The sequence below is a fragment of the Gracilinanus agilis genome, chromosome 4 (assembly GCF_016433145.1).
Source record: "Gracilinanus agilis isolate LMUSP501 chromosome 4, AgileGrace, whole genome shotgun sequence".
Taxonomy (NCBI): domain Eukaryota; kingdom Metazoa; phylum Chordata; class Mammalia; order Didelphimorphia; family Didelphidae; genus Gracilinanus; species Gracilinanus agilis.
In genome coordinates, this window is record NC_058133.1 from 486228651 (window position 1) to 486299362 (window position 70712).

At 42.7% G+C, this 70712-nt stretch overlaps 3 protein-coding genes across 4 annotated transcripts in view; all 3 read right to left on the reverse strand.

Moving 5' to 3' along the window:
• PIGS (phosphatidylinositol glycan anchor biosynthesis class S) overlaps positions 1–8127 on the reverse strand; it is a 13449-nt gene extending 5322 nt beyond the window's left edge. Inside the window, exons 1-9 of the mRNA XM_044672832.1 lie at positions 8019–8127; positions 6665–6804; positions 6453–6564; positions 4013–4102; positions 3676–3767; positions 3298–3505; positions 2735–2877; positions 2518–2632; positions 1–120 (exon numbers count right to left, since the gene is read on the reverse strand). The exon at positions 1–120 is cut by the window's left edge and continues 26 nt beyond it. Of these exons, the coding sequence (XP_044528767.1) occupies positions 1–120; positions 2518–2632; positions 2735–2877; positions 3298–3505; positions 3676–3767; positions 4013–4102; positions 6453–6564; positions 6665–6804; positions 8019–8127 (1129 nt within the window). The remainder of the gene's footprint in view (positions 121–2517; positions 2633–2734; positions 2878–3297; positions 3506–3675; positions 3768–4012; positions 4103–6452; positions 6565–6664; positions 6805–8018) is intronic.
• Positions 8128–24640: 16513 nt separating this feature from the next.
• Positions 24641–31944, reverse strand: ALDOC (aldolase, fructose-bisphosphate C). Of its 2 annotated transcripts, none has more exons than XM_044676273.1 (9): positions 31897–31944; positions 28669–28835; positions 28357–28568; positions 28162–28216; positions 27820–27980; positions 27509–27592; positions 26321–26495; positions 25328–25527; positions 24641–25162 (listed from the first exon to the last, which is right to left on the reverse strand). In XM_044676273.1, exons 2-9 carry the CDS (start codon positions 28778–28780, stop codon positions 25067–25069), a joined length of 1095 nt encoding a protein of 364 aa, XP_044532208.1. In that variant the 5' UTR covers positions 28781–28835; positions 31897–31944; the 3' UTR covers positions 24641–25066. The 2 variants fall into 2 exon arrangements, with proteins under 2 accessions (XP_044532208.1, XP_044532207.1); XM_044676272.1 differs by lacking the exon at positions 31897–31944 and adding an exon at positions 30301–30385.
• A 1256-nt stretch (positions 31945–33200) lies between these two features.
• On the reverse strand, positions 33201–55357 carry SPAG5 (sperm associated antigen 5). Its single transcript, XM_044676274.1, has 24 exons — positions 55313–55357; positions 45497–45622; positions 43541–44592; positions 43272–43446; positions 41889–41963; positions 41250–41342; positions 41030–41164; positions 40676–40795; positions 40414–40506; positions 40216–40329; positions 39683–39776; positions 39280–39427; positions 39099–39201; positions 37732–37865; positions 37396–37528; positions 36378–36483; positions 36121–36213; positions 35611–35731; positions 35317–35428; positions 34849–34929; positions 34552–34707; positions 34370–34444; positions 34172–34252; positions 33201–33333 (listed from the first exon to the last, which is right to left on the reverse strand). Exons 1-24 carry the CDS (start codon positions 55355–55357, stop codon positions 33262–33264), a joined length of 3537 nt encoding a protein of 1178 aa, XP_044532209.1. The 3' UTR covers positions 33201–33261.
• Between the last annotated feature and the right edge of the window lie 15355 nt (positions 55358–70712).

Sequence of the window (70712 nt, forward strand, 5' to 3'; positions counted from 1 at the left end):
GGAAAGCATTGGTGGCTACCCGGGCTCCATCCTTGTCCTGGATATACAGGGGAGAGTGGGCACGCTCAGGCACATATAGAAGGAAGTTGATCACTGGGTTGAGGGAGGCAGCGCTGGATCCTAGAAAAGAAAGAAGACCAGGAAGGACACCTCTGAGGCTGCTCTAAAGCCACATCACATGATCTGGTCCCCAGAAGCTGCTTTTCTCCCCCAGTCCCCTCATTACTCAAACAGCATCTAACATCTCACCTCTCCCACAAACTCTTCTAGGGTAAAGCTGAAAACTTACCCGGCCCTGCTGAGACTAGGCCTAAAACCTCCATGGATGGCAGGGGCCTAATATACAGTCAGAAGAAAATGGCCACAAGCCCATGCCCAGCACCTCCTCTACAGAAACACTCCAATGGCTCCACTCTGAACCCCCAAGGCCACCATTCAAGATTCCTTTCTGTGTTAGTTAAAATCACCTGGGGTTCTATTTGGAAGGATTGAACCTCAATATAGTGTTTGACAAACTTCTGTGGACCTGTGGGGGTCCTTAAAACTACATTTCCCGTGGTCCAACAGGTTTCATGGGTTTCCTGTTTTGGATGACGTATTAAAGGTGAGGGACTGTTTTAAGTAGGGGGGAGTGACTTGGAACTTCCTCTTTAGTTACCTGAGCTCGAGGAGAGAGGAAGGTAAATGGCTGAGGTGAGGTTGGAATAGGTTTTTCTTACAGGCGCGTGGTCAGTTTATCTCTATCAGCATGGCTTTTATTAAAATACTATTCTCCCTTTTGATCTCAGCCATCATCATTTTTAATAATAACATTTCTTTCCAACTGCCCTCATGATATCCTCAGAGAGAGGGTGTCCAGCAAGTCACAGCTGCCTCTACATAAAGGAAATTATCTAATACTTTCCTGGTGAGGGAAATGGTGACCAAGAGCCTCATGGGCTCCTTCCTAGGGGGCAAAGGCCTGAGAGAAGTGGAAAACTCACCTGCTGTAGAATTCCACCCAAGTTGTTTAATGGTTCTTTTCCCAAATGTTCATCCATAACAACTCACCAAAGCTCCCTGATAAGGCATGAAGAGCTTGCAATCTGGGTCTCTGAGGGAACACTAGGCACTGATGAAACAGGATGATGCCTACCCCCCAAAGTGGCTGCCAGGACTCACAAACTCCCCTCCCCAGGGGGTCCATTAGGGGGTCAGGACCTCCCTGTGTGTTCCTCACCTGGGATACCCTTTTTTATGCCTGCTGTTCATGACTTCTCTAAGTGGGTTTAGATCCCCATCTGGAACCCAAGTTCAACCTGGTATAGATTAAGCCCTGGCACCACTTTCTACCAAACACCTGAACTGCGAAGACTGATGACTTTGGGAGGACGTATATGAGCTCCCATCATCAGCTTTATACAGGTGATATCAGGGCACATCTAAGGCCTTATTGAGGTCCAAGTTGGCACCACCACCTACCCACTGGACTTTCTGGGCTAGATGTCCTGCAGGCCCTGCAGACTCAACCAAGCCAGAACAAAAATCATTTTCCTGTCCCCAAATCCATCTGTTTTCTGCATTCCCTATTTCTGTCAATCAACACCAAATCCATAAGCTTAGTCTTCAACATCTCACCTCTCCTTCCATCCCTACAACAAACCAATCACCAGCTTGTGCTGTTTCTCCTTCCACCAACTCTCACACATTCTTTCTGCTCATCTCAGACACATCCTAGTTCAGCTCTTTTACCTGATCCTAACTGGTCTCCTTACATCAAGCCAGCCTGTCCCTCTCCACAAAGGTCCTGGAGTAGCATTCCTAAAGCACAGACTAACCCAGTCATTCCCTCACTCAATAAACTCCAGTGACTCCCTACTGTCTCTAGAATAACAGTCAAACTGTCACTTAGCATTTAAACTCCTTCACAATCAAGCTCAAACCTACCTTTCCAGGCTTCCCTTCACACATTGTGTTTTAGCCAAGCTGACCTTCTTACTCTTCATCACATACAACATTCTGTCTCCTGTGTCCCGGGCCTGGACTCCAATCTCCTTGCCTTCCTCCTCCCAGGAGGCCCAGCCTCATTCCCCAGCCTCCAAGGTGCCTCTGTTTCCCTAGCAAGATGACCTTTGGTTTATTTTGCACATTTTATTTTCACATTTATTTTCCACACTTTCTCCCCCAAAAGAATGCTGGTTCTCTGAGGACAGGAGCATTTTCTTCTCATTTCTGTACAGTGAAAAGTCTACACACAGCAGACATGTGTGACTGACCAGAGTAACAACAGAAACCTCCCCAGAAATAACCACTTCCTCCTCACGCCAGGCTACTAAGACCTGGCCTCCCCTCTGCCCCACCAGCCCCTCCTGCCCCAGTACCAAGTATGTGCACGCACAAACACGAAAACACACACACACACACACACACACACACACACACACACACACACATGTTCACACACACTCACACAGTCTTCTCTTCTGTAATTCCTCCACCACGTACTCCACCTCCACCCCACCAAGACACTCTGCTCACCCAGACGGGCCTCCACGGGGTTGATGACATGGGGGAGGCTGTGTGCAGCCAGAGTGTAGCTGGAAGAGGCAGCATCAAAGCGAGGAGTCACGCCCAGCATGGCATAGTACAGGATCTGGGGGAGGCATGAGGGACCAGCTGGTTAACAAGGAAGGACTCCGAGTCTCCCCTGGGAAGGAAGCCTCAGGAGGGCAGCACCTCACCCAGTGCCCCTCACCTGAGAGTCCATGGAGAAGTTCCCGAGGGCGCCAAACAGAGACAGGAAGGGTTGCACAAAACTTTCCATTGCCCCCTCGATGTCCCAGTGAACCTCATGGGACTTGGGATCAGGGTTCAGTAAACTGAAGGTTATCTCATAGCCTGTAGAAGAAGGGGAGTAGGAGAGGTCAGTAAGCCCCTAGACTGGGGGAAAGGAACCAAAGAAGGGAGGAGACAGAGAGTCTCCCACTTCTCCCAATGAGCAGGACTGTTCTCCATCAGCACCACACAGCATCTAACCACAAATGGGATTCAGCTTTTTTTTTTTCTTTTTTAAACAGAAACTCAGCAGCCACCCAAGGGCAGAACCAATTTTATTCACACAGACCAGCATGGGAAAGGGGAGAGGGGCGAAAGGCTCTGGCCTAGGAGGCCCGGCGGGCTGAATAACCCTTGGCCAGGTACAAATTTAGAATTCCAATTCTGAGACCCTGTCAGGTCCATTGAGCCATGGTGACAAGGTCAGGGCCCTCTCTGGGCCTGTACAGGCAGCCAGGGAGGATCGGGGGCTTGGCCATTTACCCAGGCTGGCCTTAAGGGGCCGCCTCTTGTCGGAGCCTCTCTTGTCCTCTGGGAGGCGGTCACCCAAGGCAGCAGCAAGGACCTCATCAGTCAGGGACATGGACTGGGCCACCTGCAGCACTCTCTGGCCAATCACTGTCAAGGCCTGCCGTCCCTGGGCTCCCCGAACGAATGCGGTCCTCTTGGGCCCAATGTAGCTCATCTTGTCCTGTGGGGAGGACAGAAGGGTAGGTGATGTAGGGATGGCTTAGGAAGTAAGGCATCACCCCCCACCTACATGAGATGGTGGTGAATGGAGATGACCCCTATAATGGAGACTTCTACTGGACTGTAAAGGACTTGTCAAAAGGAAAGAGCAAAGTTTCCGTGACTCTTTACCTGGGGGAGCAGTGAGGATTTTTCAGGGATCACAAATATGTTCAGTGAGCCCACTGTATCCTCCTTTGGTGAAGGTAATGCAGCTTCGGCCTCTAAGGAAAAGAGCAGCCAGTTGGGCGGGAGGCTTGATACCGCCATCCCCCCCATCCGGAAAGCATGGAGACACCCCCAGACCAAAGGGTTTCCCTCATCTAAGAGCCCAATATTCCTCATGAGTGCCCCTGGGAAAGCTGCTTCCCCTAGAGGGCTCCTCAGTGGCCCCATTTATGCTGCCTTTATCCACAGAGGCCACAGAAAAGGAAAGCACAAGTCCCCTACTTGGTTCCCTTCCTCATACCTTGAATAGTGTCCATTTTCAGGGCCCGCTCCTCATGGGACCCTGCCATCCGATAGGCCTGCTGGAATCGGCTCTTGAGCTTCATTTTGCCTGAAAGAAAAGGAAGTATGGGCTCAGGGGCTGGCCCTCAGGAGATTCCCAAGCTGTCAGCTCATCCCAGGCACTCCTAAGAGGCAAGAAAAGGCCCAGAAGCCTTGGCTGTCAATTTGGCTATTTGCTCCCTTTTCACTTGTCTCCAAATCTGCCTGTACTTCCCCCACTCGTCATCACTGTTCACATGGTCTCTTCACCTTATAACGTTCTATCCCCAACTCCTACATGTCCCTCGCGGCGGCATATCAGGTCAGATACTGCCTCTTCTTTAAGTCAGAAAGATGGACCCTTTCTGGGCCTCCCCCTCCACCTCAAAGGTTCTTCCTCTCCTTCCATACTGTCAGTAGCTTTCCTATTCTGAGAATATTTATCAAGTATTGTCTGACTTCCTCATGTGTCCTGTCTTATCCCTCCTACTGTACTAAAAGCTTCCTATTGTACTTTTCTTTGGTATGTATCACTGTTCCTCCACCCCACCCTTGGCCTTCCTTCAGAAATAGGATCAGCTCTCCTTGCCATGGGTCATGGAGGCCCAGATAACACATCCCCTTCTGTTCCCTATGAACACTCTGCCTGGCATTTGGGCCTGCCCAGGAGAGAAGGCAGCCCAGGACTAGGGTAGGCCCCCATCCTGCAAAAACACTGAACCTCAGCATGGCTGAGGGAAGGAAGAATGAGTAGATTCTTAAATAACACCAGGCTTTTGAGAATAGTTCTCCCCCTGTTAGGGAGTCCAAACCAGTCTAGGACAGTGACTGTTCTCATCCTCAACTAGCATTATTCCTGGGGGCAAAATGTTTCTGAAAAAGGAGAGGGTCACCTGCAAGGAAAGGTTAAATGAGGTGAAAGGCCTAATTCTCTTGAGAGGAAAAGGTCTGTGGAGGCCAGGGAGAGCAACCACTGGCATGTCATAGTTTGGCATGGACTGAGCACTACCAATCACCCTGGCATAAGGCCTCATCCACTCTTGAGAGTTCAGATGAAGGAATGAAATTTGGCACCACAGGCCAATTTCCTCTATCATCTGCTCTGTAGTGTCCCCCTCTCTCTGCAGTTTCTTGGTGAGTGCTCAAGGATGAATTAATTCCCACATCAGTCTAAGCCTAACAGAGTTAGAAAGGAGCACCTGGTGGAAAATTTTGTTCCACTAAACTCATCACTTATGCAGGAAAATGAGAAGGAGTTGAGAAAGAAATGGGAAGAGTTACCAAGTTTAGATAAAATACAAACTGTTCTTGTGAAACTTTTGGTATAGTTTTCAAGGAAAAAAAAATCCTCAGAGGAAGCTAGATGGCTCGGTGGATAGAGCCAGCCTTGGAGTAGGGAGATCCTGGGTTCAAATCTTGCCTCAGAAATGTCGTAGCTGTATGTACTCTGGCCAAGTCACTAACCCCAGTTGCACTTACCACTTAACCCTTACCACTCTTCTGCTTTGGGATCTTGTATCAATTCCAAGATAGAAAGTAAGGGTTTAAAAAAAAAAAAAAAAAGAAAGAAAGAAGATAAGACCGAAAGCTGGGAGCCAGGTTGCTGAGGACTTTAAAATGGCAGGAGAAGGATGTTGCTATACTTATATCCTAAAGGCAAAGAGGGAACCACTAAAGATTTCTGAGTTGAGTAACAACGTGTTTTAGGGTATGTTTTAGAAACAGAAGCAGAGATCAGTTTGGAGGATGGTCATTTTATAAAGGAACATATTCAGTCCTAACAACTATAGTACTTAATAAGGCAGCAAGAAAACAGGGCAGAGAGGATAGAGGACAAGGCATGGAGTCAGGAAGAGAGGAGGTTTAATCCCACCTCCTGGTACTTACAACTGGGTGACCCTGGGCAAGTCACTGCATCAATGAGCCTCAGTTTCCTTAAATGTAAAATAGGAATAACAATATTTGTAGTTCCCACTTCAAGGGCTTGTTGTGGGGAACAAATGAGTTCATGTACTTCAACATTTTGTAAATGTGTAAGTACAGTATGTCAGCTATTACCATGATTACTAATAGGTAAACTTCCTCTCTCCCATGGATGCTGAGAAAAATCTGTCACTTAGCTTTTGATTAGCTGTTTTTAAAACTATAAATTCAGTATCCAAAGAAATACACAATAATGGGGAGGGCATATACATGAGACCATAAATTAATTTGTAGTGTTTTCTAAAGCACATATTAACTTTACCATGGTAATAACAAAATCTCCCTTGATCAACTTGACGGGACAACCAGGCTCCAAGACATTGTGCTTTGTTCAATTCCTTCCCAAACCCCAAAAAGTTTGTCATGGTATCCCTATATTCATCCCTAAGAGCTGGAGGAGTCAGAGACACAGGGAGATTGGGGTGGAGGAGACTCACATTTCAGTGGGACATCGCGCTCATTTACAATTGTGAAAGGCAGTTTTTGCTGATCCACAATGGGCAGAGAACCCTGGATAAACACCACAGACACTGGAACTCTGAGCCGAATCTAAAAGAAGAGAGAAGATTGGGGCCCCCAGCAGAGGTAACATATTCCTCCTCCCCTCCACCATCACCATGCTTCTGCTGCCCCCCTAAGAAGGCCTCACCAACAAGGAGTCCAGCTGGCTGATCTGGGCATAAGGCAGGGAGGCCCTGTAGGTTTCTGTTGTCTTCCACCACAGGGGCAGCCCCAGCATGACAGCCATGGTGGCAAAGCAAAGGGCAGCATGTTTGCCCCGGATCTTCTCTAGGGGAAGAAAACAGTGGGGAGAGGTGAGACAAGGAAGGAGAATTACCCAGAAAATCCTCCCTAGAAGAAATGGGAAAGGGAAGCCCATTAACCTCAATGACTCAAGGGTCAGTCAGTGCTCACTCTGTGCTAGGCACTGGGGGCTTCGAAGAAAACAAAAGCCAGCCCATGCCCCTGTAGTCTGGGAGCTGGCCTACAGTGCCCATATTAGACCCTACCATCCCCCTTCCACTCCCAAAAGAGTTTCAATTCTACATACTCCAAGGGGAGTCTCTAATCTTTCCTCCTCCACCTCACACTAAAGGGAGTTCCAACTCCTCCTTTCTTACATAAAAGGGGGGCTCTTAATCTGAGGTCTTCATTTTTTTTCTCCTTCTTACTATTTTAAAAATTGTGTTTCAACATAGCTAGTTTCTATGGCAATCCTATGTGATATTTTGTGCATTTAAAAGACCTCTTGCTGAGAATAAATCTTTCACACACATACACGCTATGGTGAGCCTACCAACATGCACACACATGCGTGTCCATCCAAATTCTAAAGGGAGCCTCTAGCCCGGAGGCTCAACCTCTGGGGCTTCATTTTCTTTCTCCTTTTTACTACTATTCTAATAACTATATTTCAACATAACTGTTCTATGACAATCCCATGTAATATTTTCTGCATGTACTTTATGCTGGGACTGGCTCTGGCACATACACATGCATGGGCTCACACATTCCAAGGAGAGTTTCTAGTCCTTCCACACACAATACACATGCAAATACACCTATACGCACGTATAAGCACACAAACATGCACATGCCCATACACACCCAAAGGTGCAGGTAGAGAAGCATACAAACACGCCATCCCACGCGCGAGATGCACACAAAGGCCAATATGTGCGTGCACGTACGCCCAAGAGCACGAGCTCATACACCTCCACCCGTGATAAATACAGCCCGAGCACAGACTCCCAAGGGCACATGCCCATACACACCCCCATAAGCGATGCACATGACCATATAGAAGTGCGCGTTTGCGCATACAAGCACGTCTCCCTCTCTCCCACTCCCACGCAGGAGGGGGGAGCTGGCGAGCCTTTCCCCTCCCCCAGTGCCGCGAGTCAGGCAGGTCCCCACCCTCCACAGGGCCTCAGTTTCCCCCCCTTCTTCCACTGAGGCCCCGCCCGATTCGGACCCCAACTCCAGGACCGGCACCTCCACACCTGGGTCCATGGTCAGCGCTGCCAACGCCTGGTTCCGGTCCCGCTCCGGGTGCCGGTCCCCACGTACGCGGTCCATTCGACCTCGCTCCGCCATGATCCCTTCCGCCATCCTTCCCTGCAGCAGAGGCCAGGTGGAGCCGAGGCGGGGCTACGCCAGCATTGTCCAATCAGAATCTAGCGTGCCGCACCCCCTCCCGGGATAGAGCGGAGTCAGGCTTCACTGTCGGCCAATCCTAGGGCGGTATCCCCTAGCAACTCCTGAGCGCAGCACGCCCCTCACTACGAGCTGCAGCTAAGGACGAAAAAGCTAGAGGCGCGCGGGCCAAGGAAATGCGACATCGGGTTGAAAGCACCTGCTCTAGCGGCTCCCTGTCAGAACTTGGCGGGTGACGCCCCCTAAGGGCGTGGAGGAACTGCAAGGGCGGTGGAATAGACCTGACTGACGTCATCTTGGAAGGATGGAGGTCCGGTTTACCTCTAGTCAAATCGACAAGCATTTCTTAGTCGTCATAGACGCAAAGAAAGGCAAGTACAGACCCAGAATCCCCGAGCAAAACATGGCACTGTTAGACAGCTTTCATTGCTAGGAAGTTCTCCCTGATGGCAAACCTGTTTATCTCTTCGCATTTTCCATCCCTTGCTTCTAGCTCATAGAATCCTCGATTTAGAGGTGTAAGGAATCTTGGAAACCACCCTGTCCGTCCCATTTTACAGATGAGAAAACTGAGGTCCCCAGGAGCTAAGTGGCGTGGTCAGGGTGAAACAACTAGCAAGTATCCCTGGTGATATTTGATTTAACTACAAGACTTAACTACAAAACTACTAATGGTGGCTTCTCAGTTTTGCCTTTCCAGGACCAAGTAGAGCCTTCTCTCTTCAAGAACAGGAAAACAGATATTATTGTCTTTTCCAAGTCTCCTCTTTTCTCCAGGCTAAAACTATCCCCTCATATAGCATGGACTAAAATGGACTTCACCATCCTGATTACTTTCTTCTGGCTAACCTTGCTTAAATATGGCACCTACGGCGGAACCCAGCACTCCAGAGAAGTTATGGCCAATCTATGACCAACGTTATCACCTCCCTATCTCTGATAGATAGTCTAATGATATGTCTCTAGGTATATTGCCGACCACCTAGACTAGCCAAGCAAAGGAGGGTGTGATACAATGGGAGAGGCTTCTCCCATTGTATCACACTTGGCTTGGGCTTGGCCTTTCCCTCAGGGAGGAACTCTCAGGTGACTGGGTCAAGCCTGGGGCTGTCACCTTTTTAAGCTAAGTAAACTAAGTTCATTAGATCTTTCTAGGCTACAAGTTTGGGGGTTTCTAGATTGCACGTGGACAGTTATGTTCAAGGGGAAGAGAGAGAAATGGGTGAAATATAGCCAAGGAAGGAGTTTTGCAAGAGGAAAGCTAGCTGCATGCCAGGAACCAAAGAATTCTGGATTCTGGAACTAAGAGAGTGTCTATGAAGGGAACACCAACTGCCCAAGGGAGCTCTTAAACTTCCAGTCTCTTGAGCTGAGGAGTTTTGGCTTCTTGTCCCATGAAGCTAAAGAGACTTACCTCTGTTGTTCCTGTTTAAAGAAACCCTTCTTTTTTTTTCCTTTTTTTTTTTTAAACCCTTAATTCTGTATATTGGCTCCTAGGTGGAATAATGGTAAAGGTGGGCAATGGGGGTCAAGTGACTTGCCCAGGGTCACACAGCTGGGAAGTGTCTGAGGCCAGATTGAACCTAGGACCTCCTGTCTCTAGGCCTGGCTCTCAATCCACTGAGCTACCGAGCTGCCCCCCTAAAGAAACCCTTCTTTGAAGTAAAATCAAACTGTTCCTGTATGCTGAAAAGTGTTCCTGTCTGCTAAGAAGAACTAAACCACAGTGTTGGTGAGGCCTGAACCCAACTCCAGCCTGGCCCAGCTAGGGTGGATCCAATCATCCTGAATTCATTCCTGAATATATCTGGAGACCTGTTTCATCCTATAAACCAACCTGGGAGGATTAAGTACTGTCAGGATTAGCTATTCAGGTTTGGGGAATCTAGTCCATGAGGCCAGGGCTTAGGGAGCATCAAGATAATAGAAGAGACTCCCTTGCCGGAGTTGTAGAAGGGGGGGAGGTTAGTGAGAATCCCTTAGAGTTAGGGAACCCCTATCCCTTAATCCTTCCTTCATACTTCTTTGTTTTTCAAGAATAAATCCCTGGTTCCTGTTTTTACCAACTTGTATTGGAGATTGAAAAAAGCTCACTAGTTCCAATGAGGGAAGCTCTCAGGCTTATTTCACTGAGGGGTACTGAGGAATCAAATAAACCAGTATCTCATCATCAACACCATCCTTATTAGGATGCATTATTTCAGTTGAAAAGAGTTTGCTTTTCATCACACAGAGATAGGTGGTTCAATGGATAAAATACTGGGCCTAGAGTCAGGAAGATATGAGTTTGAAATCTGCCCTCAGATTATTTGCCTTAATCCACCAGAGAAGGACATGGCAAACCATTCCAGTATCTTTACCAAGGAAACCCCATGGACAGTATGTTCCACAGGGTCCCAGAGAGTTGAACAACAACAACAACAACCTCTAACTTTCTTGCACTAACTTTCTTTGTAGCCACTTCATATAATGTTCTATTGGATTGAGCAATTGCCTTAGAGAATTAAGGAAGACCTGAGTTAAAATTCTGTCTCACACTTTTCCTGTAAGACCCTAGGCAAGGCATTTTAACCTCTCTGCCTCAGTTGCCTCATCTGTAAAGTGGGAATAATAATAGCACCTACCTCCCAGGGTTGTTGTGTGGGCAAAATGAGATATTTATAAAGTACTTTGCAAATCTTAAGGGGCCAACAAAAATACTAGTTATTACTATTATTATTAGTTCAAATTGGCCTCACCTTTTCTAAGAAAATTCCAGCCATCAATCCTGAGCTTTCATTTCCCTAATTCACTACCTCAAACACTTTCTACTTCATCACCCTTCATTCCCTTTCTTCCTGGCAGTTTCTTTTTTTCCCCATTAATGAAAATCTACTTTCTTTCCCTCTCAACTCCCCTCCCCCACCCAATGAAAAATATATATATATAAACAAAAAGGAAGTCTTTGGGTTTTTTTCCTAAAAATATGCAAAGTCAAGCAAAACAAATTCTTATATTGTCCACATCCAAAAAAAATTATGTCTCAATTTGCACCCTGAGTTTCATTATTGGTTCTCTGGAATCATGGTCAGTTATAGTTTTGATAAGAGCTCTTAAGTCTTTCAAAGTTGTTTCTTTACTGTGGAGGTTAAAATTAATATACCAAAATAATAAATATTATATTTATAAATATGTTATTAATAATAAACTAATAAAAGAGACTAGCTAAAAGGTACTAACCAGCTTGCTCCCAGGAACCAAAAAGAAAGAGGGAGGAGTTACAGCCAACCATAAAACATAACGTGATCACACAAACATGGAGGCAAAGGAGAGGTTAAAGGGAATTTTGGGAAAATTAAGGGACTTATGGGGAATGAAATCCAAGGTTCAAAATTTCCATTTATATATTACGATGTTGATGTTTTATAAATTGCATTCCTAGTTTTTATTTCCCTCTGCATCAGTTGAAATAAATCTTCCCAGGTTTCTTGGAAATGATACCTTTAATCATTTTTTTACAACACAATAGTATTCTGTCACATTTGTATACCATTTTGTATCATTCATATACCAATTTGTCCAACTATTTTTAATAAGTTAATAAGCACCCCACCCCAGTTCTCATTTCTTAGCCATCACAAAAAGAAAGCTATAAATTTTTTTGTTCATAGGGTCTTTATTATCTTTCTTTGATTACTTTGGGATATAGGTTTAGTATTCTTCCAGTTTCAAAAAATGAGGTGACTCATCTCCTTATCAAATTATTCTATTTATGCCTTTGATCTCTTTTGTTTCTCATTTTCTCCAGATGTTTATTCCATTGATTATTCCCTATCTCTCTATTTCTAGTCTCTCCTCATCCATGGTTGTCTTCTTTGCTACCTAAAAACATACTCAGGGAGCATGTTTTCTAGGTAATACTGTGAATAGAGAGCGAAACCTGGAGTTGGGAGGACCTGAAATCAAATCTGACCTCAGACACTTCCCACCTGTGTGACCTAGGCAAGTCATTTAACCCTGATTGCCTGACCCTCGATGCCTCATAACTGATACTAAGACAAAAGGAAAGAGTAAAAAAAAAAACAAAAAAACCTCAGATTTCTCTCAACAACAACAAACAACCAACAACCCTGTAACAACAGACTGTGTCAAGTGCCAGCTAAAATCCCACCTTTTACAGAAAGCTTTTCCCAACCTCTCTTAATTCCCATGCCTTCCTTCCATTTATTTCCTGTTTATCCTCTATATATCTTGTTTATAACTAGCTGTATGTTGTCTCCCACATTAGGTTGTGAGCTCTTCCTCAAAGGCAAGGTCTGCCTTTTGCCTGTCTTTAAATCCCTCACACTCATCACAGTGTCTGGTACACAGTAAACACTTTATAAAGCATCGTACCTGGGGGCAGCTGCGTAGCTCAGTGGATTGAGAGTCAGACCTAGGTCCTAGGTTCAAATCCAGCCTCAGACACGTTCCAGCTGTGTGACCCTGGGCAAGTCACTTGACCCCCATTTCCTAACCCTCACCATTCTTCTGCCTTGGAACCAATACACAGCATTAATTCCAAAATGGAAGGTGAGGGTTTAAAAATAAAACAAAATTAAATGAATGAATGAATGAATGAATGAATGAATGAATAAAGCATCGTGGCTGACTGACTCATTGTCATAAACTTTCACATCTCTCCATTCTATTTTCACTGCTAAACTCCTGGAAAGCATTTTCTACACTTATTTCCTCCCCTTCCTGACCATCTCCTTAGATCTCAGAATTTCAGACTTGGAAGGGCCTTCAGTGGACATATTTGAAAAGTAAATCCCACAGCCTTCCCAATCCATCAACAAACATTTATTGAGCACCTACTAACTTTGAGTTGCCTTCTAGTCAGTAGGGACACATAATGAAAGACTGTCTCTGCACTCAATGAAAGTATATTCTCTCAAGGAAACCACAAGTGCGCATGTTAGAGAGATACATGTAAAAAGGCTAAATACAAAAAGTATCCAAAATAATGCACTGAGGTGAGGATGCGTGGCTAAGAATTGGAGACTCTAGAAGGTGGCTGACTTTGAAGAGAACAAGGGCCCAGGAAGACAGAGGAGAGAAGGGGACTAGCCTTGGGGAGCAAAAACCATAGAGGTGTATAGGGGACTCCAAGAAGGCTGGTGGAGCTAAAGCAGAGATTTAGATTGTGTGAAGGAGGAGTAATATGTAGCAGCCTAGAAAAATAGATTTCTTTAAATGCCAAAGTTAAGTAGGTGTTTTAGTGGATAAAGACTGGACTTGACTTCAGAAGATTTGGGTTTGAATTCTTTTTTTTTTTTTTTAACCCTTATCTTCTGTCTTGGAATCAATACTGCATATTCCTTCTAAGGCAGAAGAGCACTGAGGGGTAGGCAGTGGGGGTTAAGTGACTTGCCCAGGGTCATATAGCTTGGTTTGAATTATTCTAAGAATGGTCCAGTCACTTAAACTATCACTCTCAATTTATTTACCTGTAAAATGGGGATGAAAATAGCACTTACCTCCCCAGGTTGCTATGAAAATCAGAAGAGATAATATATGGAAAGTGGTTTGCAAAGCACTTAAGTTATTGTTATCATTATTGAAACAATAGGGAGCTTCTTGAGGGCAAAACTACATTCTTTAGGGGGGGCAGTTAGGTGGCTCAGTGGATTGAGAGCCAGGCTTAGGCATGGGAGGTCCTGGGTTCTAATCTGGCCTCAGATACTTCCCAGTTGTGTGCCCCTGGGCAAGTCACTTAACCCCCATTGCCTAGCCCCCTTACTGCAATTCTGCCTTGGAACCAATACACAGTATTGATTCTAAGATGGAAGGGAAGGGCTTAAAAAATAACAAAACTAGTCAGTTTCATGGCTATGGCTGAATAGATTGGAGGAAAGAGATTGGATGTCATGAGACTAGTTATGAAGCTACTGAAATAATTCAGATGAGAAGTGAAAGTGGCCTCAAGTACAGTGACTGCGTTATGAGTGCAAAGAAGAGGATAGAGTCAAGGTATGTTTTGGAGGTCAACATTCATCCATCATTCCTGCAATAATACATTTTAAACAATAACAAAAATTGGGAGACATAATACAAAAGACAATCATCATGTACAAAATGCATAAAACTATCTGGGAATCAGTCTACCTACCAAGCCACTCTCAAAGCTTTATGTAAATACAATTACAAAAATTTCTTTGAAGAAATAAAGAATGATTTAAATAGTGTGAGGTATATTTGTCGCTCATGGTTGGGCCAGGCCAATAGAATTAAAATGCTGAGGCTACCAAAATTAACTTATAAATTTAGTACTATGCTAATCAAATAATCAAGGGTTGATGGGGAACAGAAACATTCATTAAGCACCTACTATGTACAAGGCATTATGTTAGGTGTTTTACAAATATTATTTCATTTGATCCTCACAACAACCATGGGAAATAGACTTTATTATTATCCCCATTTTACAATTGAGGTAAGTAAGGCAGGTAGAAGTAAGGTGACTTGCCTAGGATCACACAGCTGATGGTATCTGAGGTTACATTTGAACTTGGCTCTTCTTATCTATCTACTGCTCCATATAGCTACCTACTTTATAAAGCTAGTCAAAGTATTAACCATCCATTTGGAGGAGATTAAGTTTAGAACTTTAAAGGATTTCATATTTTTTGTTTATTTTTTAAATTCCCAATTTAACAACAAAGATTTCCATATTCAAAGTAAAACAAAAAAAATCTGAACCAGTGAATCTAACACATGTCTTGCCTTTTAATTTTCTCCTTTTATTTACTTTTTAAATTAAATTTTGATTTACAAAAACTTGCCTTCTCTCCTTCTCCCTCTTCCTCCAACTGAAGAAGAAAAAAGCAAAATCCATGGAGCAAGCATGCATAGTCAAGCAAAACAAATTCCTGAGTTAACCACATCCACAAATCCATCTGCACTGAGTGTATCACCTCCCCACCTAGAGGTAGGTTAGCTTGCTTTTTAAAAGAGCATATAAAAAGGACAGCTATGTGGCACAATGGATAGAGAGCCATTCCTGGAATTGGGGGGACCTGGGTTCAAACTTGGCCTTAGATACTTCTTACCTGTGTGATCCTGGACAAGTCACTTAACCTCAATTGCCTGGCCCTTGTCTTAGAGTTATTACTAAGATAGAAAGTTAAGGGTTTAAAATGAATGAAAAATTTAAAGCATATGATAAGCTCAAATGTTACCTTCAAACTTGTCTGTTTCCTTCTGAACTACCTCTTGTTCTTTTCTGAATTTAAAAAAAAAGGCTCCATTGACGCTCTGTTCTCCTTATTTTTGGTAATATATATATACACAAACATTCATACCATGTACCATGAATCTACCACCCTTTCTATCAGGTAGTAGTTAGCAGGCTTCCTTGTCCGTTCTGGAGTTATGTTGGTCATTTTGGGGGCAGCTAGGTGGACTAGACCATAGATGGCTAGGCATAGACTCAAGAAGACATGAAGTCAAATCCAGCCTCAGACATTTACCAGTTGTGTGATCCTGGACAAGCCGTTTAGCCCTGTTTACCTTAGTTTCCTCATCTGTAAAATGGGCTGGAGAAAGAAATGGCAAACCACTCCAATCACTTTTCCAAGAACCCCAAATGTGGTCATGAGGAGTGGGGTGTGACTGAACAACAACTTAAGTCTTTCAGAGAGTTGTTTTTCTGCACAATGTTGTTGTTACGGTAGAAATTCTTCTCTAGTTCTGCTCACTTCACTCTGAACCAATGAGAGTCAATAGTTATTTATTAAGTATTTACTGTGTGCCAGGTACTAGGCTAAGCATTAGTGATACAAATACAAAAAAAGAAAGACAGTATCTGCCCTCAAGGAGCTTACACTCTAATCTAATGAGGGAAGACAAAACACAACAGGAAGCTCAAAGGGCTGGAGTTGAGAGATGGTACTAGACAAGGAGATGTGGTGGAAAAATCAATTTAAAGGTACTAGGGAAGCTGGGCTGGTGAGGAATGAGATGTCTGGGCTGGGTTCCCTACTCAAATGGAGGTGTGGAGTTCTTGGCCCCACTTTCCAATTAGAAAAACAGAGGCCATAATGAGATGGAATCCTAAGGCTGTTGGGACCTTACAGCATGATGCAGGCTATCCCAAGAATGATCTTCCCAGGGGGAACCACCCTCCATAGCTCCATACACAGAAAGCCTGCCCTCTTCACCCAGACTGCTGAGGGAAGCAAGAAACAGCAGAGTAATGGCTAGCAAGGCTCAAGAAAAACTAACCAACAAAAGAAGCAAGAAAAATCCACTAACTCTGGATAATTTTTACACAGAAAAAATACAGACCACAGAACAGACAGCAGAGGACAAACGTGTAAACACATCCAAACTCTTCCCCCCCCCCAAAAAAAAAAATGAAAACTGGTCACAAGCTTTTTTTTTTTTTAAACCCTTACCTTTCATCTTGGAGTCAATACTGTGTATTGCAGTGGTTCCCAAACTTTTTTGGCCTACCACCCCCTTTCCAGAAAAAATATTACTTAGCCCCCTGGAAATTACTTTTTTTTTATTTTAATAGCAATTAATAGGAAAGATAAATGCACCTGTGGCCATCACTGCCTCCCTTGATCGCTGCAGCACCCACCAGGGGGCAGTGGTGCCCACTTTGGGAATCACTGGTATATTGGCTCCAAGGCAGAAGAGTAGTTAGGGTAGGCAATGGGAGTCAAGTGACTTGCCCAGGATTACACAGCTGGGAAGTGTCAGAAGCCAGATTTGAACCTAGGACCTATAACCACCCATCTCTAGGCCTGGTTCTCAATCCACTGAGCTACCCAGCTGCCCCTGATCACAAGCTTTTGAAGAGTTCCAATCTGAGATCATGAGAAAGATGGAAGAGATCTGGCAAGAAAATAACAGTTTAAAAGGCAAAAATTCACAATTTGAAATTGAGGCTCAGAAATCAAATGAAATGATAAGCAAATTGAAGACCAGAAATGACCAGCTGGAAGATGTGAAGAGCTGGATAGACCAGACTGAAAAGGACAATCTCAAAGGAGTACAGCCAGGTAGAAATCAATTCATCCAAGACTTCCCAGGTTTCTCTGAAATCATCTCCTCACTTCTTACTGAGAAATAATATTCCATTACATTTTTATATTGGAATATATTTGGCCATTCCCCAACTGATAGATACCCCTGTTGTGCTCAGTTCTTTGCAAAAAGAGTTTCTATGAATATTTTTGTACATTTGGATCTTTTTACTCCTCCTTTGATCTCTTTGGGAGATAGACTTAGTAACCTGCAAAGGGAGCTGGGATCAAAGGATAGGCACATTTCAGTTTTTTTTGAGATAGTGTTTTAAACTGCTTTTCAGAATGGCTTAAACCAATTCAAGCTTCACTAATAATGCCCTAATGTGTATCTTCCTGTAGCCCTCAAGGGAAATTGTGAAAAAATTTTAAAAAGTAGGAATGAAAGAAAAATAGTACTTCTTGGCATCTAATTCCACGATAAAGCAATAATCATCGAAACTATTTGGTATTGATTTTAAAAAAGAAATGCAGCTCAAGGGAAGAACAAGAATTAGAAACAACTAAACTTAATAACACAGTGACCCCTTGCTTAAAAAACCTGAAAGCATAAAGTATTTGGGAAACAGTTTCACGAAAAAACTGGTTTAGACCAACATATAACATGATAAGCTCAAAATGAACATGTGATCTTCACATAGTTAAAAAAGCATTTATGGAGGGGGCAGCCGGGTAGCTCAGTGGATTGAGAGGCAGGCCTAGAGATGGGAGGTCCTAGCTTCAAATCTGGCCTCAGACACTTCCCAGCTGTGTGACCCTGGGCAAGTCACTTGACCCCCATTGCCCACCCTTCCCACTCTTTTACCTATGAGCCAATACACAGCAGTTAAGGGTTTAAAAAAAAAAAGCATTTATGGGAGGGCAGTTGGGTAGCTCAGTGGAGTGAGAGTCAGGCCTAGAGACTGGGAGGTCCTAGGTTCAAATCCGGACTTAGACACTTCCCAGCTGGGTGACCCTGGGCAAGTCACTTAATCTAAATTGCCTAGCCCTTACTGCTCTTCTGTCTGGGAGCCAATACACAGTATTAATTATAAGACAAAAGATAAGGGGTTTTTGAAGAAAAAAGCATTTATGGGGGCAGCTGGGTGGCTCAGTGGATTGAAATCCAGACCCAGAGAAGGGAGGTCCTGCATTCAAATCTGACCTCAGACACTTCCTAGCTGTGTGTCCCTGGGCAAGTCCCATGGTCTAGCCCTTACCACTCTTCTGCCTTAGAACCAACACCCAGTATTGATTCTAAGCTGGAAGGTAAGGGTTAAAAAAAAAAAGTAAGGATGCAAAGAAAAGCAAAACATCGTCTCTATCCCCAGGAAGTCGATTTCTAATGGTGAAGACAAAATGTAAACAACTACATACACATAAAATATATATAGTGTGTAAAAGAAAGTTAATACCAGAGGGAAGGAACTAGCACTGGGAGGGACCAAGAAAGGCCCCTAGCCTACAAAGGGATTTGACTTGACTGGAAGGAAGCCAGGAATTAGAGGCGAGAAGTGCGAGCATTCCACTAGAAGAGGTAGCCAGTGAAAAGACATACCATAAAAAAAGTTTTTATTTAAAAAGAAAAATCAAGGGACAGCGGAATTCATAAAAGATAAAATAAATGGCTTTAGCACATTAATTTGAAAAATTTTGCACAAACACAAACAATTCAGCTAGAATAAGAAGGAAAACTCAACTAGAGGGAAAAAAATTTAAATCAAATTATTTCTGGAAAGGGTCTAATAGCCAGGATATAGAGTATTGACAGAAATATATAAAACCAAGACCAATTCTTCAATTACTGAACAAAGAAAGGATAAGAAGAAAATGGACAATTCTTACACAAACACTATACTGGTAACAAACACAATACTGCTCCAAATTACTCATAGGATAAAAGCAAATTAAAACACCTCTTGGGCTTCCCTTTAATCCCTGAAAATTAGTAAAGATGGAAATAGTCACTGTTGAAGGGGCCATAGGAAGACAGGTACATTCATATACTGTTGGTGGGGCCATGATTGTTTTAGCCATTCTGAAAAACATTGTGCTTAAAAAGTGGCTAAAATAGCTACACCGTTTCCCCAGTAGAGCCCATCACTAAGCCGATGCCCCAAGGAGGGCAAAGAAAGATCCTGGCATACCAGAGTATTCATTCATCCAAGCATTTTTGGTAGCAAAAAATTGGAAACAAAGTAGATGACCTTGAAGTAGACAATGGTTAAATACACTGTGGTTGTAAATAATACGAGTGGAACGGAACAATAGAATATTACTTTGCTATCAGATGAAAATCAAGAACTCCAGGAAGTCTGGGAAGACACAAGAACTGCTGAAAAATAGTCAAGTAAGCAGGATCAAGGAAACAAGTTACACAAGGACAATAGAAATGAGAAAAGAACCAAATCGAACACTGTTTAATTATGACCAAGTTTGATCCTATATAAGAGTTAAGAGAAAAAACATCCCCCTCCATTGCAAAAATGGTGCAAAGGGGGGCAGCTGGGTAGCTCAGTGGATTGAGTCAGGCCTAGAGACGGGAGGTCCTGGGTTCAAATCCTGCCTCAGACACTTCCCAGCTGTGTGACCCTGGGCAAGTCACTTGACCCCCATTGCCTACCCTTACCAATCTTCCACCTATAAGTCAATACACAGAAGTTAAGGGTTTAAAAAAAAATGGTGGAAAGAAGAATTAGAGAATTATATATACTGTCAGACAGGGCCAATGTGTTAGCTAGATTTGCTCAATTGCTTTTTTCCTGATAATAACAGCTAACATTTATACAGCACTTATGCTAAGCACTTTACAATGATCTCATTTGATCTTCACACTAGATCCAGTCCCTTATTCATTATGCTACCTAGCTCTCCTCCTTTTTTCCCCCTCTTCCTCTCTTTTTGAATCTTTGTTACAAAGAATGAATCAGATAGTAGGAAAAGGAAAGGAACATATTGAAATATTTTTTTTACCCGTTCTGTCATTTCAGTCGTGTCTAACTCTTTGTGACCTCTTTTGGAGTTTTCTCAGAAAAGACTGGAGTGATTTGTCATTTCCTTTTCTAGCTCACTTTATAGATGAGGAAACTGAGGAAAATGGGGTTAAGTGACTTGCCCAGGGTCACATAGCTAGTGTCTAATTAATTGATAAATTCATGCTGTAAAACCAAAACATATCAATGAAAATAAAATTTAACTGTGATTGGACCCCCATTATTCTAAAGAATAATCCAGAATTATGCTCAAAGAGTTGTGAAACTGTGTAAAATTTTCAATTCAGCAATACTTAGGCTTATTTCCTAAAATGATTAGGGGAAAAGGGAAAGAGCTTCTATGTTCTAAAATATTTATAGCAGTTCTCTTTGTGGTGGCAAAGAACTGGAAATCTATAGGATATTCATCAATTGGGGAAAGGCTAACCAGGTTGTGGTGTATGATTGTGATGGAATATTACTGTGCCCTGAGAAATGATGAACAGGTTCATTTTAGAAAAATCTGGAGGGGGCAGCTGGGTAGCTCAGTGGATGGAGAGTCAGGTCTAGAGACAGGAGGTCCTGGGTTCAAATCTGACCTCAGACACTTCCTAGCTATGTGACCCTGGGCAAGTCACTTGGCCCCCATTGCTTAGCCCTTACCGCTCTTCTGCCTTGGAACCAATACACAGTATTGACTCCAAGATGGAAGGTAAGGGTTTAAAAAAAAGAAAGAAAAGAAAAGAAAAATCTGGAAAGAGGACTCATGATAAAAATGTGAATCCATGCCATGTGCTTCCAGAGAAAGAACTGATGATGTCTGAATCCAGACCAAAGCAAATTTTTTTTTTGTTCAAGTTTCCTTCCACAAAAGGATTAATATGGGAAAATGTTTTACATGATTGCTTACCATGTGGGAGATGGAGGGGAAAGGAAAGAGGGAAAGAATCCCACTCAAAATTCTTTTTAAAATGTTGGACACTGTTTTTACGTGCAATTAGGGGGGGAAAGAAAAATTTAAAAAAAAAACAGCATGGAAAGACCTACATGAAATTATGAAGCGTGAAATGAGCAGAGCCAAGAGATATAGAGCAAAAGAAACATTGTTTGAAGAACAACATGTATGTCTACCTCCAAAGAACAAACTGATAAATAGAAATAAGCAGAACAAAGTCTTCTAGATATAAATATATCATGTATCTTTTTTTGTCAAATGAAGCCTTCTTTATTGGGAGGGGAAGGGGGGAGGTAATTGACTTGGTATTTTAATTAACAAATTAATTAAAAAAAAATTCCAGAATTCTGTTATAAATCAAAGTCAAGATACAGAGTAAAATAAGCAGAATCCTGAGAACAATGTAACCAGTGACTGCAATATTGTGGAACGATCAAATGTGATAAGACTTTGCTAACAGCAATACAGTGATCCAGGACAATTCTAGGGGCTTATGACAAAGAAGGCAATCCACCTCCAGAGAAAGAACTGTTGGGAGTAAAAATATAGATGAAATCATATGATTTATCCCTTGTTTATTTGGGTATATGATTTGGGGTTGGGTTTTATATTATTCACTTACAAAACTGAGTAATATGGAAATATTTTGTGGGATAATACATGTATAATCTGGATTGAATTGCTTATCAGGTCTGGGAGTGAGGAGGGAAGAAAGGAGAGAGACAACATGAATCATATGACTTTGGAAAACTTATGTGGAAACTTACTATTAAAATTTAAAAAATTAAAACTGAAAAAATAATAAAAATTAAAAATTAAAACTAAAAAATCATTAAAAAAATCAAAACCAAACTCACTGGTTGGCAGATTCTACTGTCTTCCATTTGGAAAAATCAGGATACAGGAGGTAAGTAGGTGGCTGAGTGGATTGAGACTAGAGATTAGAGATGAGGTCATGATTCAAATCTGGCCTCAGATCTTTCTTACCTGTGGGACCCTGGGCAAGTCACTTAACCCCCATTGCCAACCCCTAACTGCTCTTCTGCCTTGGTAACTGATACACAGTATTGATTCTAAGATAGAAAGTAAAGTTTAAGAAGAAAAGAAAAATCAGGCCATTTGTCCTTCAGTCTTATGGTCCCTTTTCCATTTCCCACAGTATTTCAAAAATCACTGACCATTAATTAGATTCAACTTGGCTGTTCTTTTTTTTTCTAAATAACCCTTACCTTCTGTCTTAGACTCAATAACTGTGTACCAGTTCCATAGCAAGAGTGGTATGGGTCAGGCCATTTAAGTGATTTGCCCAGGATCACATAGCTAGGAAGTGTCCCAGGACCTCATCTCTCCAGGCCTGATGCTTTCTTCTCTAAGCCACTTAGCAGCCCCTTGGCCACTTTCAGTGCATCTGGGGTGGTGCTGACCTCATCAAGGGCAGCTGGGTACTCTTACAGGTTCTTATCTTATCTTGGGCTCTTATTACCCATTTTTCTTCTCTCTGTTCCAGTCTGAAGATTATTTTGCTTGGCAGAGAAACAGAAGCAAAATGAAGGTGGGTAGTTCTGCCCTCAGTTATCACTTTCCCAACTACCCTAAGTTACAGGTCTGCTCTTGTTTTAATCCTCATCTTTTCCCTAGTAGAACCAGAAAACAAAAACCCCTTGTGTTAGTAATAGCTTCCTTGCCAGCCTTAGTTCATTCTGTGCCTGAGATGTTGGCACCATTTCTTTGATTGCTCAGTTTAGCCAACACGGTCATTTCCACACACAAAAAGAGAATTTGTATGTGAAACCATGATTCTCTAATACTTGTACTTTTTTTTTAAATGCACATACTTAATCTTAACATTTGTTCCCAAGCTGCCCTGTTTGGCTGTGTCTCAAATCTCTTCTGCCTTGGCCCTATCCCTACAGGGCCATGTCATTTTATTTCCCCCGTTTTTTTTTAAACCTTTAACTTCTGTGTATTGGCTCCTTGGTAGAAGAGTGGCAAGGGTGGGTAATGGGGGTCAAGTGACTTGCACAGGGTCACACAGCTGGGAAGTATCTGGGATTTGAAGCTAGGACCTCCAGTCTCTAGGCCTGACTCTCCATCCACTGAGATACCCAGCTGCCCCTCCCCGTTTTCTAACCTTTAGTCTACATTCTGCACATTTAAAAAAAAATTGTTCCTGAGTGAGCTCCGCATACATCCACATTACATTCTTTATTCAACTTTATTCAACTCTCCCCTATTCCTTCTCACCATGTTGTTTTTTTTGGTGACTTCTTGCAGTGGAAAAAAAAGTCCTGGATTTGGAGTGGGAGGTTCTGGGTTCAAATATGACTTATCTGTCTAAGTTAGGAGCAGCTAGGTATCACAGTAGAAAGAAAGCTGGGTCTGTCAGAAAGGTTTGAATTCAAATTCAAATCCTGCCTCTAACATTTACTAGCTAGGTGGTTCTAAACCTGTCTGCCTCAAATATAAGATGGAAATAATAGCACCCATTGCCAAGGTTATTGGACCAAATGAGATATTTGTAAAGTGCTTAGCACAGTGCCTGACATAAAGTATGTGGGTGTAATACATTCTTATTTCCTTTCTTGGAAGTTGCTCAGCCCTTCTGGGCCCTTAATATCTTCATCTATAAAATGAGATGGATGAACTAGATGACTTTTCTGGCCCCTTCTAGCTTTATATTCCCTCTAAACCAGTGATTCCCAAAGTGGGCGCCACCGCCCTCTGGTAGGTGCTGCAATCCAGGGGAGCGGTGATGGTCACAGGTGCATTTATCTTTCCTATTAATTGCTCTTACATTTTTCTAAAAATTAATTTCCAGGGGGCTAAGTAATATTTTTTTCTGGAAAGGGGGCGGTAGGCCAAAAAAGTTTGGGAACCACTCGTCTAACCCAATGAAGTCCCCTGAATTCCTTAGTCTCCTGACCAAGGAGGAACTAGATACCATCACTGAAATGATGGGAACCTTCAGTGAAAGTGCATGCCAGAGGTAGCTAAGTGGTTCAGTGGACTGAGAGCCAAGCCTAGAGACAGGAGTTTCAAATCTGGCTTCAGACACTTCCCAGCTGTGTGACCCTGGGCAAGTCACTTAACCCCCTAGCTGTGACTCTAGACAAGTCACTTAACCCCCATTGCCTAGTCCTTACCACTCTTCTGCCTTGGAACCAATATATAGTATTGACTCCAAGAGGGAAGGCAAGAGGGAAGGGAAGGGCCTAAAAAAAATAAATGAATAAATGAATAAACATAACCTAGCCCAATTCCATTATTTGAAGGATGAAGAAAGTGAGGCCAGAGAGGTTAGGTGATTTTCCCAATAATCAACAAGTCTTAAGTGAGAAACCCCAGGATCTGAACCCAGTGCTCTTGACACCAAATTCAGGACTTTTCCCCCATAGCCCATGCTGCCGCCCTATTATTACAGGGAAAATGACAGGAAACACTAAGACTTCAGAGTGGATAGGGGAAGGCAGGATAGGAGTCAGACAGACAGACAGAAACTTCTCCGACCTCACTAACATTTATTTGAGGCACTACACAACACAGCCACGTGGAAGATGTGGCATGAATTGGGGTCCAACCCCAAAACTCTGGGAGGGGATGAGAGTCCAGGGAAAAGCTAGAGAATCACAGATGTAGCAAGTAGTGGGGTATCACACAAAGACAGCACGGGGGAATGGGAACCCAGGTGTCCTTCCTGCTGATATCTAGCAGCTCCTCACCCAAATTCTCCTGTCTCTGCCCACTGGGGCTCTTGTTTCCCCCTTCCCTAAGGTGTAAGAATACAGTGAGTGATGCTGGGGTGCTTGAGCAGGGGGTGGAAAGGGTGTCATTCCCTCTGCTCGGCATAGCTATTTGGCTCATGGCAGTGGCTATAGGTAAAGCTTAGCATGGGTGGCATGGACTAGGGAGAGGGGTGACCAGGGTCCACGGCCTCAGTAGGCATGGTTAGCGATGTAGAGGGACTGCCCAGCGGCACCTGCATCTTCTCCACCTCCTTCATATTTTCCCTGTGCAGCAAGACCGTTCACCTGCAAAACCAGGGAGAAGGAAAGAGAGATCAGCAAAACCGTTCCACCCAGGATCCAGCATCCTCTTCTAGAACAAGGTGCCTTCTGGGATGAAGACACCCACAGCTCTGCCCTCCAGGAGTGGGGCCTGCCACCAACATGGCCACTCCTTTCTGGCAGCCTCACCTCGGCCCGTTTGATGAACTCCTCAGTGGCAGCAGTCTCATTGTCCCTCTGTCCACGCCAGGCGCTGAGGGCAGAGGCTTGTAGGGCACGTCCATAGGAGAAGGTCAGTGCCCATGGCCGGGGGAGAGGACAGCGATTAATGGCATTCAGGTTGATGGAGGCCTCCTCCTCACTCTGACCTCCAGACAGGAATGTCACACCTGGAAGAGGAAAGGGTGAGGTCAAGGAGGTAGGAAGGAGAACACACTGGAGAGTCCCTCTCTCTTCTCATTTAGATAGATTCCTTTATGAATTCAGATAAAGACAGATAAAGAAAGCTTGCCTGGGGACATTAAGACAACACAGGAATTCAGTGTCTAGCCCAAAGCTAGCCTGGAATTACTTAAGAGCCCAGGATTTGAACCAAGTGCTCCAAATCCAAATTCAGGACTTTCTCCAGGAACACACATGTGGCAGCTCCATTATTACAAGAAAAAAGACCTCAGAGACGGTGGGTGTGGGAAGGGTAGAAAAGGCAGACAGACAAGCAGACAGACAGACAGAGACTTCTAGGACCACAAAGCCAATGTGTAGCAGAGGTAAAGCCTTCTTGAATCCAAGGCTGGTTCTCTATCAACTCCGCCACACTTTTCCTCATTCCCCCCAAATCAGAGTCTCTTTCAGAGGGCAACGGGAGTTCAATGCCCAAAGATAATCTAGTGGGTAGGAGAGGAAGGATGATAGTTCAGTGGAAGGAGCACGGGCTTTGGAATCAGAGGACCTGAGCTAAGACCCTGCCAGTCATTTACTACCTCTGTGACTTTCTGGGCCTGTTTCCTCCTCTGTAAAATGAAGAGATTGAATTAGATGGTCTTTGGGTCCTTTCCATCCAGAAACCCATGATCCAAAGTATCAGGGGTGATAATCATGTGATAATAGTCTGCCCCATGGATCCTAAGATACACCTGACTGACTCTGGGGCAGGGCGAGTTACTTTTGTAGGGCCAGAGGTACCTGGGACAGCAGGAGGCACAGTTCGACGTAGGGCAGAGACAGTTGCCATGGCAATCTCCTCAGGGGTGTACTTGATAGGGCAAGCATGACCAGGGGTGACCATGTTGGGTTTGAGCAGAGTCCCTTCCAGGTACACATGGTGGTCACTCAGGGCCTTATAGACAGCAGCCAGGACCTGGGAGAAACAGGAGAGGGAGGGTAGTTGCATGTTCTCTGTCCCCTCACCTCCTGCTTCCAGATCTTCTTCAGACCCCCAAGGTTGAGTCTGGAGTATATCCTTCTTCCAAGGCTAAGGAGTCTCCTAAGCACTCATGGTATTCTTTTAAACCCTCACCTTCAGTCTTGGGGTCAATACTGTGTATTGGCTCCAAGGCAGAAGAGTGGTAAGGGTAGGCAATGGAGGTTAAGTGACTTGCCCAAGGCCACACAGCTGGGAAGTGTCTTGAGACCACATTTGAATCTAGGACCTTCTATCTCTAAGCCTGGCTCTCAATCCACTGAGCCACCCAGCTGCCCCCCACTCACGGTATTCTTAATGCCTCTGGGTCCTATGACTTAATTAGCTGAGGGGGCATCTTGGTGGCTGGAAGTATCTGGAGACAGGAGGTCCTGGGTTCAAATCTGACCTTAGACACTTCTTAAATGTGTGACTCTGGACAAATCACTTAACCCCCAATGCCTTGTTCTTACTTCTCTTATGTTTTGGAACCAGAACACAGTATTGATTCAAAAATGGAAGATTAGGGTTTTAAAAAAAAAGCAAAACTTCAGCTAAAATGCCCTCTCCTCCACAGGTCTACCCTGATCACCCCAAGAGATAATGACTTTCCTCACCCTTTTTGTTGCAATTCTTATGTAATCTTGGACATAACAACTGTTTCTGCCTTAACCCTTCCTTTAAAAGCCTGTATGCTTCGGAGGATAGAAAGTATCTTATCTAAATCGTCTGTCAGTGTTCTTCATATAGTAGGTGCTCAATAAATTTTTATTGTCTATGGCCCAGTCATGAGAAAGGGCTCATTTTTGAGTATGGGTGGTGCCCCTCTCTGGCCCAAGCCATCAACGGTCCACTTAAAGAGTCAGACAGAGCCTCCTAGAGTTCAGATGGGCACAGAAGGGCATGGGAGCCCTTGTCTGTCTTCTGGTGTCTGAGTGCCCTTGGGGTGGCACCACCCAGGTTGGGTTTACCTTCTCAGTGACGTACTGGCATCGTTTGAGATCATGGTCTCCATCTGGCAAGATCTCCGGCTCCACAATAGGCACAATGCCATTCTGAAAGTTAGGAGGAAGAGAACAGTTCAGGCTGGAGCAAAGAAGAGTCCCTAAAACAGCTTAGGTGTCCCATAATGCCCTTCTTCCCATTCGCCAATGCTAGAACACCTAACCCGTCCAAGATGGTAGCCCAGCCATGATGGTAGAACCCCTCATATAGAAGTCTGTTCCTCCCACCGCAAGGGCCAAGGTCCCTAGAATGACCCCTCCACACATGCATGCACAACCTGCTGGCAGATGCTGGCGTAGCGGGCAAGCACATTGGCATTCTCCAGGATTGCCAGGGGAGAGGGAGTGTGATCACTGATCTTCAGCACGCAGCGCCATTTGGCAAAGTCGGCCCCATCTTTCTTGTACTGAGCACAGCGCTCAGAGAGTCCATCCAACCCTGGGACCATAGGATAGCACTTGCTATATACCTTGACACCCTTGCTCAATATTTTACCAACCATTCTTCCATGGGCCCACCTGCCAGGACATGTTCCACTCTATACCCATCACCCACCCCTGCAGCTGAGATGACCCTCCCTTATCCCTCAGGCACCTACATTGGTAACAGTTTTCCCTACCTTGTGTGGTGGTTTCTCCATCAGTTCCAGCCAAAGCCACCACACCTTTATCCACCTGTAGATTGTAGGGGAGAAGAAGGCATGGAGGTGAGGCCAAAGAGAGGAACCCACCTGTCACCCTGGAAGAACAGATCTCCCCAGTGCCCCCTATCTAGAATGATCCTGCCCCATCATCACAGCAGCCAACATTCATACCTTGATGCCCACAACAATGCCCTTGTCCTGGATGGTGCGGACAAAGGGAACCCCATCATCACCCTTCTGGTAGAGGGTCTCATGGAAGAAGATGACACCCCCAATGCATTTCTTGATCCTCCCATCAGCAGTAAAGAGGACCTGTCGATACTGCCTTCGATTCTCCTCTGTATTCTCCACTCCAATCTGGCTCAGCCGCTTGGCCATACTGCCTATGGATGAGCAAGAAGGCAGTGAAAATTGATTGCCCCAAGCTTCTGGGATCCTTGTACCACCACTGTGCCCTCCTCTCCCACACATACTCTCACCTACCTACGGACTCATCAGCTGCCAAGATGCCCTTGCCTGGAGCAACAATCCGAAGAGCAATGTCTGACAGTTCCTTCTTTTGCTCAGCAGACAAGGCTGGGTATGTCTGAGGCATGGTGGCGGCCTTCTCTCCTCTTGACCAGATGAGATTAAATCACTTCTCTCTCTCTCTAGAGGGGTTGGCAAATGTGTAGGAGTCAGTGGCCTTCCTTGGCCTAGGTCCTAGGTACCAGAGCAGTGCACCACACTCTGGCAGTACACAGCCTAGGGGGCCTCATCCCACATCCATCTCCCTCTGTCCCCAGTGGGCACCCTTCCCAGCACTCTGGCTGGCCTCAAAAATAGGGGGATGGGTGGCCATGGGAAAGCACACCATCTTGCAAAACTGCTCTCTGCATATACCTGAGGGCTTCTGGGGGGATAGGAAGAGGATTATCCTATCAGCCTGGGTTCTTTAAGGAAAATGCTATAACTAGCATACTATTTATTTAACCCCTTTGGGTCTCAGTTTCCTCATCTGTAAAAATCAAGAGTTTGGATGAAATGAAGGTGAATGACCTTCAAGATTCCTTCTTCTACCTCTAGATGCTATGAAAAGGCATCCTCTATCAAAAAGGGATAAATTGAGAAAAATCCCAAATCCTCAGCTTCCCTCCCTTTTTCCTTGAAGGAAAAGCATCTTGTACAGGGTTACCAGTGGCATCTCTAAGTTTGGCACAGACTGGGCACTAGCTTCTGCCTTCCTTGCGGTAGAGCAAATGAGACTACTATGCCAATCAAGGTCTATTAGAACAGATTTTGCAATGGGCGGAGACACTGAGGGTTCCCCTGGAAGCACACAGCCTTCTCTCTGAAGGAGTTAAAGGTCTGCAGCTTTCAAACCTTCTGAGCCTGAAGGTGGCTCAAATAAACATCGACACAGACTTGGATGGGGGGGAGGGTAGAAATGGAAGATGAAGACTTAGATAAAGCAGATTAAGCCACAAGAGGTATGGCGGAAAGGGAAGAAGAGCAGAGTACTCTGGGAATGCCAGAAATGGGGAGGGGTCACAGAGAGAGAGAGAGGGCCCCGGGAAGAAAGAGGTTAGGAGATGTCGGCAGCGGCGGACATTAAAGAGGGAGCGAGGGTGGGAGGTGGCGGGAGGGGAGGAAAAAGGCTAGTAAAGAGCACGTGGACCGTGGAGATGGGAAGAGGAGATGGCGAGATGGATAAGAGGCCAGAGAAAGAAGGAAGAGACAGATGCGAGGGAGCCCAAACTGGGGAGGTAGAGAGGGGAGAAGAGGCTCGGGAGGAAAGGTGAGAGGAGGAGGAGGAGGAGGAGGAGCCAGAAGCCGCAGGAAAGGAGCCCCGGGAGCCCGAATGCCGGCGTCTCGCAGGCGTCGCGGGTTGCAGGTGGGAAACCTAAAAAGGAAGGATCCCATTGGGGAGGGGAGAGGCTGGGCCAGTGAGTGACTGAGGACGGAGGGACGGAGCCGTCAGAAGCCGCGTGCCTGGGTAGATAGGAAGGAAGGAAGGAAGGAGGCTAGGGAGGCTGGGGCACCACGCAAAGCCAGGCGAGCCGAGACCCCAGGGCAGGGCAGAGCGGCAGTGGACCAGAGAGCCAGAGCCGCGCAGCTCCGGGGAGTGAATCTTACCAGAGATAAGTGTGTCCTGCGCGGGGTCCGAGCGTGTGAGACGGCTCGGGCTGGGGCTCCGGGTAAAAGAGGCTGCGGATGCCGCAGAGCTACGTGACTCCAGCGGGGGAGGAGCCAGCCCCGCCCCCTGCCCGCCTCCGGCTCCGGCTCCGGCGCGGACTAGCTGGGGCGGGGGCCAGAACTGAATAGCTTCCCCCAGCGCAAGAGGTGGGGATGGATCGGGGCTCTGTCCAAAAGCTCCCGGGTACCAGCAGCCTCCCTATGTCCTATTCGTCTGCCCTTCCCCCCTCGACACCACACCAGACAGGAATCCCTCCCCCATCACCCTGGAAGGAGTGGGCAAGAGAAAGAGCCCCATTTTGTTCCACCAGGCCCAGAGCCCGGGAACAAGCTGTCCAGTGCCCAGCACAAGTGGGCATTGCACGGGAAGCCATTCCCAGGGGGAGGACCGCGGGGTAGGTGAGGCCAAGGCAACCCTGGCAACAGAGGCCTGGCCTCCGGGGGTCCGAGGGGTAGCCTCCTGCCTCTACACAAATAATCCAATTCCATAAGCATTCATTATCAATGGCAAGTGGCAGGCCCCGAGGGTGAGCACCAGAATTAACTACTCCCGGCCCTCCCTCCGGGAGCTTCCTATCTGCTGCAAGGATAAGTCCATAGACTTGTGGATGCAAAATGCAGGAGAATGAAGGAGAGGTCTATAGGAGAGGTTTCAAGCCGAGAACTTGAAGGGTGTGTGGATAGAATGCATTCTAGGCCACCTGGGTAGGGAGGTGTCACACAAGGGGGACAACTTAAAAGCCAGTTCAAATGGAGTGTGTGAATCAGAGTAATACAAACTATTATAGGGAAGGAAGGGACATTTGGAGGGTCCTCACCCAGTGTCCTCCTTTTACAGCAAAACTGAGGCCTTGAGCAGTTAAAACAACTCACCAATATAAGCCCCTTGGGGCAGGGACGTTTAATTTTTCCTTTGGCCCAAGACAGGAATCAATGTTTGTTGATATCCCAAAACCACATAGGCAGTAGGGATTTCTGCCCAAATTAGTCCCATCTTGAGGAGAGTACTCTGCCTTCTCAACAACTGGCTCATCTGTTCCTTTCTTGACTCACACCCCAGCCCCTCTAACCAACCTCTCATCTGAGGACTACAGAACACTTACCTTCCAAGTGATCTCCCTGCCCCCAGTTTCTACCCTCTCCAATCAGCATCCACAGGGCTAACCTCTGGCTATGACTGTCCTGCTCTGGAAGCCTCACTGGTTCCCAAGGCCTTTAGGTTAATATGAAAAATTCCCACTTGATGTAAAAAGTTCTTCCCAACCAGGCTGCAGCCTGACTCCACATCACTCCTCTTCACCCTCTCCACTCTGGCCAAACTGAGCTCTGCTGTTTTTCCACAAAGCAGTGCCTCAGCACTGAAATCTCCTCATTCCTCCCCTCACCTGGCTGTGCTCCTCTGGGACTTCTCCCCCAATCCCCTGAAGTTCATTCTTAGAATATTCCTATCAGTGTGTAAAACTGCAGCAGCCTCATCACTACCTACCCTCTGCCTCCCCAGTCCTCCATTTCAGGGGAGAGCTTTTCATTCCTCACCTGGCTGCTTTCCCTTGGAATTTCTTTGACTTCTCCAAATGCCCCAGTTGGGCACCTTCTCCCCACTTCCTTGCTTCCTTTACAGTTCCTGCTAGTGTTTTCTCTCTCCTCAGTAGAATGTAAGTTCCTATTCAGCAGGGATTGTCTCTTTTCATATTTGTACCTCTTGGGCTCAGCAGTGCCACACTCAGTAGTTACTAAAGAAATGTTTATTGCTGTCAGTGCCTAGGCACAAACAAACTTTCTACCCAGCCTTGGCTTCTGGGAACTCCAGCTTAATTCAGATTCAGCCCTAAGACAAACTCTTTCAAGAGGCCTTTTACAGATTCCTCAACAGTAGTTACAGCCCCTCCTCCTCAGCTCATTTGTAAACATACTGTCTCTAGCCTAGAATATTAAAGCTCCTAGAATTTGAATGTCTCCCTTTGTATTTCTAGTTCCAGAACCAGCAGGCACTTAAAAATGTCTGTTAACTCCAAACTTGGTAATTGCCTTTCCATAGTCTCTTTCCCCATTATCTATAAAGTATGCTCGTAAATTTCCCTTAAATTCAACTAAAACCTTCCTTCAAACCTGCTACCCCCAAAATAAGACTCTTATTTTCTTAATCATTTTTTAACTTCCTATAATTTGTTCCTTCCATTCTTAAAAGCCAGATGCCTTTCTATTAACCATCTTTCTCAGATTCTCATCTCCTTGATCTATGTAAAGCTGTAGCTAGCCCCATCCTTCCTGAAACTCTGCTCCTCTGACTTCCAAAGCACTGCATTGTGTCTTCCTAAGCTAGCAAGTTCTTCTTTCTGCAAGTTCTAATTCTTCCACCCTCCAATACAGAAGGGTGTGTAAGCCAGATTGTAGAGGGCTTTAAATGTCAGTCTGAAGATCTAGAATTTTATCCTAAAGGCACTAAAGACAATTTATGGAAAGAAAATCACTTTATTCTTTGTTTTTGTCTATTTCAAGGATTGAGGATTTCACTAGCATCCCACCTACTACTGGTCACACCTCTTCCCCACCTAGATTTTATCTCTGTAAATTTTTGGAATCCAAAACAATTACCTAGTAACAATCTTCTCCTGCTTCTTTTCTATATTTAATGTGACATGTAAATAGTCCATTTTGAGTGTGATATTAAAATCTTTCCAGATTCATAGAATCTGCTAGTTTACAGGCCTAGGTTACTGGTATAACCTTTGAAAATTCAGTCACCATTCCCACAAGGAGGACAATTTGTCCTAAATAAATTTATTCAAACTTTAAATACACTTAAATAGATACAAATTGTTGTCTTCTCCACAGCATCTTTTCCTCCTCTCTACCCCAGATCCTAAAAAACAGGTCCAATCTCTCATTACTTTATGTTAATTATCTCAGTAACTGCATCACTTTTTGCAACTCCTTGCATCCACTCACAACTTCAGGAACGTTGGACAAAGCCTGGAGAGAAGAAAAAGGGAAGACATCTACTTCAGCTTAAATGGCTGCTATTGGCTCAGAAGCCCTTCCCCACCCCCTTCTTCTTTTTCTCAGTGAAGAGCCCCAACATCAATGGAAGGGGAAAGGGCCATTTTTTGGTTCATGGAGCCTTTGGCACTGGGGTGGGACCTTTCTCAGAATAAAGCTTTTAAATGCATAAAATAAAATAGATAGGAATACAAATAAAGATGCAGTTTTGCCCCCATCAAGTACACACAGACTCTTTGGGGAACCTAGGGACCCCAGATTAAGAACGATTGCTATGGAGCAAAACTTTAAATTACTGAAATTTATAATATCTAATGAGAGAGAAGCAGCTAAGTGGTTCAGTGAATAGGAAGTCAGGCCTAAAGTTAGAAAGACTTGGGTTCAAATATGGTCTCAGACACTTCCTGGCTAAGTGACTCTGGGCAAATCACTTAACCTAAACTGCCTAGCCCTTATTTGCTTTTTTGCCTTGGAACTGATACTTAGTATCAATATTGAGACTAAAGATAAGGATTTTTTTTTAATTATCTAATCTAACAAAAGGAAAGATGATCAAATCTACTACTGACCATCATTTTCACTGCTGTGATCACCATATCTCATCCTAATGGAGCCCCATTGTGTTTTTCATTGGGCCTTTCCATCCATTCTGTGGCAAGACTCTCCTTTATGTGTTGTTTCTCTCAATTAAAATATGAACTCTTGAGAGCAGAGCTGGTCTCACCTTCCTATGTGTATGTCATTCATTTCGCATTGGGCTTGGCACATGAAATGCACTGTTTTTTCCATTCCATTCCACCCCCACCTTTACCTCATGGATCTGTTCAAAGAGGTCATCTAGCTTCTCGAGTTCCTTTTCTGAACACCTCAGATTCTCTTCCAAAATGTTCCTCTACCAGGGTAAAAGAGAGCATTAACCCTCATCCTAGGGGAAGGAGACTTGAGAGACTAATCCAAAGTATGTGGAACAAACAGCGAGCAGGAAGCGGGGCTCACCCATACAACTTACATGGCTCTGTGATTTGACCAAGAGTGCTGCTTTCTCGTTTTCCATATCAAGAAGTAATCGCCTCAGTTTATCAACCTATAGAATAATTTTTTTGTTTTAAATCACATTGAACTGCACGTTTCATTCCCAATGCTAAATGGCAAGTCTGCTGAGACCTTTGAGGCCCACTACCCATATTCTACCTCCTGGCATAGCCACACTTTCTCCTGAATCCAAGCAGTGTCCATGGGCTGACTATTCGGATTCTGCTGGCATGCCAGAGCCTCATGGAGCACCTTGGCTTCAGTCTCTGATCGCTGTAACAATCGGGTGAGCTGCGTTACCTCTTCTCGAAGGCTCTAGGGATGAGAGTAAAGGTCAATAACACTCTTAGCCTCAGGTGGACAGTCTCCTCTTGCCTCAAATAGAAGGATACAGGACAAAAGTGGATCTCAGCGCTGCCATGGAGGGCAGGGGGTCAGGGACCAGAGTAAACATACTGTGAATTCTCCAATCTTATCTATTTGTTCTAGGATCTTCTTGTCCTGCTTCTCTATCACCTCCTGGAGTTCCTTCTCACTCTGTAGGGGAGAGAGGGCAGGGAAAGTTTGGATCAGGCCACAGAGGAGCTGACCTCTTCTCATACTTTCGAGAAAACATGGCCTTGCTAATTCTATGGTGATGCCTAATGGCACAATTCAGCTACATTCTCTATCTTCTTCCTAAGTAGTATCAGAACAATCTGTATGACTTTTGCCTAGGTTGAGACCTCTTTTTTCCCCGAGTCCACATGGAAAAGAAGATACCAAAGCTGGCAAACCTCATCCCTCTAACCCTTGGCAAGGCAGAAGTAGGGCAATAGCTGGAAAATCCCCACCCAACCAGAATCCTAGAGGAGCCATGGGTCCCATTGGGCCCATCTGGCTGTCCCAGTTCTGGGCTGCCCCAGTTCTGGGCCTCTCCCTCACCTTATTGCGCACACATAGGGCTTGGCTGAGCTTCTTCACCTCTGCCTCTTGAATCTTCAGGGCCTCCTGATGCTGTTCCTCCTGGGCCTGCAATTTGACCTGTAAACTGCATCTGTTGAAAAGAGTTTGGCACTGTGAACTTATTGTAAGGGGGGTGGAGTGGGGGTGTGTGCAAGAGAGTGACTGGGATGTGCACAGAGACTCAGACTTCTGGAAGAACTGGGTCAACCCCCTCCCTTCACCACCCCCAAACCCCCCCCCCCCAACTCCCACCAGTGCCTGGATCTTTCTCACATTTCTTGCTGCAAAGCCCCAACAGCTTTTTCTTTAGAGTCCTGAAGCTGAGAGCACAGGCTCTGAGCCTCCTTCAACAGGCAAGTCATCTCTTCCAAACTCTTCTCAGTGTGGGGGACCCCTGGGAAAATGGAACCCACAGAGGGAAGAAGACTATCAGGCTAAGGTGAGCGGGACATGGGTCACTTCCTTCCCTTTTCATACTGCCAGAAATGAGGAGGATGCTTAAGTACAGCCCCATTGAGACAGTCCAAGCAGAAAGGATTGAACATACATGATATGAAAGGAAGAGGGGAGAGGAAGGGCACCACCACCTTAGCAGAACCCGCTGGGGATGCAGGGAATAAGGAATTGCATCCACAGAAAGAGCACAAGATCTCATGTTATCACTTCACAAGTATTGATAAAGTGTCTACAGTGTGCTGGGCAAACTGACACAAGTGAGACTAGCCCTGGAACCACCACACCTCTCAGCTCTCCTATGGATGAATTCAAATCACTAGAACTCACCCTGACCTGCAGGCCAAAGGAATGCTTTAGATTCCACTTGGGTAAAGGCACTTCTGTCACTTCTGAGCAAAGAGTTGAGGTCAGGATCTAACTCTAAAAGAGAAAAACAATCAAGAGTGCAGCAGTCTGGTGCATCTGCCATAACTCTACCCTAATGATGGAAGGTAAGCAATCAGAGCTAGCCTTTTCAGTCATGTTCAGCTCTGGACAGTACAATGCTCTAACCAAGAACCAAAACTTCACTTGGGCTTCCTCACCTCCTTCCATAGCTCTCAAGACACTGCCCAGGAAGCTGTTATCACTGGGCTGGAGGTGCTGGGCAGTGGTCGGTGCCGAGCTCAGAGGATGGCTCCCTAGCTCAGGCTGTGACAAAAACAGAAGGAAACAGTAAGTCTCAGACACTCTAGGGGGCTAACAGTTTTCCCCAAGCTCTTGAGGTGCTCACTCACCTGGGATTTGACACCAGGGAAACCAATCAATTAGGCATTTATTATCAGCACATTCAGTGCTAGGTACAGTTGAGGATATAAAGTGTAAGACATGATTCTTTTTAAAAAAAATTTTTTTTAAACCCATACCTTCCATCTTGGAGTCAATACTGTGTATTAGCTCCTAGGCAGAAGAGTGGTAAGGGCTAGGCAATGGGGGTTAAGTGACTTGCCCAGGGTCACACAGCTGGAAAGTGGCTGAATCCAGATTTGAACCTAGGACCTCCTGTCTCTAGGCCTGGCTCTCAATCCACTGAGCTACCCAGCTACCCCCATAAGACATGATTCTTGACAAAGGTGCTTACAGACTAGCTAAGGAGGCCAGACAAAACACAAGAAAAGGCATTATGTGACCAACTGCCAAACACAAAGGTGAATACTGTGAGAACAGAGAGGGAAAGATCACTGTGGACTAGAATGGTCAAGGACAGCTCCTTGGAGGAGGCAGTCTTGAGTTGGACAGTATTTATCAGGTTTGGGGAAAGGGACAAAGGCTTCTAAGGAAGGGGGGTGGTCACATAAGCTAAGGCAAGGAGTCAAAAGTGCCAGGGTACATTCAGGAAGCCAGTGCTATGCCCATCTAGCTGAAGCAGAGGATTCATTTTAGGGAAAAAAGGGAGATTACATGGGAGCCAAGCAAAAGCCCAAGCTAAGAAGTCTCAACAAGCATCATGCAGTTATGAAAGGTTTTTGAGGAGCAGGTGATCCAAGTACTATTAGAAAGATTAGTCTGGCAATTAAATGTAGATGGAACTAGAGGTAAGGAGACAGGGTGTAAGTGTCCTACCTCCTTCTTTAATGTTGTTCGGAGTGAGAGTACCAGGTTATGCAAGCTCTGAGTAAGCATGGACATCTCTGGGGAATTTTGGTGCATCTTCTTCAGCTCCTGGGCTTCTGCTATTGTGTCAGTCAGCCTGGCCCTGGATGAGGGTACAGGGGATGGGAAAAGGCAGTCAAGTAGCAGGAAGAGTCACCTCCTGGGAAATTTTCCCCTGGGGAAAGCAGCGCAATGTTCCTCAGTAGGACCATCCCAAAACAGGACAACACAAAGCCCCCTTGGAATACTCAAGTTATAGAGTCTAGTTCTGAAAAAGAAAGACTTGAGAATGAAGGGAGATATTACTCAAGACCATCCACGGAGTCCTTGAGATCCTCGCACTGCAAATTGCGCTCCTGGAGTGCTGACAGAGTGGTCTTTAGCTGAGACTCCAACCTAGTCAACTCTGTGTGGGCCACCTGATTCTCTTGGTCTAGAAACTGGGAGTATAGAAGAAAGAGGTAAAGGAGAGAGGTGGACTGAGAAGCAAAATATTGAGTTTCAAAGTCCTCAGGGTAACACAGCCTCTTTCAGTCCCATTTAATCTTTTTTTTTTATTATTTTATTTTATTTTATTTTTCAGAGATTTTATTTTCCCAATTACATGAAATAACAACTTTCAACATACATTTCCCAAAATTATAAGATCCAAACTGTCTCCCTCCCTTTCTTCATTTCCCCCTCCCAGAGATGGTAGGCAAATTGATCTGGGTTATACATGTATTATCATGCAAAAAATACTTCCATATTGATCATTGTTGTAAGAGAATACTCATATAAAACCCAAACTCCGAAATAAAAACAAATAAATTAACGTGTAAAAATCATAAGCTTTGAGCTGCATTCCAAGTCCATCAGTGCTTGCTCTGGAGGTAGATTGCATTCTTTGTTAAAGGTCCTTCAGAATTATCCTGGATCATTGAATTACTGAGAGTAGCTAAGTCTTTCACAGTTGATGATCAATCATACGATATTGCTATTACTATGTACAATGTTCTCTTGGTTCTGCTTATTTTACTTTGCATCAGTTCATGCAGATCTTTCCAGCTTTTTCTGAAATCATCTTGCTCATCATTTCTTATACCACAATAATATTCCATCACCGTGTTATATCACTATTTGTTCAGTCATTCCCCAACTGATGGATATCCCCCTCAGTTTCCAATTCTTTGCCACCACAAAAGGAGCTGTTGTAATTATTTTTGTTCAAATAGGTCCTTTCTCTTTTTTTTTATGATCTCTTTGGAATACAGTCCTAGCAGTGGCATTACAGAATCAAAGGGTATGCATTGTTTTATAGCCCTTTGGGCATAATTCTAAATTGCCTCCAGAATGGTTGAATTAGTTCACAACTCCACCAGAAATGTATTAAGTGTCCCAATTTTGCCACATCCCCTCCAACACTTATTTTCTTTTACTGTCATATTAGCCAATCTGAAGGTGTGCAGTGGTACCTCAGAGTTGTTTTAATTTGCAGTTCTCTAATCAAGAGTGACTTAGAACATTTTTTTCACACAGTTATTGATAGCTTTGATTTCTTCATCTGAAAACTGCTTGTTCATATCCTTTGAACATTAGTCCCATTTAATCTACAGAGCTCAGCACAATGATGTTTGGAGAAGAATCAGTAATTAGGTCCCCAGGCTTTTCTTGACATTAACCACAGCACTTACCTCTAAAGTCTCCCTCAGTTCTCGAACCTCCTCCAGAAGGGCTGCCCGTTGTTCTTGTAGCTCCAGCTGAGCTGACTTCAGGGTGGATTCTGCCTCCTGCCACCTATCAAAGGCTTCTCTTCAGCCTTCCACTGTTTGGCTGTCAAACCCCTGGGGCTTCCCAATCCCTGCAGGGACTCACCAGGCAACTTGTTCATCCCTACTCAAGGTGAGCTCAGCAAGGGCTTCATCTCGTGAGGCCAGATCTCGGACACAATGGTCATATTGGTCCTGGAGCTTCTCCAGATGACCCTCAGTGTTAGCCAGGCTCTGTAGCTGCAACTGCAAATCTAAACCAAAGTTCATCAGTAATCCCCCTGTGAAACCCCAGCACTGATACTTCCCAAAGTAGGGCCTGCTGCTGGTTTCTGGGAAGCAGCAAAGTAACAAAGTGAGAAGTTCAAGAAGACAAGAGTTTAGAAAGTCACACTTTAGAACAGGTCCCCATAACAAGACTAGGAAAGAATCTTTTTCTTCCCTTCCTATCACAGGTCTGTGGCCCTTGGTACAAACCTTGGCCTAGCCTTCAGTAGTTGTGTCTATACCTGTTGCCAGTCGTCTGTTTTCCAGTTCCAGCTGTTCAATTCGGGCCTTTGAATCCTTTAACTGAGCAGAGACCTGATCCAGCTGCCAGGAAACCTGGGAGGACAGCATTTAATTTCACAATTCCTCCTGGGCCAAGGGTCCCAGAGCCTAGTACAAAACAGTAAGCCATTTTGCTCCTAGGAAGAAACAGGGCAAGATACAAGTTTGTGGCTGAACTCCAGGGCAATTGCAGAGGTAGGGGGAGAACACTGGAAAGAAACATTGACATAGGACAAGAATTCTGACCCATATGGCCAGATATGTTGTACAATCTCCCATATGCTGGCCAGCCCCTACAGGTGACTTCAAATATAAAACAACAGAAAATGTTAAAGTCAGTTCTGCAAGTTAACTAGCTATTCTCCAATTCACAATATAGAAGGAAGAAAATCCTATGATCGAAATGTTGATGAAATTGTAGACTGGTGAAACCACCAATAGAGGGAGGGACATCCAGCAGGGACCAGGCCTGAGAATCTCCTCTGCTTTATACCTGTTCCTCCTTTTCACTGGCTACGTCTCGCTCCTGCAAAGCCTTCTGACTCTTGATTATCAAAGCCTCTATTAACTGCTGGGCCTGACTGAGCATGGCTGTCCACGTTGTATACTGCCAGGAGACAGAAAGTGCCAGTCAGACAAGACAGGAAAGGATTAGGAGAAGAGGGATCCCAGTGAAGCTGGACCCACTCACATCTAGCTGCATTGTACTCCAGTCCTCCTGTAAGGTGGAAGCAAGCTGTGTTGCTTGCTGAGTCACTTCCTTCTCTTCCAAGTGTAGAGACATCTACAAGTGGAAAACAACAAATCCCTTACTCTCTAGGGAAAGGACCAGTCTCCACAGAATGTGACAGAGTAAATCAGCATGTGAGAAAAACCAGGCTGTTTGGTACAAGGTTTCTCACCCAGTACTGAGGAACCTCCTGTCCTTTTGCCTGTCTCCCCGCCCAGATTACCTGCTGGGTTTGGGTCTTCCTCAGGAGATCACAGAGCTCCAGCTGTGACTCCAAATCCTGCTGGAGCTGGCTGATACGCTGACTGAAATGTGCACAGAAGGCTTCCAATATTGTCTCTGCCTGTCAACAGATGAAAATAGCACAGAAAAGACCTTGACCATCTCCCCTAAAAAAGCAGCCTGATCTCCCTTCTGGTGGTTGGGGCCATGTCTGCCCCTCTCCCTTCCCCCACAGTAGCCTGCTCTCAGATCCTCTAGATAGGAAGCTTCTTCAGAAGCCCTAGGATGTTATCAGGTTAGGTGGAGCTGGCTGAGCAGCCTCTGCTGTACTCAGGAGTGAACCCTAGCACCTTACTGCATTTCTTCCTCTAAGGGCTGTTTCTTCCCGGCTCCTTGCTTCATCCTTTTCTTCCAAGAGGTTCTGGAGCTTTGTCCTAGCTGTCTTCAGCACCTCCCAGCAATGAGAGACTAAGGCTTCTGTTTGTTGGTGCTGTGAAATGAGAAATAGGAGCTCTTTCTGTCTTCTCTTTCCCTTTGCTTCCAAGAGCCTCCATGACCATTCGCAAAGCACTCACCTCCTGATCTGCTGCCAACCAGTCCTCCTTTAGGTTTAGGAGGCTTTGGTTTAGCAAGTGTAAGAGCTCCTGGGACTCCAGAGTCCATGATTGCTACAAGGGACATATGGAATCACTCAGTTCAGTTAGGCCATCCCCAAATTCCCCACATCCCACCTTAAAAGTTGCAATAAGCAAGGTCACTAGAGAAGTATGCTATTTACCCTAGATAGAATGCCCTGAAATGAGGGGGAAAGGTCACTATGGCTAACTAATGAAGACAGTCAGAGATTGATATGTGAGTTACCTAGGGAAGGGAAACAATCATTTATCTAGCATTTAGTATGCACCAGGCACTCTGCCAAGCACCTTATAAATATTAGCCTATTTGATCTTCACATCAGTCCCATGAGGTAAATGTTATTATTCACATATGAAGAAACTGAGGCAGATAGAGGCTAAGTGACTTGCCCAGGATCACAGTTAGGAAGTGTCCTGAGATCAGATTTGAACTCTAGTCTTCTTAACTCCAAGCCCAGTGCTCTATCTCCTATGCTACTGAGCTACCAGGAAACTGGGCTCCTTTTTTCTTCACCTTCCCCAAGTATTCAAAACAGAAAGCCCCAGAACTTATGACAAAAGACCAGTCCCAGTACCTACCATGATATTCTTGGCCTGTACTAGTTCCTGATGGGCATCCTGACTCTTCTGTGGGTGCTGTAGTTCATCTGCCACCTAGAGAGGAACTATCAGAGGTTGTATGTTCCTCCTGCCAAGATGTTACATACCCTCAGCCTTTCAGGCCCTTTCCCACCCTGGAAGAACTGTAAAGGTGACAGATGAGCCTATAACCTTCCACAAAAGGCTGGGCCAAGTGGGAGGCAGAAGGGGAGAGGGAGGAAGAAAGAGGATTAAGGTAAAATTTCTATGTTTGTGAGAGAGGAGGGTGGTCTTAAGGACTGAGTTCCTTTGGAGGTCTGGGAAAATTGATGGGGTTTGGAGTTCACTGGTGCAGAAGTGAAGCTATGCCCTGGGATAGGGCTGTGGCTGGGAGTCATGCTGAGTCATGATGTTTCAGCAGTCTGGATTTAAGGCAGCTTTGTCACATCTCTTCCAGGCCTCCTGGGGTTCACTCTAAAAGCTGCTGAGTACCCCTGGGGTCTCCTAGGCCTCCATTTCTTCCCTAAATGAGGCAGCTCTCTCTCACTGATATGCTGAGAGTCATCCCATGTGCTCCAGGCAGAGAGAGAGGATGATGGGAGGAGGGAGGTAGAAATGAGAGAGATGCTAGAGGCAGCCAGGCGGGTGATCAGATTAGTGGCATAGAGTGAGGCGGAGGAGGTCACTTGTCACTTCACCTCTCATTCTGCTTCAGTGGTCTCCCAAAAGACCAGGCAGACTGAATTAAGGAGGATACTAAGGAATGTTTGGGAATAGGGAATGAGGTGAAGGGATGACAAAGGAGAATGGATAAACTACCCAAGATATGATCCCCCTAAAGCTCTAAGAATTTTTTAGGCAGATGAAGGAAAAGTTACAGGCATGTGACATTTTCAACCCAAACAGGTTTGGTGTTTAAAAGAAGCAAAGACAGACTGTCCTCTCACACAGCTAGCAGCAAATGTCTACTCGGCATCTGAATGGGTATGCAATGCTGGGGGATTCAGGCACAAGAGGTTAGGACATTAAGGATAAAGCTTATTGAATCCTTCCTATTTTCCAATCATTTCTTTCCCTGTGCTAAAAGGTCTATGCTTCCTTAGCTGCAATCTCTAAAGTATGTTCAAGTATACCTTCTCCAATTTCTTCCCAGCCACTATCCTTCCCTTAATTCTACCTGGCTCTACCTTCTAGTTATTATTTGTGGCATTGGGAAGGGTATGAAGAGAGAGTGAGGGCAGGCTGAAGAAGGATCTGGACACACCATTCTTATATAATCCTCCTAAGTATTCTATAGGTAAGACATTTGCTACACCTGCTCCTCTGCTCCTTTGCCTTTACAGTGTCACTGGGTTTCCTACGTTTGGGAACAGATCCTCTTACCCCATTGAGAAAGATATCGGTCTGAGTGCAACTATCCTGGACTTTGGGGTAAGAGGTAGCCCCAGTATTCTGCCGATCCCGAAGCTGCCGTGAGAGGGCCTCCAGAACAATGAGGGAGTTAAGCAGATGATCTTCCAGGTCACGTCTAGACAAGGCACTCATATCTGGAGGTTGGCTACATAGAAAGGCAAGAGTATTAGATATGGGGAGAGGTAAAAGGGAAAGAGGCTAAGATTGGGCTAAGGATACAAGGGTGCAAGAGCACTTACCACCAAAGTAAGGAATCTGTCTCAGAGGCAATGTCTTTTGTATTGGCCTTCCCTTCCTGAGATGTGTTGGTACTCTTTTCCAGCAAGGTTGGGGTGACAGGGCTCGAAGAGACAGGGGTAATGCTGGTCCCTATATCTAACATTAAAGTAGGAAGGGAGAAGCTCTGGCGTAGACTTTCCAGCATAGCTGAAGTATTCACACCTTTATCTAACCATGCTAGTGGGGACTTCCATGATCCAGTACTGGGGCTATGATTTTGACTAAAGTCTTCCACTGTAGCAACTGGAGCCACCTGAGGTACAGTTTTTGCTGGATTCTGAGTAGGGAGTGATGAGCCTTCTGCCAGCTGGATTTCCTCTGATGGGTGGGAAGGTTTCAGTTCCCCTCCTTCTACAGTGAGTGTTGTACTTCCTAATCCAAGGTCTGTAAGGCTGGTAGGGTGACTGACCCCTGAGACAGATGAAGTGGGAAATTGTTGCATACAAGAAGGCAGCAGAGAGTTGCTTGTCAGAGGCGCAGAGACCTTAGGGACAGCTTTTGTCCCATTGCCTATAGAGCTTTCATCTGGGTGATGCTGCTCAGAACAGTGACTGGGGGAGCCCTCTGTGAAAAGATGTGACAGGGCATTCTGTGAGATGGCTCTCACTGGCTTGGCAATGATACCGTCTACAGCGATGCCTTTCAGACAAGGTGTTATCCCTGTGGTCACTGTATCTGTCAGACTTGGAGAAAGGGTGAGAAAGATGTTTGCCTCTGCCTTAGCACCCAAGACCATCTCAAGTGGAATATCTGACTGCAGTCCTTGGCCAGATCTTTCTTGGGAAGGAGAGGGGACCAAGGTTTTTACCACATCATTATTCAATGGGGCCTCTACTCCTTCAGAGGTTCTGGAAGTAGAACTGGTTTGGGAAACCAGATCCAAACAGTGTTCTTCTGTGTCACCCAGGGAAGCCTTAAGCTCCTTCAAAGGCACATATGGCAGTTCTGAAGGAAAATCTGTCCAGATGGTTTTAGAAAATTCCAGTGCAGGTGGGAAGCTGCTGTCCTCAGGCTATCAAGAAGGAAAAAGTCAAGGAATTGGCAAACAAAAGTCACTTTATTAACACAGGCATCTTATTGAGCATTAAATATAAAGCAAAGAGGCATTGTCTGGGCAAGTTCCTTGCATCCTCTGTTCAATTCAGGGGTGCTAATCCATCTAGGCAAAAGGGCACCATGCCAACCAGGGTTTTGGCTAGCTCTGTTTCATTGTGGAGAACTAGGCTGATCTCTTTTCAAGACAAATGAGACTACAGGGAACAACTATTCAGCAATTTAGATACAGCTATGGTACAAAGAACAAAGCTAAGTGTTAACCTGTGCAGCCTGCTGTATCAGGAGACAGCAAAAACAGGTGGAAAGCCCCCTAGGTCAGGAGATAGGAGACCTAAATTCTAGTCCCAATTCTGATGCTAATTATATGACTGTGGTTAAATCCTATCACTGCTCTCCCAGGACTTCAGTTCCCGATGGGTACTCCCTACTTCTTTTCTATCTTACAAAATGTCAGACAGCAAACCAGACAGCCTGTGAAGTACTTGCTGCAGCTCTTTTAGTGAAGAATTCTATCTTCTTCTACCAAGGCCATAAATTATTTTGGTACTCTGCCACCATTCTTCTTTACCCATGTAACCTGTTTTCAATATCACTGTCACTCAGGACCTCTACTTTAAAATGAGTAGAGGGAGGGAAAATGTGTCTCATCCGACAGTGCTATTTTGTAGTAGCTCAGTAAAGGCTGAGTGAGGGAGGAAGTGGTAGAAATCAATAGCTAAGCAGAAGTATGGAAGTCTCTAAGGATGTATCAGATAGCACTACCATTATTGATTATGGTCTCCTTGTCCTAGTCCACTGCTCCCCTGGGTGCTCAGGCCCCACACACAAGTCCCATCTAGAGCTAGACAAGTGAATCTTACCTGTGACCATGACCGATATAACATGGGACTCTTCTTGGAACTTGCCAAGGTGACTTTCCCAGGGTTGGGAACAGCATTTGGTTGCAAGAAGATTTCCTGGAGAGGAAGGCGATTATCGGACTTTCCCTGAAATAGAGATGTTAGTGAGAAGGAATAAGTACAGGGCCCTTTGGGCTGACTTAAGAACTCACTTTCCAGATTTTAGAGCAAGCTAGAAGGTATCTTAGCAGTCATTCAATTCAACCTCATCATTACACAGATGTGGAAATAGAGATTTCTAGGAAGATGGCCATGTGGAAAGCTGTATATAAACCCAGCTTTCTCCCCACCTCCCTCAAAATGGCATACCAAATAGATCAAACTTTTAAGAAAAAAGAGGGGAAAGGAAAGAAATCCCTTTGGAAAAAAGCCAGCACAATGAAGAAAGATTAACAGGGCAAGAGAATCTCAAGATAAAAGTATAGCTGACAGCAGGGATGATAATTTTCTAAAAAGGATATAGGAAATATAAAATATAAGACCCAGGGACTTTGGAACTAGGCTGGAAGGATAGTGCTGTTGCAACATTCCTAATATCCCAAATAATGCATATGTAGAACTGACTTTTTAGAAACAATATTAATAGGATTTCGTGGAAGGAAAAACAATCAATTATAAATGGGATATAGGGTAGCAGAATGGATTAGAAAATAAAACTGAATTGGGACACTAATGCATTGCTGGTGGAATTGTAAACTGATCCAACCATTCTGGAGGGCAATTTGGAATTATGCCCAAAGGTTATTTAAAAATGCATACCCTTTGATCTAGTAACACCACTACTAGTTCTATATCCAAAGAGCTAAAAAAAAAAATGGGACCTGTTTGTACAAAAATATTTATAGCTGCTCCTTTTGTGGTGGCAAAGAATTAGAAACTAAAGGGATATCCCTAAATTGGAGAATGGCTGAACAAATTATGGTATATGATGGTGATGGAATACTACTGTGTTATAAGAAACGATGAAAAAGATCATTTCATAAAGAGCTGGAAAGATCTACATGAACTGATGCAGAATGAAATAAGCAGAACCAGGAAAACATTGAACATGGTAAAAGCAATATTGTGGAACGATCAAATGTGGCAGAATTGGCTACTAACAGCAATACAATGACCCAGAAAAATTCTGAGGGATTTATGAAAAAGAATGCTATCCACCTCCAGAGAAAGAACTGTTGAAGTAAGGATGCAGATGCAAACATATGATTTATTACTTGTTTTGGGGTTTTGGTTTTATAAGATTATTCACTTACAAAAATGAATATGGAAATGTTTTGCATAACACATGTGTAACCCAATCTGAATTGCTTGTCAGTTCTGGAAGGGGGAAGGGAAGAAGGAAGGGAGACAATTTGGATCATACAACTTCAGAAAATTTATGTGGAAATTTATTATTAAAATAAAAATAAGAAAAAAATCCAAGAAAAAAGAAAACTGAACAATCTACTGAATATAAGAAATACTTAAAACTTCAAGATCCATAAAGTTAAAGTGAGGTGTTGGAGTAGAATTTATTATGTTCTCAGCAGAATCTTTTAAAAGGGAAAGATAATCATGATCTCAGACAAAGCAACATTAAAAACATATCTGGTCAAGAGAGACAAACAGGCAACTACATTATGTTCAACAGTACCAGAGATCAAGAAAATATAAAAAAGATATAAACAGGCAAGTTTTCAAAGGAATAAATCCAAATGATCAACAGCTTTTTTTTATCACTAATAATGAAAGACATGCAAACAACTGTCATGCCCATCAATTTAGCAAAGATAACAAAAAAGGAAAATGACAAATGGAGGAGCTACTGAAAAACAGGCAAATTAATGCATGTAAAGTTGTGAACTGAATCAGCTATTCCAGAAAGCAATTTGGAATTAAGACTTTAAAATTCACTCAACTCCATACTTTTGACCTGGTGATACCAATACTAGGCCTATATCCTCAAAGAGATCAAAGAAAAGGACTCATATGTATGAAAATAGTTCTAAAGAATCTTTAGGCAACAATAAAAAACTGGAAACAAAAGGGGCACCTATCATTTGGGGAGTGGCTAAACATGTTACAGTATACAAATGTAATAGAATATTATTTCAGTATAAGAAATAATGAAAAGGGGGGAGGGAGTACACAGTGGATAGAACCCCCAGGTCTGGAGTCAAGAGGTCCTGGGCTTAAATCAGTCCTCAGAGACTTCCTAACTTTATGATCCTAGGCAAGTCACTGAACAGGAATTGCCTAGCCTTCCTCACTCTTCTGTCTTAGAATGCTACTAAGATAGAAGGTAAGGGGGTGGGAGTGGGGGAGAGATTTTAAAATTCAATTTTTTTCAGTTCTAGATTCTCTCCATTCCCCGACCGGAGAAGCCAAGAAATACAAAACTCATTATGAAGTCATACAAAATTTTGCCATTAGCCATGTTAGGAAAAAAAAGATCAAAAGAAACCCCAAATACACATTTTTCATCATGAGTCCTTTGGAGTTGGACTCATTTGAAATAGATCACTATATTGATCAGAACCATCAAGTCTTCTGCAGTTGATTATCTTTACATTATTGTTGTTACTGTGTACAATGTTCTCCTGGTCCTGCTCACTTCACTTTGCTTCAGTTCTTCCAAATTTTTCTGAAATATCCATTTCTTAATTTCTTATGGCAAAATAGTGTTCTATAAAATTTATAACTTGTTTGGCCATTTCTCAATTGATGTATATCCCCCCAATTTCCAGTTCTCTGCTACCACAAAAGAGCTGTTACAAATACTTTTGTACATGTATCTTTGGAGTATAGACTTAATAATGGCATTGCTGGATTATAGGATAGGTATAGTATAATAGCTTTGGGGGCAAATTCCAAATTACTCTCCAGAACAGTTTGTTTAGGTCACAGCTCTGCCAACAGTGCATCAGTATATCTTTTTTTTCTACATCCCCTCAAACATCTGTCATTTTCATTTTCTATAATCTTAACCAATCTGATGAACAGGAAGTGATATCTCAGAGTTGCTGTAATTTGCATTTCACTAAATATTAACAATTTAGAATATTTTTCATATGGCTATTAATAGCCTTAATTTCTTCCTCTGAAAACTACCTGTTCATATCCCTTGACAATTTATCAGTTGGGGAATGGCTCTTCTTATAAATTTGGTTCAGCTCCCTATTTACTTGAGAAATGAAACCTTTAGCAAAGAATCTTGATCCAAAGACACCCCGCCCCAGTTTCTAGCTTTCCCCCTCTAATTTTAGCTTCGTTTTATGCAAAAACTTTAAATTTGACATAATCAAAATTATCCATTTTACCTCTTACGAAGCTTTTTCTTTTTTAGCCATGAATTCTTCCCCTGTCCATAGATATGGCAGGTAATTTCTTCCATGTTCTACTAATTTACTTATATCACTCTTTATGTCTAAATCACGTGTCTTATTTTGAGCTTATTTTGGTTCATAGTATGAGATGTTGGTCTAGACCAGTTGAAACTAGAAAACGATAGTTTAAAAGAAACTTGGGAAGGCTGTTTCAGAATGAAGTGAGTTGGACCAGAAGAACAATTATACGATATGAACAGTGTAGAGATGAACATCTTTAAAAGACTTAAGAACTCTAATTAGTGTAATGACCAGCTATGATTCCAGAGATGAATGGTGATGCATGCAACTCACCTCCTTACAGAGAGCTGTCTCAAGCTGTAGACTAAGACATAATTTTTTTTAAAAATGGCAAATTAAAATGTTTTCTTGACTATGGCATATTTGTTGAGTATTTTTTCCCTTTTTCTTTTTCTAATGGGGGCAGAAAATGCTTGTTAACTGAAATAAGTTTTTTTAAAAGGCAATAGTAATATCGTATATATGTGTGTGTATACACACACACACACACACACACACACACACATATTAACTGGGGCAGCTAGTGGTACAGTAGATAGTGTGTCAGGCTCTTTAGGAAGACCCATCTTCCTAACTTCAAATCTAGCCTCTGATATGTATTAGCTGTATAACCCTGGAAAAGTAACCTGTTTGCCTCAGTTCCTCATCTGTTAAATGAGTTGGAGAAAGAAATGGCAAACTACTCTGGTCACTTTGCCAAGAAAACCCCAAATGGGGTCACAAAGAGTAGAACACGATTGAAATGACCAAACAACAAACATATGCACTTAATAATGAAGCATCTAAGTAATAGAAGATATCTCAATTAGACAATGTAGATACAATAATAATTGGTGATTTCAACCTGCCTTCTTCTGATTTGGACAAATCTGGTAAAAATATAACAAGAAAAATTAAAAATCTAAATGAAATATTAGAAAACTAGATATAATAGGTCTTTGGCAATAACTGAATAGAAATTTTAATGTCTATTTGTCTGCATCAGAGGACACCTTTATAAAGCTTACATGTGCTAGGGTGTATAAATAGTGATTTTTCCCTTAAGATAGAAATTTTATAACTATTGTTGATAGAACATAACACAATAAAGAGCTATAATCATTAAGGCAAATACAGACCTAACCAGAGGCTAAATAAGGTAACCCCTAAATGGAAACAAATACATATATTAAAAGTGAAATGCAAAGAAATTGTCCAAAGTCCCACAGCTATCCGAGTGTGCCTAGATTTTGTTCCTAGCTTGGCAGAAAGGACAGCTCTGTGATGCCCCTCTGCTTTGGCCTTTCTTGGTTAGATAAGACACATATTACAGCTGATACTAATCTTCTGCCTTGGAACTAACTGATACTTAGTAACAATACTAAAACATGAGGCAAAGGTTTAAAAAAAAAAGAATTGATATTAAGACAGAAGGTATGGATTTAAAAAAAAGAAAAAAATCTTCACTTAAAAGCTCCAAAAGTTCTTCTCTGGCAGATAGGGAGGCAAGAAGATCTGGAGCTGAATGGAACCAAAGCCATATCCTTGTTGAATTTCCTTTAAATCTTATGATTAAATAAATTCCCCTTGTTAAGTGTTAGATAGACTTGAAGTATCTCAATTTTTTCTAATCTAAAGAGTGAAATACTTTGACAGGCCTGGTCCAGAACAAAGTGCCTTCTCATAATTATTCCTTGGGGCCTAACTTAGTCATTAAAATTTTGCAGCACTCAGTTTAGATTTTTTTGTCATCCATGTGTGTATTGTTTTCCTGGGTTTATTTATTTCACTTTGCAAGTATATTCATCATTTCTTATAACACAGTAATATTCACGTTCCAAAATTTGTATAGCTATTATCCAAAAGATAGGTTGCCTACTTTGCTTCCAGTTTTTTACTACTACAAAAAGATAGTATATTTTTTAAAAAGCTATCATCTCTTTTTGGAGTGGAAAAGACCCTGGAAACTGGGTGGGTGCCTATCAACTGAAGAATGGTTGAACAACATGGATGTACTAGAATATTACTGAGTATAACAAATAATGAAGGGGATGGTTTCAGAGAGACCTGGATAGCTTGCATGAAATAATACAGTGTGAGGTGAGCAAAATCAGAACAATTTATACAACAGTATTGTAAAGAACAGCTTTGAAAGACTTAAGAACTCTGATCGATGCAATCACCAAGAATTCTAGAAGACTGAAGATGAGACATGCTGCCCAACCCCTATAAAAGAAATGATGGACTCAGGGTACAAACTGAGACACATATTTTTTGGGATAGTTTTACTTGACTGTATATTTGTTATAAGGGTTTTGTCTTTCTTAATAGGGAAGAGGAGGAGGTTGACAGAAACTAACTTTTTAAACTAAAACAAAACAAAACAAAAACAAAAACAAAAAACAATGCTGTGATAATAGTTTGTCATATATGGGGTTTTTGTTTTGCTTTGTTCTTACCTCCTTGGTGAATAGTCTATGGATCAAAGAGTATGGACATTTTAGTCATTTTCTTTGCATCATTCCAGACTGCATTCTAGAATAATTGGGACCAATATGCAGTTCCACCAACATTATCTTTTGCTTTTCTATCAACCTCCAACATTAACTACACCCATCTTTGGTCATCTTCATCAATTTGCTTGGTATTAGGTAAAACTTCAAGTTGTATTCATTTATAAACAAGATTTTACATACTCTCTTTTGCATGACTGAATATGGAAAACCTCTATCAAATTTTCAAATTTATCAAAATGAGAATACCAGTGACACAAACAAATGTAGGTTAATTACAAGTTTATTTTAAAAAAGCATCCACAGCTTGTACATTCAAAAAGTATATATTTAGTAGAATGTTAATGTAAAAATAAAACAAAATAATAATAATGTATTCTACAAATACTTAAAATAATACTTAGTAGCCAATATACTGGCTAAAGAAAAAAAGGTATGCCAGAAAGTTCCAGGAGTAAAAGCAACTCATTATTTAAAGTCATCCCAGGGGGCACCTGGGTAGCTTGGTGGATTGAGAGCCAGGCCTAGAGACAGGAGGTCCTAGGTTCAAATCTAGCCTCAGACACTTCCTAGCTGTGTGACCCTGGGCAAGTCACTTGACCCCCATTGCTTAGCCCTTACCACTCTTCTGCCTTGGAGCCAATATACAGTATTGTCTCCAAGATGGAAGGTAAAGGTTTTAAAAATAAAAATAAAGTGTCAAAGTGTAATCTAGAGACCCCAAACTTGTAGCTTAGTGAGATCTGATGAACCCCAAGTTTTAGAAATAGCTTGAAGGTTAGAGACCCCCCCCAAAGCTTGTGCTTCCCTGTTCCCATGAGAATCCACCCTAAAGGGAATCTCAGGCTAGCAGTTGCAGACTGAATAATGGACCCCAGGGTAAAAGCTAAGTGATTCTTTTGCCTTATAAGCTTCTCCCATTGTAGCACATCCCCCTTCCAGGGATAGAACTCAGGAACTTCAGCTTACAAGACTGACATGCGACCCACTGCGCCAAAGAATCTCTTAGCTTTTATCCCGGGGTCCATTATTCAGTCTGCAACTGCTAGCCTGAGATTCCCTTCAGGGTGGATTCTCATGGGAACAGGGAGGTACAAGCTTTGGGAGTCTCCAACCTACAAGTTATTTCTAAAACTTGGGGTTCATCAGATCTCACAAAGCTACAAATTTGGGGTCTCTAGATTACACTTTGACAAAAGTCATCCCAAAATGCAGTAACATTTATATTATCTTTATTAATTATTGCAAAGTCTTTGACTCAGTTCCACATTCATTACAAATATATAACTAGACTCAACCATAGTGAGAACATTGGAACATTTGATGTATACATGGTGAATTGTTCTCTCCTTAAAATATACCACTAACACAATGTCAAAGATTCCTTCTTTCCATTGACATCAAATATGGCATCTTTGCAGATTATTTATTATGGTTTTCCCTAATCTTATCATTAATAACTCTCTCCTCCAAAAGAACTCATTATATCTAGCTTCCAAGTCAAAAAGGGAATTGTACCAAAACATCTTATTAATTACTTTATGTAATGTGGAAGATTATAAAATTATATTATTCTGCTAAAAAACAATTTCTTCTCATAGAAAAATTATCATATGATATTGAAATGTCCTTTGGACTTGATAAGTATAAAAATCTTAGTACATGCCCAGGAAAAATAATGACCAAAAGCTTTGAGCTAGAATTTGGAAATCAAATTGAACAAAAGGATGAAGGCAACACTTGAAAATACCTTGGTATCAAATCTGGCCTCAAACACATACTAGCTGTGTGACACTGGGCAAGTCATTTAACTCCAATGACCTAGCCGTTTGTTACTCTTCGGACTTGGAACCAATTCTTAATATTGATTCTAAGACAGAAGATAAGTTTTTAAAATAAATTAATAAAGAATAAGGAAATAAATAAAAAGGAAACATCAGGGGCAGCTAGGTAGATCTGGATTGAGAGCTAGGCCTAGAGACAGAACCACTTCAATTCAAATATGGCCTCAGATACTTCCTAGCTGTGTGATGTGGGGCAGGTAAGTCACTTAAACCCCCATTGCCTAGCCCGGTGATGGCAAACCTATGACATATGTCGGCATTGACACACGTAGCCATTTTTGATGTCACACGGCTGCATTCGGAGAAGTATGGGGCCCCATGCAGAGGATGAAACATTTGTTATAGTGTAGTGTAGACAGTCTATGCACCATAGAAGACAATTCTACCTATATTAATTTACCTATTTATATTTTTGTTATTCAAACTATAAATACTGCAAAATTATGGTTTTTTTTTATTGAAGCGACTTTTTCTCCAATCGACACACCACCTGAGTTATGCTCGGTTTTTTGGCGAATTTTGACACACCAAGCTCAAAAGGTTGCCCATCACTGGCCCTTACCACTCTTTTGCCTTAGAATCAGTATTCTAAGATGGAAGGTAAGGATTTTTTAAGAAAAGAAAGGGAAATTTTAATTTAATTTTTTTATTTTAAAAAGCGAAATATCTTGGTATTCTGCAAGCAAGACAGAAATAAGCATAAAGAAAGCTATGGCTATTTATGTAAAGGCATTTATGACGTCTGCCAATCTAAAAGTTAAGTCAATGAGAACACATTTAGAGCAATTAACACCTAAACAATACCGGTCTTAAGGTAAGCTCTTAGAATAGTAAAATGGCCAGTGGTGGATTTAAAATGTATGAATATAAAACCCAGGTTTAATTTTCCAAAGGCAACTAGAGAAAGATTAACCCTACCACATGAGAAAGAAGACTAACCCATGTCCTCAGAGGATATGCTATACAGTTAAAATTTTATAGAAAGGCTTATCATTTCACAAAATGTAAATCAAAAGTGGTTTACCTCCTGATAGTGAATGAAAGAACTAATAAGGTTGGGAAGGAAAAGCCCACCACCATATATCAACAAAGAAGCTTTAGGCAAATGAATAGGTTTTTTTTTTTTTAAACCTTTTATGTTCTATCTTAGAAATACTGTGTATTGATTGGTTCCAAGGCAGAAGGTCCACCAAATCAACTAGCTGCCTCCAATTACTGTTGCTAATATTATTCGATGGGACTAATGTTCTTTTATATTTCCTGTTTGTCAGACCATTGTGCCAGTGAAGAAAATTATTTTCTGTAACTAAAAAATTAATGTCATTAAACCTTGTGCCTCAGTTTCTTCCCAGGGTATTTTTTTTTTTAACTTTCCGTCTTAGAATCGATATGTTCCAAAGAAGAACGATAAGGGTTATGCAACTGGAGTTAAGTACTTGATCAGAGTCACACTAGGTAGTGTGTGAGGTCACATTTGAACCCATAACTCTTTGTTTCCAGACCTGGCTTTCTGTCCACAGAGCCACCTCGCTACCCCTTCAAATGCAAAGTCTCATACTCCTATTTAGATGTAGCTTTAAGATTTACAAAACATTTTCTCTCAGCAACCCGGCAAAGCGGGTCGCGTCAAGCGTGCGCTCATTTATGAAGCGCTTACTGTATGCCCAGGCACCTGGCTAGGCGCTGGGGATTCAAAAACAAAAACCAGGCTTTCCTGTGCAAGGGGCAGATCACTGAGGCTGGGGCTCAGGTTGCCCTAAGACTACCGTCTCCGACACGGACCAGGCTGCGTGATCCTCGACTTAATCGGGATGATAACAGAGCGGAGTCGGGGAGGATGGAACACCAACACGTTTTCATAGGAGCCGAAAGAATGCTCGGCGTACGTCCTCGAGGGACTTCGAGTCTACTCTCCCGCTACCAAGTCCCTCCACCGAGCAAAGCGGCGCCCCTCCCCTCTCTCTCACACACATACACAAACACACACCCGCCCCCTCCCCGCTCCGCCCCCCACCCCGGGAAGAAGGGCGCTAACGGAAGCCCGGCCCGGCTCACCCGCTGTGGCGTAGCCGGAGAGCCGAGGCTCCTCACCCGCCACATGGTCCTTCAGGGGATAGTGAGGGGAGTCGAGCGCCTCGATTTCTCCGGATCGACCAAAGCCGCTGGGAAACCAAAGAGGAAAAGGGTTCAGGGAGACGAGACCGCCTCGCCAGACACCGAACCCATTCGAACAGGCCGCGCGCTTCCGTTATTGGCCACGATGCCGTGACGTCGCCGACACCAAGGCCCATCCCAGCCTCGCTTCCACTCCGGCCGCGCGCATGCGTCCTCGTGTTCCCAAGGTGCACGCTCGCGCCACCTGAGGGCGTCTGTCCCTGACTGTGGGGCGTTCCTAGTCTGGGCAGAAACTGCGGGATGGTGCTGGGCACGGAACCTCCCTTGAAGGACCTCCCAGCTCCGGGCTTTTTTTCCCTTCTTTTTTTTAACCCTTATCTTCCAGTTTAGACTCAATCCCGTATATTGGTTCCAAGGCTGAAGAAATGTGTGGCTAGACCATGGGGGTTAAGTGACTTGCCCAGGGACGCACTTATCAAACATAAATATCTTGGTTTTGTCGTGTTCAAGGCTTGATGTACTCTGGGAAGACCTGAATTATGCCAATAGGGACATTTTTGCTGCTGTAAACATAATCGAAATACATACACAAGTTTACAGCTAAACAAAAAAATAACCTTGGAGAAGCAAATAGAGTTATAAGAGTTAACTTTTAATATAGCTTAAAATTTGCAAAGAATTTGCTTTTGATCCTCCTAACAACTCTCTAAAGTTGGAAATGGAGGCTGAAATGGTCCAGGTCACACAGATACGGGTCTGAGGCAGGATTTGAAGCCAGGTCTTCCGGACTCCACGGCTAGCACTCCATACAAGCTGGCACTCAGCGGCTGCCTGGCTGGTTTCATGGTGTCCTGTGAGATACTCGGTTGTTATATCAGGCGGTCAATCAATCAACAATCACTTATTAGGAATTTATCATAGACTACAATGATCATAAGCAAAAGGACCACCATGAACACAACATAGCTTCTATGCCAATATTTGTTGGAGAAGGTGAAGTTATAGAGAAATTTCTAAGATAATCTCACAAAAATCTTTAAACAAATCAATGGACTTTATTGATAACTTGGTTGTGAAGATGGGCTCAAAGGAAGATAGTTTTTAAAAATTGGGAAATATGATTCGTGGGTCAGAAACAAAAGGCCGAGGGTTTTTATGCTGCTCAGTAACCTCACTTGAAACAGAAAGCTGGAAGGCACAGGACATAGGACCAAACATTACAAAAAAGTAAAATTGAAGATCTTTTTTAACAGTTGGGAGTCCTTTCAGAAATAACTGGCTGTGTATGTCAGACCATCAACTAGAGCCACGGTGGCAGAATGGACTCCACATTAGAAGGCTAGAGATGAACGGCAACTAGATCACTCAGTGGATAAAGAGCCAGGTCTGGAGACAGGAGGTCTTGGGTTCAAATAGTCTCAGACACTTCCAAGCTGTGTGATCCTGGACAAGTCACTTAACTCCCACTGCCTAACCCTTACTGCTCTTTTCTGCCTTGGAACCAATATCCAATATTCTAAGAAGAAAGGTAGGAGCTTTAAAAAAAAAAAAAAAGAAGAAGGCTAGAGATATGATTTATGACCCAATCTATTTTTTTAATAACCTGTAAAAGCAATGTTGTAATGATGATTAAGTATGAAAGACTTTCCTACTCTGATCAGCACAATGACTTGAGACAATTCCAGAGGACTTATGATGAAAAATGTTATTCATAGGTCTTGATCAATGATACATGTAAAACCCAGTGGAATTGTGAGTCAGCTAAGGGGGTTAGGAGATTTGGGGGGAGAGGGAAAAAACATGAAACATGTAAGTAGGGGATAATATTCAAAATAAAAATAAAAAATTTAAATTTAAAAATGTTATTCACTTTCATCTGGAGAACCAATGACCTCTGAGTACAAACCGAATTATAATTTTTCAATTTGCTTTTCTTGCCTTTTTATTATTATTTTTTGCAACATGGCTAATATGGAAATGTTTTGCATGATTTCAGTTGAATAATTGATATCATGTTGCTTACCTTCTCAATGGGTGGGGTAGAAAGCTAGAGGGAGAGAGAGAATTTAAAATTAGAAATGCTTAAAAATGAATGCAATGGGAACACAGAATAGTTTACATGGAAAATCTTTGGAGAAGGGAAGAATTTATGACCAAACAAGAGATAGAGAAGATTATAAGATTTTACCACTGGCCTAATCAGGCCCAGGCTGGGTTCCTTTGACTGGGGAAGTACAACTGACATGAAGAAGCAGGAATTACAGAAAGAGGGAAAGAAACTCAGAGGAAAAATTCGAGGAGCCAGAATGGAGGAAAATAAGAGGCTGGAAAAGTGCTCTCTCTGGTACTTCAGCTTGAGTTCTTTTTATTAGGAAAATCAGTACACATTGATCCATGATTGATATCAGTGAGAGACAGAAGAAACAATACAGATGGTTACATCAAAGATACAAAATCCAGTTTTAACACAGGTTAGCTAAATTCTTGTTACAGGAAAAGCTCATATTTTTATGGCTATGTGATTCGTTGATAAGGAAGTTTGGGAAGAGGGGCTTAGAGAATCTGGGTCTGGGAATTCCTAGGTCTGTAGTGTAGGGGGTGTTTGAAATGCTGAATCCAAGGATGCTTGTAATGCTAATTAGGAAGGCCGTCAAACACCTTCAGAAGAGGCCAAATTTCAGTAGTGAATTTAGCCCATATTGCCAACGAAATTAAAATTGTCCCCTAAACCCTTTCTTTTTGAGGATCATGACTCCTTAACTCTGGAGTAATTCTGATATGACCACAACAAGAAAAATGCCTTTGCAAAAATATCTTGTCTTTACTGAATTTTAGCTTTTGCCATGAGACCCAAGTGTGGAAATGTCAGTTTCTCTCATGGTTCTTTGGTCTTTGGGATCCCTACAAGATTACAATGAATACATCTTTTAAAAAGCTTTTGTACAAACAAAACTAATCTAACCAAAATTAGAAGGGAAACAACAAATTGGGAGGAGGAGGGATTTTATTACAAATGTCTCAGATAAAAGGTAGGGATGTTTTCAGTTTTTGTTGATTAATTTAAAAATAGGCAAGAGGAGAGTTAATCCTATCTTCACAATATCCACCAAGCCTTAAGGGTCCTGATCCCATATAGGTGGACCTTTTTATGTTCTTAGGTCTAACCAAGAAACCATTGTCGTCCTTCCTACTTAAAGAGAATCAAGATGGCACCATGATGCCAGGATCCAAGTACAGTGTGTCCACTGTGACTGATCAGACTAATTTGAACTTAGAAGGTTGGGCACAAAGAGCCCATATGAACATTTGGGATGGAGATGTCTCTAAATTTGCCCATCTCCACTTCTTTTGAGTTCCTGCAATTCTGCTTTAGAGAGTACAATAGAGTACAATTCCTTCTTTGATGTGAGCATACCCAAGCTGGGTGACCCTTTGCCAACATTTCCTACTGCTAAAGATCTTCAGAGAGACCTTGAGAGTGTGCTTATATAGCTTCTTCTGATACCCCTGTGAGTGCTTGCCTTGTGTGAGTTTTCAGTAAAAGAGTCTTTTAGGCAAATTTGGTATTCCACAATACAGGCAGAGGCTACCAGGAAATTGTCAAGAAAGGTACAGCTTGAACCTTGCCCTATCCCTGGCCCAATCAAATCTCAGCTTTTTCATCTTTTCCCTAAAGGGAAAATCTAGCTTAACTCATATTTTTGGAATTAAGGGGGGGAAGCTTGGTAGTTAATGGTCTTATCATACATGGCATGCAAAGGCAACACTGATTTGGAGAACATGCCACAAAACATTCCCCAACTGACAAATGGTCAAAGGATATGAATGGGCAATTCTCAGATGGAGAAATTAAAACTTTCTAGCCATATAGAAAAGGGCTCCAGATCACTATTAATTAGGGAAATGCAAATTAAAACAGCTTTGAAGTACTACCTCATACCTGTCAGACCGGCTAACATAACCAAAAAAAAAAAAAAAAAAAGGAAGATGATAGAGAACAGACTCATTTGTAAAATATTATGGAGAATAAGGAAAGAAATGGGCACTGTCAGCTCATGGAACTTTGAAAGCAGTGGAAGAAAGTGTGAGCCTGCAGAAAGCTAGACATGAGATTGAAACCAGTTCATTCCATGAGCATTTGTAAATGAACATGAAATCAAGACCAATAGATGCCAAAAAAAGAAAAAAAAAAAGATTTGCTAGTATTTCTATCGCAATCTATCTTCACCATTGATGGTAGTGGAACCACTCGTCATAGTTGAGCCCCCAACACCTCAGTATCTGATGTGATACACACAAGAGTACATACAAAAAATAGCATGAGAAGCAATTTTTAAAGCCGTGGCAGATCATTTTTCAATGAATCTGAAGGGAAAGGGGAGAATACCCCATCCAAAACAAAGTATAAAAAGAAATGGTATTAACCCACCAAAAAAAAGTTACCTTGAAGATGGGAGAAGATCAGCAACTATCAACTCATATGCCTCCTTTCTTTCTTTTCTTTATAAAATCTTTGTGAAAATGATCTATATTACTTATCAAAGTAATAGTGGATGAAAATATGAGAATAGGAAGGATTTCACAGATGATTTTCTGTAAAAGATTGTGTCTTTTGTCTTTCTTTTCATGGAATCTAGAGTCCCCAAACTTGTGGCTTAGTGAGATCTGATGAACCCCAGGTTTTAGAAATAGCTTATAGGTTGGAGACCCCAAAGCTTGTGCTTATTCCCTGTTCCTGAGAGAATCCACCCAGAAGGAAATCTCAGGCTAGCTGTGGCAGACTAAATAATGGACCCCAGGGTAAATGCTAAATACCCTTTTGTCCTAGGTAGTCTTCCCCATTGTATCAGAGACCCTTCCCAGGAAGACACACCTGGGCAGGGACCATCCTTTAGAATCCACTGTGTAAGCAGTCCCTTTCCCTACACCCTAGCCTCTAGCTATGATTCCTTTCCCAAGCTTGATTGTATCCTGTCAGTATAATGTCAATCATCTCTCCCAGCCCCTGGATCTTCCCAAATGGTATATAAGTTCCCCAATGTCCTTTCTGGGGAGTCGTCATTTAGCGGGTGTCACTCTAGGGGGATCAGGGAGCAGAGCGAAGCAGGGTTCATTTCTTAGACTCTGCACAAGGCGCAGCTCTGCAAAAGAGGCCAGGTAGCCCTCATCCCCCTTTCCCTTGATTAAAGAGTGATTTTGTGACTATTTAATAGTTCTGTGTTTTTTCTAAGTTAACATTGTAAACACATGAGTTGCAGCAACTAAGTGGTTTAGTGGATGGAAAGCCAGGCCTGGAGTTAAGAGATGGTAGGTTCAAATTTGTCCTCTGACACTTCCTAGCTGCATTACCCTGGGCAAGTCACATAACCTCTATTACCTAGCCCTTTTTGTTGTCTACCTTGCAAGTGATACTTAGTTTTAATTCTAAGAAAGAAGGTAAAAATTTAAAAAAGCAACACATTAGTCATTGAACTTTTATGGAGAAAGCAAGATCTGGAAGTGTTTATTGCTTATTAATTATAAAAAAGGAGTCAAAACTGTAGAAACTCCTAGGAACAATATACCATGAAGGAAATGAATTTGTCACACTGAATCAAGGAAAGGGCAAAAGATTCAGTAAAAACAAGAAATTATTGCAGCGACATCTTGAAACATCATGAGTTAACCAGGTTCTAGTCATCTAAATTAATTTTGGGGATAATTTTCAAATTCTTAAAAAATTCTGTTCTTCTGGAAGACAATTTGGAACTATTTCCAAAGGGCTTTAAAAGACTGCCTGCCCTTTGACCCAGCCATACCACTGCTGGGTTTATACCCCAAAAAGATAATAAGGAAAAAGACTTGTACAAAAATATGTATAGCCCAGCTCTTTGTGGTGGCAAAAAATTGGAAAATGAGGGAATGTCCTTCATTTGGGGAATGGCTGAACAAATTGTGGTATCTGTTGGTGATGGAATACTATTGTGCTCAAAGGAATAATGAACTGGAAGGAATTCCATGTAAACTGGAACAACCTGATGACACACTATGGCACAATCAAATGTAATGGACTTCTCTATTAGCAGCATGCAATGATCCAGGACAATTCTGAGGGATTTATGAGAAAGAATGTTATCCACATCCAGAGAAAGAACTGTGGAAGCAGAAACACAGAAGAAAAACAACTGCTTGATCACATGAATCAATGGAGATATGAATGGGGATATAGACTAAACAATCACTCTAGTGCAAATATCAATAATATGGAAATAGGTCTTGATCTATGATAAATGTAAAACCCAGTGGAATTAGTCTTTGGCTTTGGGAGTGGGGTGGGAGGAGGGGGAGGGAAGGAACATGAATCATGGAACCATGAAAAAAATATTCTAAATTAATTAAGTAAATAAACTTAATTTAAAAAAAAATTCTATTCTTTGATAAGAAGGGCAAAGGTTGACCTGGTCTGCAAATGTTCGTATTATCATTCCTATTGAGCATCTCAGACATCCTGGGAATTAGCATTTACAAAGGCACACCTGTTCTAGGCACACAAAGGCCATCTCCTCTCTTGTACCTTAAAATGTATGAACTCTACAGATAATGAGAATTTAGCAATTCTGTGTATCTCAAAAATGTTACTTTGAATAGACTCTCTGTATTGTTTTCCCCTCTCTGTCTGCCACAGATATCCACCAGGGGTTCATTGTGTTCATTCCTAATAAAACCTCTTCCTAAAGCATGGAGGAGATTTTGCAAAACCTATCTTTTGGCTCCTCATGTCCCATTCTCTCTCTCTCTCTCTCTCTCTCTCTCTCTCTCTCTCTCTCTCTCCACTTTCTTTCCTATTTCATGTCCTGTTGCTCCTCCCAGCTTCCTGAACCTGTCTTGGTCCCTAATAGGTAGGTTTGTTGTACCCAAATTTTAATACCTAACCCAGGTTCGATCATGGCTGGAGGAAGAATCACACTGACAATGCAATATGCAAGAAGAGGCTCATTCTTTACTAGCAATAATAGCTAGGGTCGCTAGGCAGAGAGGAGTGCCTGAACTGACCCCTTGGAATTCTCAGCCAAGAGTTTATATAGAAATATTTGGGGAAGGGGGTTGGTACATACATAATTATCAAGGTAGCCTCAGGGACAGGTGGTCAGGAAGCATCTGGGGAGGGGGGTTTCAGGGTCAGGAGTCTGGAAGCATTTGGCAAATATACATTAAGTAGGCAAATGTTGTTAAGCAGGCAAACATAGACAAACATTCCTCGAGAAGGTTAATATCCATCAGATAAGATAGCTTCAGTTTTAGGTTTATGATAGGGAGAGATAAGGAAGACTGTACTGGGAAACCTTGGGGGCTGGGGGTAGCTTGTCCAGGCCAGAAATAGTTCAGTAGACTGCCAGACTGATTTTTAAATCCAACAAGTTGTGGTATAAAACAAAAGGAAGCTTTAAATATCTTCTTTACAGTTTCCTGTACTTAATATATAATTATTTGATATATATCCCAAAATTAATTTTGCTCAGTGAGTCTATGAATATCAGAGGCATCTATCTGGGTAATGCAATGGATAGAACAATAATAGGCCGAGGAGTCAAGAATACCTGAGTTCAAATCCAGCCTCAGATATCCAGGGCAAGTCACTTAACTTCTGGATGCCTTAGTTTACTCATCTGTAAATGAGAAACTTTATAAAACTTACCTTCCAAGGCTGTTGTGAGGATAAAATGGGATATTTGTAAAGCATTTTGCAGAGCGCCTTGGTATAGAGTAGAAATACTAGCTATTATTATTATTATCCATAAAAATTTAGGCAGAAAAGATGTCTGTTCACTAAAGGTGTTCATCACCATCATGAAAAATATCCAGATATCCAGAAAGGACCCAGGGAGAAGAGAGATTGCCAATAGGTATCAATTCTCAACAGATTTAGATCAGGAAGGGACCTTGGAAGTCATTTTGTAAATGCTCATCTCACAAATGAAGAAACTGAGGCCCAGAGAGTTTGAACGCGTTCTGCCCATGGGCAAACAGGAAAATCTAGGATGAATCCAGGTCCTCACACTCTAAATCCAGAGGTCTTTCTTCTATATTGGTTCTCTGGCTCATCCTCTCTGTGGATGGCATTGTCCTGATTTCACAAAGGTTCAGACTACTCCATGGCCTCTTCAGGGAGATCCACAAGAGTCTACACAGGGAATAACCATCAGAACTGAACAAGAATCCCATGGGAGAAAGCCTGGATGGCTCAAGTCTGTATATATAGAAATTATGTATTTTTAGACAAATATTGAAACTTCAGGACAATCCCAAAACTATCAAAGATATAGCTTTGAGACTTAGAGCAAATAACAACAGGCATTTTGGAGAACAAAAGGTCTAGAATATCAAAGGACACCAGGATAACAAAAATATGACTCTGCCCTCCTTTAAATAATAAAGTCTCAGGAAGGAGAAGTTTTGTTTCTCTTTCCTGAATGATCTGTGAAGAAAGGACTGAGAAAAGACAAAAAAAATTAAAAACCTCTGTGAGATTTTACTAGAATTGACTGTAAAGTATGGTGACCCTTTCCCTGCCTCTTTTTTAAATCCTTACCCCTAACATATATTAGTTCCAAGGCAGAAGAGCCTTAAAAGCCAGGCAATGGGGTTTAAGTGACTTGCCCAGGGTCACAGAGCTAGGGAACCCAGGATCTCCCAACTCCAGGGCTGCATCTCAATCCACTCAGCCATCTAGCAGCTCCTTGTGATGTTGCTTTAAAGAACCCAGAAAGTGAGGGGATTGGATTAGAACTAGAAGCCATTCTAAGGTCCCTTCCATATCAAAATTGGTGATACTCAGGACTCCATGTACCCCATTCAGCCAGAATTGATATATTCAGATGAGCATAGTCCTATTTCCCATCATACCTAGGATCATAGATTTAGAGCTGGAAGGAACCAAAGAAGGACATCTAATTCAAACAAATTCCTCTTATTTTACAGATGGGTCAATAGAGGCCATCTGAGAAGTTAAGTGACCTGTCCAAAGTCACACAAATTTGGGCAGGAAAGTCAGGATATGAACCCAGGTCCTCTGAAATCAGAAGAGCCAGACAATGCTGACAAGAGGACCTCTTATTTGGCATGTTTAAGGGAAGGGCATGTGGCTTAGTGGATTCACCCATGAGAACATGGAATGAGAGGTAGGGACAGCATGGAAAGTGCCTATCACTACCCCAAACTGGGGCAGCAGCTGACTCTCCCAAAATAGGGCAGATCTCAGATTTCCTCCCCCATCTCCCTCTGAGACCAAGATTTACTCTTCTGATTTGGGACAGAGAAGGGATACAACGGGAGATGTTACCAGAGAGCCTTGGTCACAAAGACTTTTAAACCATGGCAGAAGGAGGGAGTCCATGATGGTCTTGGGAGAAATTGCTCCTAGGACTTGGCTCATCTTTATAACAATCTCTCACCAATTTGAAGGATGTGAATGTAATGGAATATTATTGTACCTTAAGAAAAGATGACATGGACAGTTTCAGAAGAAACTGGGAAGTACTCTATGAATAGATGCTGAATAAAGAGAGCAGAACTAGGCAAACAGTTTATATAATTACTATATTACAGGGGAAAATAACTTTAGAACTCAAATTAATGCAATGATAAACCATGATCCCAGAGGATTAAAGATAAAGCTTGCCATTCACCTCCTACCCAAAGAGGTAATGGACTTAAAATCCATAATGAAATATATATTTTTGGATCTGGTCAAATGGGAATGTGCTTTGCTGTTTGTTATAAGAATCCTTTTGTTTTGTTTTTTATTGTTCAATTATTCAATTTTTAAAAATCCATCATTTAAGAATCAGTGGCGGCCCAAAAGACAGCCTACGGCATCTTGAATGTGCAGCACAGTGTCATAATCTTACTTCATTCTCTTGTTCAGAGTACAACACTAATGCATATTTGGACCTTAAGTAAAATATATGGATGATAGGACTGTAATGATAATATGAGCTAATTTTGCTCCAGTATTTTCTGAGGTCTTCCATCTCAGAAATGGCAATTTTATAAGCTCTTTTTGTTTTTTTTAAACCCTTACCTTCGGGGCAGGTGGGTGGCTCAGTGGACAGAGCACCAGCTCTAGAAACAGGAGGTCCTGAGTTCAAATTTGACCTCGGACACTTCCTAGCTTTGTGATCTTGGGCAAGTCACTTAACCTCAATTTCCTTGCCCTTACTTCTCTTCTGTCTTATTCCAACTCAGAAGGTAAGATTTTGTTTTGTTTTGATTTGATTTAAGACAAAAGGTAAGGGTTTGAAATAAAATAAAATAAAAACAAAAAGCAAAATCTTACCTTTTGCCTTGAAATTGATACAAGTATCAGTTCCAAGGTGGAAGAGAAGTAAGAGCTAGGAAATTGGGGTTAAGTGACTTGTCCAGGGTCACAGAGTTAAGTCTGAGGTCAATTTTGAACCCAGGATTTCCTATCTCCAGACCTGGCCCTCTTCTCTACTTATCCACCTAGCTGCCCTTAATAAGATCACTCTTGAAAAGGTCTAGAATTCTTAGTGTAAATTGGGTATATTACTCCCCAAATGTAGTTATTCCCCTTAATGTAATCCATTCCTTTAGGCATTGGAGATTCACCAAAAATTGAACTTTAATCCCCAAAGGCTTCAGTCCTCCATGGAGACTGGCCTCATCTTATAAGATTTTACACAGGAAGAAAGGATAAGAAGAGTGAACCCCAAACACTGCCCCTGATACTCTGGCCATACTTAGATAGGTACCAGTCAACAAGAGCATTCCAGAGATCATCCCTGCTCTGGACATTTCGGTGGTATCTTGCTGATAGTCACAACTTTCCCAGGGAAATTCAGGCTCTCAGTGGATTATCCTCATTTACTTCACAGAGGCTTAGCCTCCCCCCAAAAAATAGAGATTAATTTTGACAAGTTTCTTTTATAAAATGATTGTAACACAATTGTCATTTGGAATTAAGTGACTTACCCAGGGTCACACAGCTAGGAAGTGTCTGGATTCAAATTTGAACCCAAATCCTCCCCACTCCAGACCTGATACTCTATCCACTGAACTACCCAGCTCTATTTAAGATCCTGTCTTTGCTGTTTGGTAATTGTTAGGTGCTCCCAACCCACAAGAACTTTATTTATTTATTTGCTTATTTTATTGATTAATTAAGAAAAATTTTCCATGGTTACATGATTCATGTTCTTTCCCTCTCCTCCTCCCACCCACCCTCCATAGCCAATGCGCAATTCCACTGGGTTATACATGTGTCATCCACAAGAACTTTAGCATACATCAGTGCAGCAAACCTTGACTACTTGAGTAGGCCACTGGGGCACTGTCTCCTCTGAAGTCATCTTGGAACCTTTTACCACAAGTCTCTGAAGCCGCCTCTCAATATACAACACAAGATTAAAAGATTTCTCTCCATGTTAAAAGACATTAATAAACTAAGCATAGACTTGTACAGCTAATTGGTCCACTTAGTTTCTTCAGGCACTCTGATCTTGGGAGGCTGCATTTTTAGGAGATGTGCAAGCTGAAAAGTGGGCTCCCTGGGGCTTTCTATCAATCTTCGAGTTTCTGCCTCAATTCTTTTCAACTGCTCTAAAATGTAAGGAGCATATCTTAGCGAGTACCCAAAGGATTCCTCCTTGAGCAGAGATGTCTCCCTGAGTCTCCATCAGTCACCAGGAGAAAGCTCCAATGTTTAAAGCCCAACCAGTAAGACGAATAAATCCACTTCAATGGGAATGACTCTTCTGATGCCTCTCAGCTTTCTAAAGGTAAAACTCCAAAGCTGCTGTTCTCCTTTAGAAATGTCATTATTTTGATCCTCTGGGGCAATGCTTTGCTTATTATTTCCATCTAATAAACTGTTGGTGTTCTCTTCTACCATCTGCTGGTCATCAGCTACTACATGGTTCCTCATAAGGAGAAGGATCTCCCAGCTCTTTATTTCATAACTCCAGGGCTATCTTCAGCTCTTCTGTGATATTGACCCCAACCAGCTGCACCTAGCTGGAGAAATTCTTAGGCATTTTAAGCCCACTATTTCAACTTTTCTCCTATTACCACAGGGAGTGGGAGGGAAGGACTGACAGAGGTCCTCAATTTAAGCTTCTTTCTGATTTATGGACTGAAAATTCCTTTTAACTCCTTTTATACACCTGAATTGGGGGGGTTTGGATCCCTTCAAAAAATCCTATTGACTACTCACAGTAAAACTGCAAAGACACTGAAGCTGTGATAAATTAATTCTTTAATTTCTTTTAACCCTTATGATATTCCTGGTTGCCATGTAATTTAATGTAGGAGATTAACCAAAAAGTAGGAGGAAGGGCTGTGGTGGAGCTAGCAACTTTTGCCCTACTTCCTACCAGTACACCCAGATCATTGTATTCCTTATTATGAGTCAGAGAAGGAAGTACACAATGAATTCTCCAGTGTCAGTGTCCCATAATTTCCCACTGTCAGTAGGCACACTCAAGAAAACAAGGAAGGACTTAAAAAGCATCATTAGTAACACAGCTACACCAGCTTTATGACACCATAAACATTGAAGTGCTTTTCATGCTAGGCAGTAGGGAAGACAGTAAATTTAGATGGCATCATTTCTTGTCTTCAAGGAATTTTTTTATAATAAGGAAATAAATTATAAAGGCAAGCAACTTTGAAAGAATTAAAAACTTTGGTCAATGTAATGATTAGCTATTATTCTAGAGAACAACCTGATAGAGTGATGGAAACAGGGTACAGAATTTTTTGTGCATGTTCAATGTTAGGACTTCTTTTGCTTGATTATGCATATTTGTGGTAATGATTTTCTTGTCCCTTTTTTTATTTCAAAGGAGGAGGAGAGAGAAATAAAAAATAGATTTTTTGTTAATTGAAAAAAAATTTAACTTAAAAAATAGTTCAGTTGTTTTTCAGTCTTGTCCAATCCTTCATGACCCCATTTGGGGTTTTCTTGGCAATGAGACTGGAGTGACTTGCCATTTCCTTTTATAGCTCATTTTACCAATGAGGAAACTGAGGCAAACATTTAAGTGACTTGTCCAGGGAATTAAGTGTTTGAAGCCAGATTTGAACTCAGAACTTTGAACTTTGGAATCATCCTCTGACTTCTCTCCTGCTCCACGGCTACTGAGTGCCTCTAGATAAAGTAATATATTTCAGCTGATTGCACCCACTACAAATTCCCAGTGCATACATACCCTGGAAGCTCACAGCTACTCTGTAGTCCCTTACCACTCCACTATCTTATTTTCCCTACTCCAGGTTGGGTACTCTGTTCACTGTTCCAAATATGTTAATTGTGAAGACAGATCTGGTTGAACAAGATGAGAAGAGCCAAAGATAACCTCAAGATGAATGGTGGCACCAGAGAAAGAAACAAAGACTCTAGAAGGAGAGGTAGGTGTAGGGGGAAAAAGAGCAAGCTCTGTTTTGGAATTTGAGTTTAAGATAGAGACATCAGAATGGAAATAACATATTGGCAGTTAAAAGATAGGTACGAACTAAAGATACAGATTGAGGATACATCCGAATAAAAATGGTAATTGAAAGGATAGGAATAAATGAGATTGTCAAAGAAGAGATGGTAGAAAGAGAAAAGAAAAGGACCTGAGACACACTTTTAGGTTATACCCACATTTTAAGAAGTAGGAGAACCAGGAGAATATGATTTTTAAGCCAAGTATGAGGAGATGAAGAACAAAAGAAGACTATTGAATTTGGTCTTTGTTGATCATTGGTTTTGAAAGAGAACTTTCCAGGTCTGGAGATGGGAGGTCCTGGGTTCAAATCTCTAGCTTCAGATACTTCCTAATTGTGTGACCCTGGGCAAGTCACTTAACCCTAACGACTTAACTCTTACTGCTCTTCTGCCTTAGAGCCAACACTCAGTAAAGATTCCAAGACAGAAAGTAAGTGTTTAAAAAAAGAAAAAGGAAAGCGCACTTTCATTGATTAGAACAGATCTGAGTTATGCAAGGAGGGAACTAAGAATTTATGTCAGATAACTTCAATTTTCTCCATATAGTAGTAAAATAAGAGGCACAGCTATCTTCTGCATATGTGAGGGGGAAGAAAATAAGATAATGGAGTGGTAAGGGAGTACAGAGTAGCTGTGAGCTTCCAGGATATGCACTGGGAATTTGTAGTGGATGCAATCACCTGGGATGTATTACTTTATCTAGAGCAGTGATTCCCAAAGTGGGTGCTACTGCCCCCTGGTGGGTGCTGCAGCAATCCAGGGGAGGTGGTGATGGCCACAGGTGCATTTATCTTTCCTATTAATTGCTATTAAAATTTTAAAAAAAATTAATTTCCAGGGGGCTAAGTCATATTTTTTTCTGGAAAGGGGGCGGCAGGCCAAAAAAGTTTGGGAACCACTGAGATAGAGGCACTCAGTAGCCCTGGAGCAGGAGAGAAAGAAGTCAGAGGATGATTCCAAAGTTGAGAATGGTGGCATGGGGATAGCATGACAGAGGACTGTAGGGAAACATTAAAGCAGCATATGATGGAGTCAAGGGTGGGTCTAGAGGCAGGTCAAACCACTCTTGGGGAGGAGGACAGTGAAAATCAGGATGAATTATGAAGTAGGTTCACTGGAAGGAGTGGGTGGTTTAATGTGATTCTGAGAGATGATGAAATCTAATAAGTGGCCATACTGGGCGGAAAGCGGCAATTGAATTTCACTGTGGGCAGGTATAAGCTATACTAACAGGATTGCAGGCAACAACTTGTCAGTTATAACCTAGGAAAAGGCTTGGGGTTCATTTCCTGAAGATATTAACCCAATTGCCACTCTAATTATTCCCCAATCTTGACCATCCAGATTTATGATCTTGTAGTCACAGATTTGTTACATAAATTTAACTTGATCCTCTACAGCAGTCAGATAATCCTTTTATATCCCTCCCTCCTGTATCTTTAAGATCCCTTTCAAATCCTACCTTCTTCTGGCTGCTCATCTGCCAATCCTCATCCTTGTTGCTAGTGCCTCCCCTCTGAGTTGAGCTTTTAATTACTCTATATAATAGCTATTTCCATGTATTATATTAGAATGTAAATTTTTCAAGGGCAGGGAACCGAATTTTGTTTTTGAATTTTAAATTTAAGTGGTCCTTGACATTGAGCCAGGGAATACTTTTATTGTATTGACAGTTAAAAAGTAATCTGCATAGGGACCCAGCTAGATGGCTCAGGGAATAGAGAACCAGGCCCAGAGAAAGGAGGTCCTGGATTCAAATCGGACCTCATACACTCCCTAGCTGTGTGACCTTGGGCAAGTCACTTATCCTCAATTGCCTAGCCGTTACCACTCACTCTTCTGCTTTGGAAC

What these genes read in the sequence shown, in the direction of transcription:
- ALDOC (XM_044676273.1), bottom strand. Translation starts at nt 28,780, where the DNA reads ATGCCTCAGACATACCCAGCCTTGTCTGCTGAGCAAAAGAAGGAACTG. An exon ending in GGCAGCTGATGAGTCCGTAG is followed by an intron (nt 28,569 to 28,668) that starts GTAGGTGAGAGT and finishes GCTCATCCATAG; the next exon opens with GCAGTATGGCCAAGCGGCTG. An exon ending in TGGAGAAACCACCACACAAG is followed by an intron (nt 27,981 to 28,161) that starts GTAGGGAAAACT and finishes CTATGGTCCCAG; the next exon opens with GGTTGGATGGACTCTCTGAG.
- SPAG5 (XM_044676274.1), bottom strand. Translation starts at nt 55,357, where the DNA reads ATGTGGCGGGTGAGGAGCCTCGGCTCTCCGGCTACGCCACAGCGG. An exon ending in CCAGTGAAAAGGAGGAACAG is followed by an intron (nt 39,777 to 40,215) that starts GTATAAAGCAGA and finishes CTGTCCTCCCAG; the next exon opens with GTTTCCTGGCAGCTGGATCA. An exon ending in CTTGAGAGCTATGGAAGGAG is followed by an intron (nt 36,214 to 36,377) that starts GTGAGGAAGCCC and finishes TTTCTCTTTTAG; the next exon opens with AGTTAGATCCTGACCTCAAC.